The 63,209-nt window shown below is 46.1% G+C and overlaps 5 protein-coding genes across 6 annotated transcripts in view; all 5 read left to right on the top strand.

Moving 5' to 3' along the window:
- Positions 1-2,509: 2,509 nt before the first annotated feature.
- Positions 2,510-14,916, top strand: HPSE (heparanase). Its single transcript, XM_066547951.1, is given in 14 exon segments — positions 2,510-2,581; positions 2,583-2,658; positions 2,661-2,838; positions 4,349-4,494; positions 5,492-5,617; positions 5,974-6,147; positions 6,601-6,772; positions 7,281-7,328; positions 8,708-8,801; positions 9,425-9,531; positions 10,042-10,156; positions 11,771-11,889; positions 12,020-12,166; positions 12,950-14,916. Coding segments are annotated over 14 exon segments (1,734 nt in total). The 3' UTR covers positions 13,110-14,916.
- Positions 14,917-17,113: 2,197 nt separating this feature from the next.
- COQ2 (coenzyme Q2, polyprenyltransferase) lies at positions 17,114-25,610 on the top strand. The gene is made up of 7 exons (XM_066548946.1): positions 17,114-17,361; positions 17,451-17,617; positions 19,804-19,925; positions 20,156-20,241; positions 21,117-21,250; positions 21,701-21,889; positions 24,360-25,610. Exons 1-7 carry the CDS (start codon positions 17,124-17,126, stop codon positions 24,471-24,473), a joined length of 1,050 nt encoding a protein of 349 aa, XP_066405043.1. The 5' UTR covers positions 17,114-17,123; the 3' UTR covers positions 24,474-25,610.
- An 8,756-nt stretch (positions 25,611-34,366) lies between these two features.
- LOC136555910 (placenta-specific gene 8 protein-like) lies at positions 34,367-38,163 on the top strand. Of its 2 annotated transcripts, XM_066548944.1 has the most exons (5): positions 34,367-34,443; positions 36,650-36,778; positions 36,910-37,034; positions 37,648-37,751; positions 38,012-38,163. In XM_066548944.1, coding segments are annotated over exons 2-5 (345 nt in total). In that variant the 5' UTR covers positions 34,367-34,443; positions 36,650-36,663; the 3' UTR covers positions 38,013-38,163. The 2 variants fall into 2 exon arrangements, with proteins under 2 accessions (XP_066405041.1, XP_066405040.1); XM_066548943.1 differs by lacking the exon at positions 38,012-38,163 and having other exon boundaries at positions 37,648-37,755.
- A 3,480-nt stretch (positions 38,164-41,643) lies between these two features.
- Positions 41,644-42,542, top strand: LOC136555911 (placenta-specific gene 8 protein-like). The gene is made up of 3 exons (XM_066548945.1): positions 41,644-41,749; positions 41,958-42,082; positions 42,435-42,542. Exons 1-3 carry the CDS (start codon positions 41,644-41,646, stop codon positions 42,540-42,542), a joined length of 339 nt encoding a protein of 112 aa, XP_066405042.1.
- A 15,043-nt stretch (positions 42,543-57,585) lies between these two features.
- The window catches only part of ABCG2 (ATP binding cassette subfamily G member 2 (JR blood group)), a 13,367-nt gene continuing 7,743 nt past the window's right edge, over positions 57,586-63,209 (top strand). The window contains exons 1-7 of the mRNA XM_066547949.1: positions 57,586-57,791; positions 59,094-59,153; positions 59,638-59,752; positions 60,492-60,644; positions 61,076-61,233; positions 61,607-61,758; positions 62,137-62,241. Of these exons, the coding sequence (XP_066404046.1) occupies positions 57,586-57,791; positions 59,094-59,153; positions 59,638-59,752; positions 60,492-60,644; positions 61,076-61,233; positions 61,607-61,758; positions 62,137-62,241 (949 nt within the window). The remainder of the gene's footprint in view (positions 57,792-59,093; positions 59,154-59,637; positions 59,753-60,491; positions 60,645-61,075; positions 61,234-61,606; positions 61,759-62,136; positions 62,242-63,209) is intronic.

The raw sequence follows: 63,209 nt of genomic DNA, 5'->3' as shown, positions 1-63,209 counted from the left end.
TTGCCCAGGAACAGCAGAGGTGCCCCTGCTAGCAATAGCACGTTGCTGCTGCTGTTAGACAGTTGAAATTCCTGGAGAGTTTTTAGTTCTTTCTAGTTATAAAAATCTAGTCATCACAGGGTGTCTAATGGCATTACTGGGAGAAGCAGAACTGTCTGATAGGAGCTGCAAGACCAAAGCATTTGGATGTCACAAGGCAGGGGATAGGTTTTGTGTGAAAAGAGGAAGAGGGATGGGACGCTTGTTTGGAGCTGGCTTCAAGTAACACTCAAGTGGGCTTAAGCCTAGTCCTAGCTCTTAAGTGCTCCCCTTGTAGTTCACAGGGCATCGCTCAAATTCTGCCCTGATTTCCATAAGTCCAAATACATCTATACTGAGCTCACCTACTCTGCAATATTTAAAAATGTGTATAAAATCATGTGAAAAATGCCCAGGGAAAAGCTGCTACTTTTCATTTAGTACCTTAAGCTAATGCTGGAATGCATTGTTTTCCAGCAACAAGGTTTCGCAGGCTGCTAAAAACACAACACATGCCAGACTTCATGTACACACATCTGTACACAGCAACTGATCCCAAAACACAGCCTTGACCATTTGAAATACACACCTTGTGCCTTTGCTGTGAGAAGGGCACCATACAGTAGCAAGTCACCCAAAATGTGGATGACTCAAAGAAGAACAGGAAGGAAATAAAGGCAGAAGTAGGGAATTCCAACAGAAAGAAATTGTGCACAGGCTACATCTTGCCTGACAGCTCCTGACCTTTGCTCCTGCACCTGTGGTAACAGCCTTAGCTACATTTGCAGCAATGATTTTTTCACACACTGAACTACATTCTTATACCCTTAGTTTACCCATGGGGCGGTGTAGTTTGTTTGGTGCTCCAGTCATCAGCTGATAGATGAGTTATTCCTCTGGCAGATAGTCACCCCAGCCCTTCCTGGGGTGTAGGCATATAATTGGTGCTGCACTCCCAAAATGGGAAGCATTACCCCAACTAAGATACTGAGACAGTCAGAAGTGTCACTGATGCTTCCTTTTTGGCAGGGCCGTGGATGTGCTTATCAAAACCAGAGTTAATTTAGTCAAGTTCTTCTAGTTCCGGAGGAGAGTTACTTAATAGTACAAAAATATAGAACAAGCAGGAACAGGAAGGGCCAGGCAGGCAAGCACTTGAGCCACAGATTAATGCCCCAACTTTGGTGCGTATGGGAGGCGCTGCACCTGAATAAAGTAACAGATTCACAGCCTGTTCAGCAGACAGCCATTTTCAAAACAAACTTCCTAAGAAATATGGATGCTTCAGGATTAATTGGTGCAGGTGGGAAATGTAATGGTGGTGTCAAATGTAGTTGTTTAAAAATTCTGCAAATGTTTCAGTAGTGTGCATAGAAACTTAGAAACATTCTTGTAACCCAGGAAACAAATTGTATTCTGGGTTGCATCAAAGGGAGAGTGGGCAGTAGGTCAGGGGAGGTGACTGTCCTCCTCTACTCCTGACTCCATCTCTGGTACTGCATCCAGCCCTGGGCCACCCAAAACAAGAATTTGGATCTGTTAGGAAGCCACAAATGTGATCAGGGGGCTAGAACAACTCTCCTTTGAAGAGAAGCTGAGAGAGCTGGGGTTGTTCAGCCTGGAGAGGAGAAGGCTCCAGGCAATTTCCAGTACCTGAAGGGATGACAATAGAGCTGGAGAAGGACTTTTTACAAGGGCATGGAATGCTAGGACAAGAGAGGAATGGCCTTAAGCTGAAGGAGGATCAGTTTAGGCTCGATGCTACAAAGAAATTCTTTACTGTGAGGGTGGTGATGCACTGGCAAAGGTTGCCCAGAGAAGCTGTGTGCACCTCATTTCTGGAAGTGTTCAAGGCCAGGCTGGATGGGGCTTTGAGCAACCTGGTCTAGTGGGAGGCACCCCTGTCCATGGTGTAGGGTTTGGAACAACCCAAGCCATTCCATGACACTAAGCCGTACCTGCTCCATGGCTGCAGCTGGCTCTTCCCTGACAGGCCTCCCCGGCAAGGTCAGCTGCTGCCAAAGGAGGAGTTTTGGTACGGACTGGACTCTGCAGGGAGCACCTAGGGGGCAGACCCAGAGCCTGCCTGAAACCTTTTGGTAACAGTAATTCCAAGTTTCATACCTCTGCAATTAGGACAAACTTGTTCCAACAGTATGGACTGTTGCAACAGTCAGGTTTCAGCCTGACAGGGCTCTGTGCTGCTGGGAGTCGGTTTCCCGCAGTGATGGCCGCAGAAGGGGCTCCAGCCTGACATCCCAGCCCTGGAGAGGCAGCGTTCAGTCCTGTAGACATTTTCCAGACCGCTGGTTGTACACGGAAATGCCCAGGGCCGCCCGGGCAGGGCGGGATGTTGGAGGAGGCGGCTTCAAGGCTGCGAAGGTGTGAGCAGGAAAGGAGCCGGCTGTAAACACAGGTTCATTTTGCAATGGTTGAGGCGTTTGGGTAACACCGGGTGTCGGGCGTCTTGCTGCTAATTTGAGGCTCGAAGATGCTGTTGGAGCTCTTCCAGAGGCTGAGAAAGGTCCTGCTCACGCCAGCGCGGTTCTTCCCGGCGGGGAGTGGAGCGCTGCAGCTCCGGGCCCGCCCTCCGAGCTCCTCGGGGTGGTGCCGGCGGCGTCGGCGCGGCGGGCCAGGAGCGGGGATGCTGCCGCTGCTGCCTCTCCTGCTGCTGCCGCCGGTGCTGGCCGAGGGGCACCGGGCGGCGATGCTGCGGATGGGGCTCCGGGACAGCCCCCGAGGGGAGGTGAGCCCGGCTTTCCTCTCCCTCACCCTGGATGCCAGCCTCGCCCGGGACCCGCGCTATGTCGCCTTGCTCAGGTGAGTCGCCTCTCGCCCAGCTGGGCAAAGGGGAAAGGGTCTTCGGGGGGAGGAGCGGGACATTCCGGCAAACGCGCTGCGGAGCGAGCTGGGGGGAACGGGGAGTCCCTCACCCCCAGAAATGGGGTCGGGGAGAGGCTGCTGGATCCCGTCTGCTTCGGGGCTCACGAATTCCGTCCTGCCAGGGCAGAAGGCGGTACCTTCCCCAGGTGCCAGCCGCGCCGGCCCCTTTGTGCTCGGGGAAGGAGGGGCTGACATAGGGGGATGCAGGGAAAACTCAGCTCGAGAATTAGCCTGGTAGAGGAGCTGCTTTGCCAGCAGAAAAAAAAAAAAAAAAAAAAAAAAAAAAAAAAAAAAAAAAAAAGAGAGAGAAGGAAACAGATGGAATTGCGGTTGTTTGCCCTCGAGAAATGGAGGCTTCAGGGTGTCCTTATCGCCCTCCGCAAGCACCGGAAAGGAGGTTGTAGTGAGGTGTGGGTCAGTCTCTTCCAGCTAACAACTGACTGGAAGAGAGGAAACGGCCTCAGTTGTACCAGGGGGGCTTCAGATTGGATATTAAGAAAAATTTCTTCACTGAGAGGGTAATCATGCATTGGAATAGGCCATGCAGGGAAGCAGATGGTGGATTCACCATCCATTAAAGTGTTCAAAAAACGTGTGGATCCTCCAGTCCTGCTTTCCTACTACTTGCACGTTTTTGTCCTCACTGAGCTGGTGAGAAAGGTGTCACCAGCTTTACTGGAAAGTGCTCAGGTCTCCAACATCCAGCCCTATCTTCACACCTTGGGGTTCAGCCTGAGGCCAGCCCTGCCACCATGAGGAGCAGGAAGTACTTGGTGGCCTCTAATCTGCTGTTTGTCACCACGGAGCAGATAGCGCCTAACATGCCCAGTGGCCTCCAAAGCCTTGTGGCTTCCCCCAGAGAAGGCTGGCTGTCAGGTGCTGCACATCCTGTATGGAATGTGAACAAGTCACAGTCATGTTCTTTTGTACACCTGCTTTGATGGAATTAACACCTGTCCCAGCAAGGACTCTTAATCTCCCTTGGGTACAAAGGCAATTGCTTTGGCAGTTGTGATGGAAGCTGGGGCTGATGATGTAAAGTCAGTTTTGTGCTCCAATTCTCACAGGACATTTATGTTGGTGTTGCACAAACAAAACCAAAAAATCTAGGGGAGGAGGATGTGTAGGATGAAAAAAAACAAGACTGTTTTAAAGTTTTGCCTTACTTTGCCCCCAGGATTTGGCTCCCTGCTGATGTTCCCTCAGGTATGTTCTCCCCTTGTTGCCCATTACACGCTCTCCTGACTCACTTGGCCATCAGCATCCCTTTTGTACAGTGCAGAGGGCTGGAATGCAGATCCCAGTAAGCCATCATGAATTCCTTGAGGCTACTGGGTAGCCCCAGGTCACCTACTGCAGCATGTTCCTCAAAGTGCTTGCCATGTTTACCCTCTACACAGTCTGCATAAATATAGTGGTTTCCTATTTCTTGGTATTCCCTCCTCAGCAATTCCAAGCTGCGTGCCCTGGCAGCGGCCCTGTCCCCAGGTTTCCTGAGGTTTGGTGGCACTGAGACAGACTTTCTTATCTTTGATCCCAACAAGGATTCAACCTCAGAAGAAAAAATCCTCTGGGAATTTCAGGCACAGCAAGGTAAAGTGGGCATCAACTTGTCAGACTTGAAACCATCCTGGGTTTTGGAGGGTCTTTGACACAGGCTGAGGATGCTGCAAGGGCACAGCAGGAGCACTGGGGACCCTCCACAGTCTCAGTATTGCTATCATCCATGGAGAGGAGACCTGTGGATCTCAGCATGGTTTTTGGGAAGAGCTGTGCCAGCTGTGGGAAATTGAGAAAGGATATAGGGGAACTTGTATCTTCTCTGGCATCTCCTGAGACTCTCCCTTTGCTGCCCTCTGCTCCCTGCAGCAATCTTGGGAGTTCCCTCACTATCTGGAAGATGGTCGAGTTCAGCTCAGAAGCTGTGGCTTCATTATGAAAATTAAGGAACAGATGGAAGAAATAACCTGAGAAGAACAGAGTGTTCAATCTCTCTCCCAAAACCAGAGAGCTTGGCTGGGGGTGTAGCCTTGCCCTCCTGTTGCTTTGACAGGGCAAATGCAAACCTGATGGAGCCCTGTCAACTGTGTGAGCTTGGTATTTTCTCTTTGAGCTTAGCAAAAGTGTCAAGAGGTGTTTCAAATAAAAAAAATCCTGTATATTCCTGTGGCACGTAGCACAATTGTGCAATCCTACATTACTGTACAACCAGTGATGCTCAGTTTTGAAGTCAAGTGGTACTTTTCCCTCATAGCACTTTGCTAAGTAGCCACTTCCTGTGACTCTGGCTCACGCCTTCTTCTCTGGTTATGGCCTGTTCCTGGTTTGCATGCCAAGAAAAAACATAAGCTTTGAAGGAAACGTGTCTTATGGCTCCGGCCAGTGAGCCATGTGGGGAAGTTGCACTTTCCCCTGCATGAGATGGCCAGTGCAGGAAGCATTGCCCTGTTCCTGCCACACCATTGCATGCCAGGTTGGCTTATCTGCTCCTCAAGCATCGCAGCCTATGCTTCGTCAGCTCACTGGAACAAGGGTTTGCTGGCTGTTGCAGTGAGGAGTTAATTCCTATCAACCTCCTTCTGTCCTACAGAGGCTTGTGGCTTGAGGCCTGCATTTGCTGCTGTTGAGAAGGTGCTGCTGGCCCAATGGCCCAGCCAGGAGAAGCTGATTCTTGCTGAACAGAACCGGAAAAAGCACAAAAATACCACCATTACAAGTAAGACTTAAACAGGGGGATGCAGTTCTCTGCCCCACAGTTAGAGGGCCATAGGCTATTAGGAGCTGAAACCACTGAAAAAGAAATACTTCACCCACTTTGAAAAATATTCAGAGAACTCTTTTTCTACTGTTTGCCATCCCACATTTAATAGCATTCAGCTGCAGGGGTTGGGAGGTTCTCAAAGCTTGCAAGATGTGTAGTGAGGCCTGACCTCTTCTGTCTGGCTGGGAAAGTTTGGCACATCTGCAGCATCAGGCTAACTAAATACAGGCAGTACAGATTGTTGCTTGGCCAGAGCTCAACTACCATGCTCTAACCTTGAGATAAACACCCCTCCTTTCTCCTCTGTGCAGAAAATACACTGGATATTCTCTACAGCTTTGCAAACTGCTCAGGGTTTCACCTGATCTTTGGACTCAATGCCTTGCTGCGGAAAGGTGGCTTGCAGTGGGACAGCTCAAATGCCCAGGCACTGCTGGACTACTGTGCTTCCCAGAGGTACAACATCTCCTGGGAACTAGGGAATGGTAAGTGCTTGTTGGCCAGACCAGCCGTCACCTAGAAAAGTACCACCAGAGGGTGTGGGCTAGTAACTTTGGATATTTTGGATGATGGCACATCAAGGTAAGGTGATGTTTTATAAAGAGACATTAAGGTTTTAATTTGCAGGGGGATTTTACAAAAAGGCAAAATGAAATTATTAAATTGAGATGATTTTGCTGCTCCTGTCAGGGCTTTGAGATGAGGTGAACAGTCCCCCACAAGGTGCAGGATGTGACCTATGGCTGGGACAGAGTCCTAGAGAGCAGCATGCTATATCCCCCAAGCTTTTGGTTTCATGCTCACCTTCATATATTTCACCCACACTATGCCAGATCAGGTGAAGCCTTAGGAAACTGGTGCTTCCCATGTAAATGGAACTGCCCTATTTTGTGCCCCAGAAATAGAGTGGGGTGTTGATGTGCATGTGTCTTCCTCAGAGCCCAACAGCTTCAGGAAGAAATCTGGCATCCACATTGATGGCTTCCAGCTGGGGCAAGATTTTATTCACTTACGCCAACTGCTGAATAACTATGCCCTCTATCAGCATGCCAAGCTCTATGGCCCTGATGTTGGGCAGCCCCGAAAGCACACGCGGAGACTGCTCAGAAGGTAGGAGTGTGAGGTGCCAGCAGCATTCCCTGGAGTGGGGCAGATGTGGAGAATTGTGGCTTGTCTCGCCCTATATGCAGGAGGCATGAAGAGGCTTTAAGGCAGGGGTTGAACGATTTTTTTTACCTTGACAGATGACAATTATAATCTTACCTGCATGCTTGAGTTCAAGGCCTGAATACTCAGCCAGGTAAAACTCAGCTGCTGGAAGTACATCAGTGGTCCACACATTTTCCCATTGAGTACTGGCTCTAGGGTTGTGCTAACAAGGGCTTTTAAAAAACACCCACATGTTATACAAAGGTCAATTCATCCTCCCAGCAACCTGCTGAGGAAGCCAGGCTGCCCAAAGCCTGCTTAAAAGCCACAGCAAGCCTGGCCCCCAAGCATTCACCATCAGTACTGCCAGCTGTGGGGAGAGGGGAGGGCTGTGCATGGTGTTGCACTAGTGGGAGGGCATGACTGGTACTGCTAATCCCCTGTCCTCCACCATTCCCTCTGGTTACAGCTTCCTGAAATCGGGAGGGAAGGTGATCGACTCTGTCACATGGCACCAGTAAGTACCATTTGGATACCACTGTCACTCTGATTACTGCCTCATTTTCTTTAAAAAATGTCAATTTTAACAGAATTATCAATCTCAACAGAAAAGAGTGGGGTGAAATGCCCCTTTTGACAGTTTCTCAGGGGCCTCTCCACGAAGTTCTGTGTTCAGAAAGGAGATGAACTGAGGGAGAACATTACAGAAATGCTGAATCCTCCAAAGGGTCTACTTGGTGCAGAGACCCAAAAGCAGTGGTAGGGGTTTGTCACGGGGAATGCAACATGTGCCAGATGATAATTTTGTTTGCTCTATTTACATCTAGTTGATATGAAGAAAAAGCCCTGTAGGTCTGGCTGACCCCTGTCCATGGAGAAGTGCCAGCAGCTCCTCCTGCTCCCTTGAGTTTGCTCTTGGAGTAATTTCAGGCTCTGTGTGGGTAACTCACCCTCAGATCCCACGTGCAGTGCAAACAGCACTGGCACCTGGCCCTTTGCTCCTGTGCAGTGACTTTGATTGGTAGGTTTAAAGTGCTCACAGTGACAGTGGAGTAAACTGGCCTCAGGGCCATGAACTCCACATGTTTGAAAGTCATTTCCATGCGGAGGCAGTTTTCTTTTCAGAGTCAAAAGCAGGACATGACATGCAGCAGTCAGCCAACACTGAGAAAAGATGTACATACTAATTTTTTATATATATGTACACCTACATCAATTATCTATGTATTTTGAGCTGCTAGAAAGGCATGAAACATGTCCTTTCCCCTTCCTGGGCTGTTGTTAACTCATTTAGGATTATCAGGTTTTAGCTTCCTCTTGTGGCTGGAAGGCTTCAGCTGTTTTTGGTCAGACTGAGTGATAGCAGGATGAACTGCAAAAACCACCATTCCAATTTATTTGGACAAACAAGACTTAAAAGCTCTTCTGCTCATGGTGGAGGGCACCATTTACGCCATAGGGATGCCCATATTTCATCTCCCTCCAAGTGGCCAAAATATTCCAGCAGATGGACAGATGCTGTGAGCTGATATTTTTAATATATAACTTGATAGAGTAAAGCAAGTAATCACATAGACTCCTCAACAGGAGAAGACTTACAGAAGCTGGCTCTTGGTGATGTTTTCCTTATTCTTAATAAATAGATGCAAACAAACCTATTACTTCTGCTGGTGGATATTTCTGTGATATCCTGACTCCACTGAGGTAATTATATCTTAAAGTCCCTTAAATACAAGTGACAGACCTACACATTTGGAAACAAAAAATTAAAAAGCACTGGACAGAAAAATCATGCTGTGGATAAATGTACCAATCAACTGAGCACTTTCAGTGGTGTTTTGTACCACTGGTGGTATTACTCCCTAATTTTGTCTATGTTTTTTCCCCAATTTTCAGTTACTATGTGAATGGACAGAGTGCAACAAGGGGGGATTTCTTGAGCCCTGAAGTGTTGGACACCTTTGCCACAGCCATATATGAAGTCCTGGAGGTGCCTTGTCCTGTTCAATTATTCCCATGTTCAGTTTCCAGGGGGTTAACAGAATCCAAAATAAAGCACTACTTCTTAATAGCGATAGACAGGGATACTCAAAGCTTGAGTTCTGCTGACATTGTATATTAAAAAAATAAAATTAAAATTAATGATACTAACAACAAATGAGCTCCAACTGTTCGCTATGCAGCAAACATGATGCCAGGTGCATCACACACCTACAACATTCTCATTTATTGATAATTACTCAGGGATGTTATTTATAGTTATCCCATGCCCCCAATGCTTTTTTTTTCCTTTTTTTTTTTTTTCTGAGATCCTGACAGCATTATAACTTAGAATATAGCACTACTTAGCATAAGAAGAACTATGAGACCTGGATTTTAGTGATGTTTGTCCTGTTTTATGTAGGTAGCAAGTTTGGGGTTTTTTCAGGTGGGAATGTAAATCTACTTCTAGTCCTTTCGATCCAAATTTCTGTGACATCCCATCTCAGAGTGTTATCCCTTAAATGTAAACATCCTAAGTAAACCTTTGGCTAAAACACAAAATATTTTTAATTTCAGTAGCCAAAAAATTAACTGTTGTCTCTTTGTCTTTCCTAATGCCGCACTGGCCAGATTGTTGGTCAGACTGTGCCGGACAAGAAGGTGTGGCTGGGAGAGACGAGTTCTGCCTACGGAGGAGGAGCTCCCAGATTGTCTAACACTTATGTTGCAGGTTTTATGTGAGTACTGTGTCCCAGATATGGGGAAATTATGCATTTTGACAGCTGAATGGGGCTGCCCCACAGGAGAAATGTGGCCTCCTCAGGCTTCCTGGGGAGTGGGAACAGTTTTTTCCATCCTATAAGACATGATGACTTTTTATCAGGGCATGGTGGGCCAGCAAGTCAAAGTCTGATAATGACAGGCAACCTTGTTGTTGGTGTGATGATTTCTCTCAGCCTTCAAACCCTTGGCCAGCTCAGGAGAACCTGCTGTCACTCCTTGTTTCCACCACCTACAAACAGGGGAATGGAGCAACTGTTCCCACCAACTTGGACTTCAAGGGGTGGACTGAAATTATTTTTTCATGTAATCAATGCAAGACTTGAAATTAGTTGTGTGCTTTTAAGGAAGTCAGCATCACTCACTAAGTTTTTTTTCCTGCTTCCCGATCTGGTTTGAGAGGGGCAACAGAGTACTGCTGAGGTCAGCGCTTTCATCTGCATGATATTTGCCTCATTTTTTGGCAGGTGGTTGGACAAACTCGGGCTTTCAGCCAGGCAGGGGATTGATGTGGTAATGAGACAGGTTTTCTTCGGGGCAGGGACCTATCACCTGGTGGACGCCAACTTTGAGCCTTTGCCGGTATGTAAACACCCCCTGAATGCACCTCTGCACAGGCAGCTCTGGCTGTGGAGGGACAAGTCAGCTATTTTAACAACACCTTTTTTTGCTTGGATGGTCACAGGTATCCTTGCACCTAAAGCTATCTCATGCTCCACTACAGGTTAATGTATTATTACATATATATGTATGCACACTAGATATTTACTCCAGCTGCAGAAACTGATTCGTGGGACAGGATGCTCTGGTTTGTACATAGAAGCTCCTGGATCTCACAAGGTTTTTCTGGATGGCTTGTTTTGGTTTGACTACTCCTCAGCTGAGTGATGTGTAGTTTATAAACAGCAGGAAAAAGAGATATTAAAATCAATTCTATTCCATGTGAAAACCAGGCCACCATGAAGTCAACACTCAAGTGTTATAGGTCATGAGCATATTCATCCTACAGTTGTGGCTGAGGGATAATTAAATTGAAATATACATTTAGCAGAGTTTGATTTATTAGGAAATATACTTTGCTATGATGAAACTTCATTATATGAACTATACATAGTTCTTGCAGAAACGGCACATTTCTTTGTACTACCAGCACTTAGATTGGGGTGAGAGGACGGCATCTTCCTTTTTAGATTTCCTCTCATTTTTCTGCTTCCAAATTGTGATTTTCACTGGTGGTCATAGAGCCAGCCTAAAAGAAAACCCAGCATACAGGGATTTTCCATCCTATTTGCTCAGCTGCTTCCTTTGCCAGAGGCTGCATCATCAGGCTTGTGACTCTGGGCTTTTCATTCCCTCATTTAAATAGATTTAATTTGGACTGAAACTGTGTGCCCTTTTCCTCACCTACAGAGAGTACAGATGTTAACCAAGCCAATAATGCTTCGGAGGCAGGGAAATCCAAACCCAGCTGTAGCTAGCTGGGAAATGAGGAAGCATATCAGTGTCAGAAGGTTGCATTTCCTTGCAGAGGGATACAGAATGAAGGCTGATAGCAAAAGTAACTTCCTGGGCTTGTGGTGAGTCAGAGGAGAAACACAATGGTTTTCCTCCTAAGAAAACCTCAAAGACCAACAAATGAGCTGGGAGAAGCTCTCTGAAAGCCAGGAAAGACCTGGAAAAAATGAGTCTGCACTGGGCATTGCCCTGCTCTGAGGCATCATCCTGGAGTGTCAGAGGATACATTTGTGACTCAGGTTTAGAAATCAATCCTGATACCTGTTCAGAAGTACAATGTTAAAGGGGTTAAAGTCTAGGACTTCCTTTCTGGTGCTGCACCTGTGCCTTAGGTACAACCTTTCCTGCAGGAAGGGCAGCTTACACTTGTACATTCAGTCCTGAGGTTCTCTGTACCCTTCAGAAGGGCATTTCGAAAGCACAATCTCTCCCTGACAGAGCTCTGAGAGTTCCCTATGAAGGGGAAAATGTGTCTAAGGTACCTTCTAAACACAGCTGCTCGCAGGCAGGGCTTCCCTTTTAGCATGGTGTGTGAATTTAAATAGATGTGAAAAGCTTGGTAAAGCAAAAAGCTATGGGGAAAACCCCTTGACATGAGCTTCAAAATTAAGGTTAGATTAAGCACTGTGTGGAGCACCTGGCATGTACACAAATGTTTCCATGTGTTCTTGTGCCTCCCAGGACTACTGGCTCTCACTGCTCTACAAGAAGCTGGTGGGTACCAAGGTGCTGCAGGTCAGCCTGGCAGGAGCCAACAAGAGGAAGCTCCGTGTCTACCTCCACTGCACAAGCAGCCACAAGTAAGCCTCCAGAAAGGGAGAAATAGCCTGGAAACTGAGCCCGTGGCCACCCCCAGGCCAACAGATGCCATTTGGGACACTGCAAGGTCACATATTATTCTGATCCCCACCACCTTCTCTTGCCTTGCAGCCCAAAGTACAGAGAAGGGGATGTGACACTGTTTGCCTTAAACCTCTACAATGTCACTCAACATTTGGAGCTACCAGATTACCTATCGAGCAAGCATGTGGATCAGTACCTCTTACTTCCTCATGGCAAAGAGAATATTCTTTCCAGGTAAGTTGCAATTCCTCCGGTCCCTGTGGAAAGACTGTGAGTAGGCTTAGATGGTCTTTAAAACCTCACCTTATTCAATTTGCAAGGGGAAAGAAGAGGTTACCATTCATTCATCTGGGGTTTTTTCAGTAAGATCTGACTTCTGTCAAATCAGCCTAAACTCAGGCTGCTGAAAGCTTACTAAGTTATAAGGACATTTACTTGATGTTAATTTGGAAGTTTATCCTAGCAGGTGTCAGTGTTCTGGACCAGCTGCTAAAGTCCTGGTTTGTTTTTTTGGTTTTTTTTTTTTTTTTTTTTTTTTTTTTTTGCACAAGCACAGGTATACTGCTTTCCCAAGTGCTAGCTCCTGATTTACAGCAACATGTTCAGACTTTGTATGTGGGTGGGACCTTTTTGTTGTCATTGTTAATGCATCCATAGGGAAAAGATCTGCTCTGTGGGCAAAAAAAAGAATATTGATATTTTCAGGAGAAAAAGCAATTTAAATTTGTACTTTTCAAAGCCTGTTTAGCTGTTGACCTTACTGGAAGAGAAAGAAATGTACTTTTAAATGTGCTTGTGCTACCACTCTGAAGGAGTCCTTGTAGTGGGAGTGCTGCAGATGTCTCTGTGTGTGTGTGTGTGTGTGTGTGTGTGTGTGTGTGTGTGTGTACACACACATTCAAGGGAAGTTTGGTTTGGCTTTGGGCTGAGTTAATGTTTACACTCAGGCCCAGAGCAGTTTGTACTCGATGGCAAACAGAGCACAGCTGCCCAAACAGTCTCTCTGTCCCTCTCCAGGTCTATTGAGCTGAACGGCCATGTGCTACGGATGCTGGATGATGAAACACTGCCAGAGCTTATGGAAAAGCCCCTTGGTCCTGGCAGACTGCTTGGCCTTCCAGCCTTCTCCTACGGCTTTTATGTTATCAAAAATGCCAAAGCTATTGCTTGCATTTAAAGGATAAATGTAAAGCATTTGCCTAGTAGGAAATTCTAATCCTAGAAATTCACATTTCTATCACGGGATTTAATTCTGGTAAAGGATGCAAATGTTGCAGCAGTAGTACAACTGTTAGCTGGGGAAGACTAAGGTCCCACTGGGTAACTGGTACAAGGAAGATTCCAGGAGAATTATCCAGGTGGAACAAGACCAGGCAGGTGCTGGTTTTGCTCTTGATCTAGCCTGTCACTGTGCTTGAGCATGGAACTCTTCTCCACATCACGCAGGGAGTTTCTCACATTACCTGGGGCTCTGCCTACCCAGGCACTGCAACTTCCCCTCTCCCTCCCCTTTCTGCAAGCACAGCTCCTAAAGCAGTTTCTTCAAAAGCTTGCCTTCAGAAAGGATAAGCAGGGTTTTTATTTGAGCTGTACAGCTGTGACCTCGCACTAGGTGGGGAAGCCTGAGAGGGGGTTGTGGTTGCTGAGGGTATCTTGGGCTGGAAAGTCTGGACACACAAAGCAAACCAAGGTCAGGGTGCTTGCAGGGGCAAAGGCCTTGCAGAGAAACCAGATCCTCTATTAGATTTGGGGAGACAACACACATTTTTCTCAAGCTAGGATTGTTCAGTCACAAGATGGAGCTGTGGCTCTGTGCTTTCCAAAGGCAAGTTGTTGATGCAGGAAATGCAGGCTGCTCCTGTAGGGTGGTCAAATTCTGCCATCACACACTTCTTCCCTGCATGAAAAGGAGAGGAGCCCACCAGGCCTTGGCAATAACCCTCTGTGCTCAGGAGGCTGCACAGTGAGTGCTCATGACTCTTCAACCTGCACCTCTCTGCAGGCAGTTGAGCTGGAAAGGACTTTCCTAAACCTATGCACAGGTAAAGCTCTCAAGCTCTCTCTGTTTTACACTCCCTAATGCACCCAGGTCTCTTTTGTTATGGGGAAATGGGATAGGAAAGACGCTGAGGAAGCCACTCACCCCTCAACCACCAGAGCTGCTATAGAGCATCCTGGGGACAGAAGTGCCCAGTCAGGCTGACATCCTTCCTACTGGAAAAACAGTGATTTTGGACAGAAATCCGTGTTGGTGGTGGCTTTTCTCCCCAGCTGAGCCTTCCCCATGCACACCCTGTTGCAGTTGGCTGTGCCAGCAATAGCTCCCTGTGGCACACAGGCTGCTGATCCCCAGGGCAACAAAAAGCCTAGGAGAGTAGTGAGGCCTTCTGCATATATTTATTTGCATCTACTTTTCTTGAAGGTACGTAACCCACACCACTCTCAATGCCTTATATTTATGAGCACAGCAGAGAAGAACAACCCCACACTACTGTACCTCCCTTTTTAAGCTTTAAAAAGATGCTACTAGCTACATGGGGTTTAATGCAGGGCAGGGAACCTTTTTTAATGAGATGACTTTCAAAACTGATGTACTTTTGTAGCTGTGATGAAAACCTGCACACTAAAAAGGTTATGTGTCAGTGTGTCAAAGGAGTGTGTGCATCCATGGAGCAGATGCATTCTGTGAAGGGTTATGTATCAGGGGATGACATAGATCAGAAACGAGGAAGGCTGAGTTTGTTTACATTGTCTAAGTTCCATAACAGAAGCAAAGAGAGTGTAAGATGGAAAGTCTTACATACAGTCAACAAAAAGTTAATAATATATTATTATTATTATTGTAAAAATGTAAGTTGCAACTAAAACATCAAAGTTATTATTTACCTGGTAGCTTCTTTTTAGAACTTTTCTAAAAATGTTGTTTATTCCAATGCTTGTGAGTTTTGTATTTGAAGATTTTAATTAAAGCAATTTATACCAACTTTTGGCAATCTTAATCTTTTTTAAGACTCCTTTTTGACATGCTGATACCAGGACACTCCCTACTTTTCTTTTGGTCATAACTACCTGTGCTGTTTTTTATTATCAATAAGAGTACCCAAGTACACAAAAATGAAAGAAATCCTACACAGGTTGGTGTGTTTCAGTTGTGTTTGCCAACCAGTTCAGAAGCTGTCCACCCACTGTGACTCAGATGTGATACATGCGCTGCTGACTGGCACACAGGAACTATCAGGAGGGGCCCCGGGATGTTTGTGCATGCAAATGACAGCTGCTGCCAAGCATGTCTCCTCTCTGAGCCCTGTTCTTGATGGTGGGGAGAGGAGGTTTGATTTACAGCTCAGTAACTACCTTTCTCTTTACAAGGTACTGCACATCAAGCTAATAGCTACTGTTAGCTCTACACAAACAGAGCAAGAGGGACAAAAGTGCAGGGACTGGGAAAGATGCTGGATCCCAGCACTCCAAGGAAGCTATGGTCTGAAAGAGACGTGAACATCACCCTCACAGGACCAATGCCTGCCCCACCCTTATCTCTGGGGCTTTTATTCCTCTGTGAATGTCGTAAACCTCGGGGGGCTGAATCGCATTCATATTTCACTTCCTCCTGCTAGTCAGCATCTTGGGAAATTAAAGTTCAAAATGGTTTCCATTGTTTTCTACCAGTGTGTGAGTGATTCAAGCTGAAGGAAGTGTATAATGCAAAAGAATTTATACTCTAGAGGGACAATGAACTCCCCAAGGAATCTTTTAGCAGCAGATCTGAGGACACAGACACTGAAACCATGCCATGAAAAGCAAAGGTTTTATGGTTCTGTCCTCTGCTCTCTGGTTTGTGCAATAACTCATTGGTTGGTGCTATGACCCTGAAGGTGAGGTAACTGAGGTTCTTGTTAATGGGTCCCTTGGGGTAGAGAAGAGTGAAATGACACATGAATGACCAGTGTTTATGTATAGCAGGTTTAATTTAGAACTATGGAAAGGAAGTATGCAGCCATTTTGGGTATTATCTATGGAAATATAACCATAGAAAATATAAAGATAGAATTTAAGAAAATATATAAGGAAAAGAAAGAGAAAGGACAAGACAGTGGGAAGATATGAAGGGAATGAGAAGAATGTGTCTTTACAAACAAACTGTGAGCATGCCTGTAGGAAAAGCTAGATGCTGATAGGTGAAAGAAGCAACGGGAGTAACCATAAATTTCAGACAGAGACTTCCTCATCTAAGGCCGTATTAAAATCCTGGACTTAGAGATACAAAGAAAAGGCGGCGGGGGGGTGTGGAGTGTGTGTGCATACTAGAAGGAGATTTGTATTAGGTGATTTGGACAGCCTGTACCTCCCAAGTACCTCAGTCAATGGGGAAAGGAAGAGGGTCATGTGGCCGGGAACATAGGATTAAAAGAAAGCTACGTCCTCCAAAAACTTGAGAGGCGCCACGAGAATGCCCATGCCCCCCCCCCCCCCCTTTTTTTTTGGAATAAAGACAGAGGACTTCTCTGTCTCCTTTTTGGACATAAACCTCTGGTGCTGTGAATTTTTCTGCACAGATAACACCACCTCTGGACCCAGCAACAAGACTTAATTGATGCATTGAATTTTCATGCGTGATGATCGCAGTCTTGATCCATCAGGGGTGGCGGAAGCCCCTGAAACATGAAGTTCAATGGGTTAATACACAGTCTGGTTCAGGTGGGAATGCCCAGGTACCTCCCCTGTTGTAAGCGAAGGTGTATTTGTTACGGCCACCCGGGCTGCTCCTATGCGGGTCTGAGATTTCCCAACACACATCCCAAGCCCTCTCCTCCTCCCCTCCGGCTCGGAGAGTGCAAACCCGGCCTCAGCCAAGACCGCGCTGCTTTTGGAACTCGCTGGTTCTTGGAATCATTAACCCCCAGCATTTCAGTCCCTCACACAGATGGTGGGAGAACTGAGTGAGCGAGGAGAAGAGACACAAAGGCCGCATGGGAAATCTGATTTTTTTCTTTTTTAATTACCTACAGTGAGGAAAGCTCTTGGAGATGACACGAATGTTAAGAACGATCACGTTAAGTTTCGAGGTCGAGGATTTCACTGAGAACACACCAATCCCGCCCCGCCTCAGCCCCGGCGCGGGGTGCCCAGGGCCGCCGCGCATGCGCAGTGCCGCGAGACTCCGTCCCGCCGGCAGCGGGGCGGCGCTAAGATGGCGGCGGCGCTGCTGGCGCGGTTGTGCCGGGGTGTCCCCGGGCTCCGGGACACACTCGGGCTCCGCGCCGCCCGCCCGCCCCTCGCCGCCGCCGCCGCCGCCGCCCCGCCGCTGCTGTTCCGCCGCCCCGCCGCACCCCCGGGGCCGCGCAGCTTCTCGGCGGCCGAGCTGGTGCGCGCCGCGCCGGCCCCGCTGCAGCCGTACTTGCGGCTCATGCGCCTGCACCAGCCCGCCGGTGAGCGCGGCGGGGAGGGTCGGGACCGCGGGCCCCCCGTTGCCTCCCGTTCCCCGCTGAGCCCGCCCGCGGGTTTTGTCTCCCCGCAGGGACGTGGCTGCTGTACCTGCCGTGTACCTGGAGCATCGGGCTGGCGGCCGCGCCCGGCTGCCTCCCGGACTGGCGCATGCTGTCCCTGTTCGGCGTGGGAGCCGTGCTCATGCGAGGGGCCGGCTGCACCATCAATGACATGTGGGACCGCGACTATGACAGACAGGTAGCGAACCATGGGGCGAGGCCGCTTACACCAGCGTGCAGGGACAGGACAAGGGGGTATGGCTTCAAATTGAAAGAGCAGGTTTAGATTAGATATTAGGAAGAAGTTCTTCACTCTGAGGGTGGTGAGGCATTGGAATAGGTTGCCCAGAGAAGTTTTAGGCCGGCCCATCGCTGGAAGTGTTCAAGGCCAAGTTAGATGGGGCTGCAAGTAACCTGGTCTAGTAAAAAGTGTCCATGTCCACAGCACGAGGGTTGGAATGAGGTGATCTTTAAGGTCCCCTTCCAGCCCTAGCCCTTCTGTGATTCAGAGAACCAAGCATGTGCCCATTCATCTCCATCATCACAGAATCAACAGAATTTTTAGGGTTAGAAAAGGGATCCAGGAGATGATCTAGCTCAACCCCCTTGCCAAGGCCAACTCACCTAGAGCAAGTTACACAGGAACGCATCCAAATGGATTTTGAATGTCTCCAGGGAGAGAAACTTCACTTAACACATGCTGTTTTTTCTCAGCCACACACCAAGGATTCTAAAGGCACTGAAGTACATGAACATCACTAGTGATTCCTTGATGAGTGCAGGCTCCAGCTTCAGGAATTCCTCCATGTTTCTGTCCGAGATGCACGCAATTAATTTGTTTACACTTCCTCCAAAACCAGTAGAAAGTATTTTATTTCTCTGTCCAGGACTGTAGTATGTCTTCTAGAATACTCACCTCTGTGTAAGATAAAATACACCCTGTTGTTTGCTTTAGGCAGTACTTGAACAAGTTTATTTTTCAACCTTGTTTTGCACCATAGAACAAACCAAGTAACATATTTTTGCTACACTTGCTAGTGACAATCTATCCAAGAATGACTTTTTTCCCCCTAATTTTAGGAGCAGCATTTCCTTTTATTGTTGTATTTTTTGAATTTTGGCTGTTCAGAGTATCATGCCCAGCCGTGAGCTAATCTCCTTCTGTTATGTTATATGTTTTCATTTATCATCTCCCATTTGTTCAGAAGAGGGAAATAAGTAAAAGGCAGTGCCCAGTGGGAGATTCTGAAACGTGCACAGGTTCAGGCTTGGAGGGAAGCATCCTGGTGATGCTGTTTGCTCCTCCTGTTTTTTTTTCAGATTTGATGTGGGGATGTGATAAGTAAGAGGGAATTTCAATATAATGGTTTAATTTGTGCATTATGTGATGTGGTGAGATAGAAAGTTTTAAAAATTGCCTTCACACCTTTTTCTGGCGTACCTTAAAAGGGTTCCTTCAGCACAGGTGCCATAGAGGCCAGGCCAACAGCAGGAGTTGGTTGGTGTAGGTGATGGTGGTTTGGGGTTTAGATTTTGTGTTACTGATTATTTGGGACATACTTTCTTTAAGTGAAGCATCCCATGTTTGGTTGCACTGTGCAGTGGAATTGGTCACAGGTATGTTAAGTGCATGTTTACTGCTCCAAAAACAGTATTTGATGTCAGCATAGCCTGATGGCAGAGGGGAGAACAAGCTAAAAGGGTTTATTTAAATTCACATTATTCAAGCATAGGCAAGATACTTTTTATGTACAGAATATTCTGTAAAAGTTGGCTTTTGAACCTCATTGAATAGACTTGACACCATTTTCATCAACATGCACAATTTCATGGAATTGTTAGGTTGTAAGGCACCTCTGGAGATCATCCAGTCCAACCTGCCAAGGCAGGGTCACCTGGAGCAGGTGACACAGGAACATGTTCAGGTGGGGTTTGGAATGTCTCCAGAGAGGGAGACTACACAATTTCCCTGGGCAGCCTATTCCAGTGCTCTGCCACCCCCAGTGTAGAGAAGTTCTTCCTCATGTTGAGGTGAAATTCAGTCATTTGGAGTTTTTTTGGTGTTGGTAACCTTTGGCAAGTATTCACCATTTATTTTAACTTTTTTTCTGTTACATGTTTCTGTCTTCAGTTTACCTTGTATGATTTCTTGCTCCAGACAGAGTTTCTAAACTCCACTGTATCCCAGTTGGGATTAAATGTCTTTTCACAGCTATTAACTCCACATCAATGGGACTGGATTCTGAAAATGCCATTAGAGAGAAACAAAAGCAAACAACAGAATTAGGACCTTTTCGTTTCTCTTCAGAAAATAGGAAAAAAAACATTGTAAATTGCCCATCAGTTACAGATGTACCTAGTGGTAATATTTTTTCCATTTTTTAGGTTGCAAGGACAGCAAGCAGACCCCTGGCAGCTGGAGATATCTCGACTTTTCAGTCCTTGGTTTTTCTCGGGGGACAACTCAGCCTGGCACTCTGTGTGCTTCTGTGTCTGAATTACTACAGGTGATGTATGAGTTGTCTTTTGGTTTTTAAAGTCTGGTTCTTGGTCCTGAGTTAAGCACAGAGATTTTGAGTAGAAAAGGTGTTGGGGTCAGAGGGAGGATGTTAATAGTCATGGAATTGTAATTGAAAGGAAAGAATTAGATCAGTACCGTGTACAGCTCCTGCAATGCTGCACTACATCTACTGATCTTTAGCCTGGCAAACAATAATTCTCTTGGTACTTTTTACAGTATCATTCTGGGAGCATCCTCTTTATTCCTTGTGATCACCTACCCTCTGATGAAGAGAATAACATACTGGCCACAGCTAGTTTTAGGTGAGATGGAAAGATTTTCTCTCTTTTTTCAATTTCAGATGTAGTTTTTGGGGTGTTTTACAAATTAGTACTTGTGCTTTAGCAATCTGACTTTTTATAACTTTATATCAAAATAGAAATACTTTACAGACAAAGCTCTGTTGGGCCACAAGCTTCTTAATTTGTGACAGGCACTGGAGTTGATGTGTGGCTTTGGGGTTGGATTTTTTTTGTTATTAGAAATCAGTTCCTTGTTTTGATGCAGTGATAGGAGGTAGAAGAGTAGGGTGGAAATAAACATTTGTCGTTTGAGAATGAGCTGTAGTTTTGCGGTTATTTCAAAACCCTTCTTAAATACAGATTTGTCTGTACAGCATTTCAGTCTTCAGCTTCTAAAATAACTCCTGAACAGATACTGATGGTGCTTGTATTTTGGGTTGAGCTACTAAAACATACCTGTGTATATTGGCTCTCACATTCCAGCTGTCTTCAGCTTCGATTTTAACCAAAAATTGTCATTTTCAGGCTAGAAGTACCATAGTTGGCTGCTGTGTACTGTTTTGCAGCCAGTTATCCTGACATGTTTTGTTACACTGACACCTGAGCATTTTTACCTTCAGACCTGTTGTTAGAGTATTCTGGAATAGTTGTGTGCAAATGTTTCCCTACACTAATGAAGTCAAACTCAAATTAGGGAAAAATGTGTGGCATATGTATTTTTTCTTGCATGTCCACAGTATTAAATGTCAAATTATTTATATTTATTACCTGCCTGAAAATAAGTGGTAGAAAAATAGAGATATTGGTATTATACAAAAGGTTGCTGATAAATTGCATTTAATTGCTGCTGGCATTCTTGTAACTTCTATTTTTTTAAATTCTCCTAATGTTTTTAGGATTTACATTTAATTGGGGAGCCCTTCTTGGCTGGTCTGCCATCAAAGGGTCATGTGAGTGGTCTGTGTGTTTGCCCTTGTACTTTGCTGGAGTCATGTGGACACTGGTGTATGACACCATTTATGCACATCAGGTAGGGTGACTGTGAAACCTTCCAGATACCCGTGTTTAAAAGTTTGTGTGTTTCATTTACAAATTTGTTGTCAAACAGCAGAACCAACCTCTTGCAGTTCTTCACCTGCAGCTGCGCTGAAGCAGCCCCAAAGAAGTCCCAGCCCTTCAAAATTTTATTGCTGTTTGCCAAGGTTTTACAAGTCAGGTGGAAAGATGGAAGTACAATACCCTTTGTGCTCTTATGCTTTTGCATTGTGGAAATATCTTTGACATTGGTATTAACTCCTGGCTGCTAAACAGCTCTAAGACCAGCCTTCTAGTTTAAATTTTAGTGTGGGGACCTACAACCACCCTTAAATTGGGCTCTTAGTAAGAAGCATAGAAAATTTAAGCAAGTTCTTCTTTTTTATTTTTCTTATGAAGTGGCATTGGGTTATGGATTTTGTGGTAATTCATCTTTTCATTCCAGGATAAGAGGGACGACATCATGATTGGTGTGAAGTCAACTGCATTGCATTTCAAGAAGGACACAAAGCAGTGGCTCAGTGGCTTTAGCCTGGCAATGCTCCTGAGTCTGTGTGTGGCAGGGATGAATTGCAACCAAACCCTCCCGTATTACTCAGCTGTGGCTGCCGTAGGGGCTCACCTGGCACACCAGGTTTGATGGATTTATTCATACTTTTTCCATGAGGAAGTTCTTACTAAGAAGTCAGAGGGCTTTTCAACTCCCGTCAAGTAATGAGCTACCCATGAAAAGCAGTTCCTTTAAAGAGAACTAAAGTCTTCTGACAATAAGCTTGGTCTTCTGAAGTACCTTTTGCAGACCTTTTGATTGAGGACACCTTCAGTCCTGACCACAAACAGTGGAGCACTGAGTTTCAGTCTGTTTGTAACCAAGAGAAGTGCCACACATTAAGCTGTGATCTCAAGGAAAGGGTTTTCTTCTCACTGCCAACAGCAGCTGCTGCTAGATCCACCTCAATGTGCTGCAAAATACTGTGGTGCTGACTGTTCTGATTCAGTTCTTGCAGTGTCTGGCACACATAATAGCAGATGTTAACATTATAATTTTAATGCTAATTGACAGTTCTAAAGAGTTCTCTTAAAAGCAGAGAATAATCCAATTCAGTCTTGTAGTTGCATTCAAAAAAATTTAGAAATTTTTATGAATAACAGAAAGAAAGAGATCAGCTTTGTCAGTAAAGGATGCAGATAAGATCTTGTTATCTTGTTATTTCTGAATCCTAACAACTGTGTTACACAGTGTTGTAGTAAGTGACAAGTCAGTCTATTCAAAAATTGATTGCTGGTCTTGATAGGTAAGTGATGGCAGAGTATTGTGTATTGCAAGTAGTAAACCATTGCTAGTCTGAGAAGCTAAATTTGGAATGGTAATGTGGAACTTTTTATAAAGCACGTTGATCGTAATGTTGCATTTTAATGGGTGGAGCTCATGCAGGTAATGGATATTAAACATATCACTGGATAAGAGAATCCTTGTGGTGATGTAGTCTGGCACTCAGCCACTGTTTTCATAGTGACTGTGCTTGGAAATGTATGAGGAAAAGAATACTATGTCCACTGAATGATCATTTACAGTTTGAATTGTCAGAGAGCCTTTGTGCTGTAGTTTTGTCATAAATGAGAACCATTTTTAAGGATCTTTATAAGTGAGGATGCAGACTAATGAGTGTAAATGTTGGGGAATTCACAACTGTGTGGACTGCCAAAGTCAAAAGAGCAGAAATGTTCTGTGTACCACAGAGTAGCTTCTTTTTGAGGAATTATTTTAATATAGTCCTGGTTAAACATTTTTATGCTTATCTTCTTGTTCAAGACTTCTGATTGTGTCCTTAACTGAGTTTAGAAAGCTGAGTAAGATGCTCGAGGATCAGGATTTCCAAGATTTCCTTGATTCACTGAATTTTTTCTGCCTGAGGCAGAACAATTTGGGTCATGATGATGTCAAATTGTATCCCTCTCAAGAAGTGTGCCAATAGAAAAATAACATCTTCTACTTTCCATGTGTTTCTGAAAGAATAGCTTAGCTGCTATTTAGTTTAATTTGCCAGTTCAGTGTTTCAAGTTCCCAGTGTCTGAGGAGCTGACAGGTTCTTAAGGGTGTGGATCACATCATACTTGAGAAGCTTGTGAAGAGTTTTTTTTGATTATTTGACCAGGACCCAGCCCTAGTTTCTCTCTACAACCACAAATGAAGCAGATTTCCTGGCGAAGGTTTCACTTCTTTCAGTCATATACTTCTTTGTATTTTGACTTTTTCAAAGGCTGAAGTGCAATGTTTGAGGTTTTTGGGGCTCCTTCTCTGTTAATCCTTTCACTCATTTTGCTCAACATTTCCTCTTGTTATCGTGCTCAACACTTTTGCACCAAATTTTGATTTTGGGAATATTTTTTCAGTAAATTTGCTCTTGCTGTACTTTGTGAGTTGGGATTTTTTTTTTCCCACTTTTTGTTGTGACTCACAGCAGAGAGCTACCATGTGGGTAAGCCAGGCCTTCTGGCTGCTATTGCAGGTGTCCTGGTCTTTGTTTGAAGGGAATTGCATGGACTTGGCTAAGAGCAACTGGACAGAAACCAGCCCTGTATGGCAAGGCAGGGTCTGGCACTTGCTCTGGTTTGCTGCTGGCTCTCCAGTGCCTTGTCTCTACTGAAACATAGAACAACACCTTGTAGCAGAGATGGAAAAGTGCATTCATTTTTATTTAAAGTTACATTGAAGAATTAGGTGGCAACCTACTGAGGAAAATCTCAAAATTTATTTACATGCACAGATATTTTTGCACTTTTAAGTATCAATCCAGACACACCAGTAACTGGGCTGTTTATACAGTCTTCCATTGAGATGGTCTGGGAATCATGTTCATATGAGATCCTTGACTTTTCTGCTGTATATTGAAAAGAATCTGTCAAACACAGATGCCAGTTATGCAAAAAAAAATTTAAACTCAGAGTATTCCTGTTTCTTGTGGAGTTAAGGGTAGACTTTAGAGCTTAAGAATAATTTTTTGAAGTTGCAGATAATTTTGTGATGTGTAAGATATTTATGAATCTGTATAATAATAATAATAATAATAATAATCCTCTAATGTTATACTGTACTTTTGCAGATTTACACTTTGGACATAGACAAGCCCGAAGACTGTTGGAAAAAATTTGCTTCAAATCGTACTGTAGGAATTCTGCTCTTCATAGGGATTGTGCTTGGAAATCTGTGGAAATGAAAAGGCTTAAATGTAGAAGAGCCTTCAGAGAACAGATAGTTGAAATCACTATACTGATATTTTAGTCTAACTGAAGTGTAGATATTGTAAGAAGGAAAACACTTGTAATATAAATATAGCTGCTTTATATTGTTTATTTATAAAAGCTGGTGGAAGCGTTGTTTCTGAAATCATGCAATTTTGATAATTCTACAGTGGAAGTTTTGGTTATCTGGGAATAACTTCAGTCTGCGTAGAAGCTCCAAAAAGTGAGCTCCAAAAAGCTCTGCTGGTCCTGCATAGTAGCAGCAAACTTCTGTCAAGCTCTGGAGACTGTGAACCCAAGATTTTATATGAAACAGGTGTCTCTTAGTGACAGCACGGGTAAAAATGCAAAATGATTTCTGGATGTAAATAAATCTGGCTGTACATGTTTGATGGTCTGATTTATTACAAAGGTAATTTTCAGTTTGAGTTGGAGCTTGCTTCATGGAGGAGTTGCAATAACCGTTTTTCTTCTGGAATGTCTAGAAACAGTCAGGACTCTAAAAGTGTGAGGTCCACAATAAGGAGTCAGTAAAGAAGTATTTAAGATTTTCTGCTCTTGCTGTGATTGCTGCAGCAGGTGCTTTCCATGTGAAAAGGACAGGCTTCTGCAAAGTTGCCTGCGCAGAGTGAGCTAAGCTTGTTTGTCAACAGTGATTTGAACACAGACTAGTGATTTGAACAAAAACAGAGAAGCCCGGAGCTGTTGCCAAACGTGTGTGAGCAGTGGTTGACCGTGGGCTACAAATTCATCATGTAAACTGTTGACATATTTTTTTAATTCTGCTTGTTTTGACTTATGACTACCGGTGTTTTTTGTAGTCTTACAGGAAAAACCTGTTTCTAGGGGAACGCCTAGAAACAGTAAAAATAGCAAGTGCAGGCTAACTAAATGGTGCTTACACAGAAGTTGTTCTTAAATAGGGTTTGTATTTGTGGGGTGGAGAAAGTATTAAGTTGAAGGAAAGAGTTTAATAATGAAAAGCCATAAGCTTCTGATCAGTTTTGTGACATAGCTGCATTTTGTAGAGGGAGAATTTTGATGCATCCAGCTTGAAGTTGAACTTTGTTTATTAGCCATTTACTAATAATTAAAAAGTCTTGTAACTAGTATGGATCGGTTTCAGTAGTGTTACTTTAGTGAGGTGGTGGCAAAAGTTATTAATCTGTTTTAACATACTGAAGCGTCTTTAAGTAGTTCATATTTGGGAAGAGCTCACATTTTGTCATGCATTTGTACCTTCTGGTGTCCTTTGTCTGATGGCTGCTTGTCACAAGTGTTTGCCTTAAAATGAGAAGAGGAAAAAGGTGTTGCTAAATACAGTGTAAATTAAAGTTTCAAAATAGTCCTCATGTCTGGAACTTGAAAATCACTTCATATTTTCTGTGTGAATTTTCCAAATTCATCTTAATTTCATTTCACACAGATAAGACATAGCTGTATTTTAGGTTCATTGCCTGAAAACCAGAAAGATTTAGGTTCCAGGCTGTAATATGAGGATATTAAATTAGTGAAAAATTTTTGATTAACACAAGGAAATAAATAATTCTTCAAGTGCAAAAGAGGTAAAGGCTACCGAGCATGTTAGTTGCATGAGCATTTTATGGTTAATACACAGAAATTAATAATTTTTAAGCACGAAAGAGATAAAGGCTGAGTTGCTTCCTGGCTAAAACCTTCCTGTTTGGATCTGTTGGCAGATATATGTACATCTCCTCCCTTCATTCCCAAGGTGTTCTATTCCAAATCTTCACTAAGATGCTCTCTGCTGTAATTGAATGCAGTTTCTTAAAAAGTTTTCAAATACTCGTGTCTCTAAGCATCAGCTTTTATTAGCGTGTTTTTGCAGAACTAAACAACATCCTCTGGAAGTTTCTTCTCCACTATCATTGCCTTTCTCCCACACATCCTTTTCCAATATTCCTCCACAGGATGTTGTGATAACAAATGCTTTTTTCCAGCAATGGAAAGGTCAAATGTCCCTAACAGTGGCAAACTGAAACACTGCTCAGTGAAACAGAAAGCTGAGTACCGACATCAGTCTTTGCCTGTGTGTTGCACTTTGTAGAAGGGTGTATCAAAGCAGCACCAGCTCTTTGTCCAGGATTAGCCCTAGAGTGGTAAGGGATCTCCTGCAAGGATAAAGGGAGAGGTTGCCAAGGCATTGGAAACCTGCAGGGTGGGGCTGGATCTTTGCCTTAGAAGCCTGTTTTGTACAGTGGCACCTGGGAGCTCTCACACTCCCCTTTCCCAGCGAGAAGACTTGTCAGAGGAGGGTCAGCCAAGGCAAACTCTGCCTGAGTTCTGCTATTAGTATTTCTTGGTAAATATAATGGTGTTAATGGGGCAAGTCAGGGTTTTCCCTCCCTCTATTCCCAGATACGTGCTGCAGGAGCTGTGCTGTGTGAACAGCCAGAGTGCCTGTGCCATCCGGTCTGCCTGCTAGGGAGCCTGGCAACAACATGGCAGTAGGTCAGGCATCTCACCAGCCACGGGTGACATGATCTGGAAAAAAAAGGCACTCATTTTTGTCTCGGTCCCTCTGCGAGCCTCTCAGCAGCCCTGGGCCAGTCCCCAGTCGGCAGACACCGGAGGGGGCAGGCCCGACACGGCCGACAGCGGGGAGACACTCTGTGTGTGCCCCGAGGGTACTGAGGGCACCTGGGCTGGCAGGGAGACACTCTGTGTGTGCCCCGAGGGTACTGAGGGCACCTGGGCTGGCAGGGAGACACTCTGTGTGTGCCCCGAGGGTACTGAGGGCACCTGGGCTGGCAGGGAGACACTCTGTGTGTGCCCCGAGGGTACTGAGGGCACCTGGGCTGACAGCAGGGAGACACTCTCTGTGTGTGCCCCGAGGGTACTGAGGGCACCTGGGCTGGGGGGGAGACACTCTCTGTGTGTGCCCCGAGGGTACTGAGGGCACCTGGGCTGGCAGGGAGACACTCTGTGTGTGCCCCAAGGGTACTGAGGGCACCTGGGCTGACAGCAGGGAGACACTCTCTGTGCCCCGAGGGTGCTGAGGGCACCTGGGCTGGCAGGGAGACACTCTCTGTGTGTGCCCTGAGGGTACTGAGGGCACCTGGGCTGGCAGGGAGACACTCTCTGTGTGTGCCCCGAGGGTGCTGAGGGCACCTGGGCTGGGGGGAGACACTGTCTGTGTGTGCCCCGAGGGTGCTGAGGGCACCTGGGCTGACAGCAGGGAGACACTCTCTGTGCCCCGAGGGTGCTGAGGGCACCTGGGCTGGCAGGGAGACACTCTGTGTGTGCCCTGAGGGTACTGAGGGCACCTGGGCTGGCAGGGAGACACTCTCTGTGTGTGCCCCGAGGGTGCTGAGGGCACCTGGGCTGGCAGGGAGACACTCTCTGTGCCCTGAGGGTGCTGAGGACACCTGGGCTAGCAGGGAGACACTCTCTGTGCCCCGAGGGTGCTGCTGCCGCCTGTGCAGCACAAGAGACACCAGAGACGTCAGTAGAAGAGAAAGGGCCGACTCTTAGCAGGGGTTAATCCAAGGTTTTATTAGGATCCCAAAGGAGCTCCTGCACCTCAGGGGCCTCCTGCCCAGAGCCCCGGGAGATGTGCCAAGGTCACATTTAAAGGGAGGTGGAAACCTAAAGTAGATAACATTTTACCAACCAATGAGTAACTCTAAGGGATGGATGCTGGGGAATAGACATATAGGACAGCGTATGGGGCAAGGCTTGGGGGGCTGACCCCTGGCCTCTGGCTGATCACTCCACGACTTGGACAGAAACTTCTGGATGGAGGGGAGGGGATGCTGAGTGATTGACAGAGAGCCAGGGTGGGGGTTTGGGGATGATCTCATCCTGGGAGAGGGATAACACGGGTAAAGGGAGGGGAGTACAGTCTGGGATAAACCATTTGGGAAAAATATGGGGATACAAAACAAAATGACTTCAAAGTATTACAAAGTATAAAAATGCACTACAACACCTTTTCTATTTCCACTTTGGCAAAAGCTAGCAGAGGGTCATTAATTCATTTCTAAACACTTCACAGTGCAAATACCAGGAGAGAGGCTCTGAGCTTCAAAAGAAAGCTGCCAAGAAAAAATGTGCATCTTAGCTGGCCATGGATAATGAGAACTTTAGGTACTAGCTGAAGCTCCTGGTATACTGAAGAGGTGATTTTGCTTTTCCTGCAATGCCTTCCTGCATTTTGTGATGGAGGCAAAAGGCCAGAGCAAATTTCATTGCAGTGTGCTAGATGCAGTACAAGAATTACAAAAGAAATAGAAAAAAACTTCATTGGTTTTACAGCATTTTTCTTTGCCTGGATGGTGGTGTTTAAAAAAACCATAAAAAATACCACTTCCAGGCAGCTGTACAGAAGTGATTTTGTCTGAATAAAGCAGAAAGAGGCCTAATACACTTCAAAGAAACAGAAAAAAAACCAACAACAAAAGAACAGTGTTCATGCCAAGTTCAATGCTTCTAACAATACAGCTGTATTTTTGGGGTGGAAATTCCCATCCTAATGCAAAACAAAATCCAAAGCCACCCCTGACTTCTTATGCCTGCAAAACACAGTTCCTCCAAATTGCAGAGCTTGTCTGTGACAGGTACAGTAACAAGGAAATACACCTCATACAAAATAAAATAAATAAATAAAATATACCTAATATAAAATAAGTTGTATCAATGGCATAAAGAACAGACCCAAGCCTGTAACAGTTTGTAAGGGCAGTGGGGGAAAGCGGTGGCCTGCCCATTCCACAGGACCTTATTTTTTTCCTGCACTGATGTTAAAGCATTCACAGAGTTCAGCTCTGAATGTAAAGTATCTCACTTTCTGCAACTCCCTGAAAGGACCTTGTGGCCAGGTGGGAGTTGGTCTCGTCTCCCAGGTAACAAGTCACAGGAGGAGAGGAAACAGCCTCAAGTTACACCAGGGGAGGTTTAGACTGGATATAAATTCCTTCACTGAAATGGCAGTCACACATGGGAACAGGCAAGTGGTGGAATCACCATCCCTGGAAGTGTTCAAAAGATGTGAGGTTGTGGGGCTTGGGGACATGGTGCTGAACAGGACAGTGCTGCATTAGTGGCTGGAATCAATGATCTTAGAGTTATTTTCCAACAGAAATGTTGTTCTGTGATTTGATATTGAAGTGGAATAATTTTATCTTCAAGTTATTACTGTTCAGTGCTCAACCTCACAAGCAGCAGTACATCCAAAACACCAGGGGACTGCTTTGGAGAGAAACTTCAACACTGGTGAAACCACTGTTCACTGTTCAGGGTTCACTTCAACACTGTGAAACCACACCACTTAGGTGGCTGCTTAGTAGGAAAACCTGTGTGCATCTTTGTTGCCTCTCATGCTGCAGCACAGCCAAATATTTGTCAAACAGATTTTCAGCTTCATCAGAGCTTATTTTCCCCAAATTCTGTCATGCTATAAATCACTTTTTCAGGGAATATGTATAAATGGAAATAAAAGTACTTGAGAGGAAAATGGAGGAAAGCACAGACTTATGTATGCCATAACATGCATTATTGTTGTGCTTTTAAGCATTTGCTGGAAGGCACCTTGAATTTATTTGCTTAGAATTAGCATGATCCCTTTTTCCCCTGCACTTCCGCATGCATGACACCGCCCAGTGGGTGCAGCAAGGCAGTAAAAGAAGGATTTGACAGACCATAGTTAAGTGTCACTTTGACTGTATCTGTTAGATTAGGGGTGGGAGTTTCCTGCCTCCCGCCTTGTTGGGAGGAAAACGCAGGGCAGAAAGCCAAGGCCATGTATGCACAAGTTGTCCCTGGAGCTGGTGGGGTTGAGGTTGCTCTTGGCAAGGTAAAGGGCAGGCTGAAGGTCTGGTGTGCAGTGCATGCCTCCTCTCCCAGGTGACAGGTGATAAACTTTTGGTTGCTCAACCCCAAGCAGGACTCTGGCATCTACACAGTCCCTTCCCTTATTGTGTCTTTTTCTGATGAATATGATCTCCACATCAGGGCCGCTGCTAGCAGTACCTGAGGACGACTGCTGGTGGGTTTTTTCTCATGTGCTGGGTAGGATGGGGGAAGTGTTCCCTCACTCCTTCCCGTGTCTCAGCTCAGCTGTGAAATGCTGTGCTGCCAGGGGACATCTTGGGACATGCACACAGGGAAACCATCCACATGCGGCAGGTGCAGAGGCAGTGAGTGTTGTTATCGCTGTCTTTGGGATTTGCTTGAGAAATCACTGGCAGGAGGGGAAGCAAGAGGCAAAAAATTGCCTTCAAGAATTCGAGCTGCTCAGTGCTGATTTATTTATGACATGTTAAGTCAGAAAAATGAAGGTTAAACTGCTGGGGAGCTTCCATCACAGGTTATAACCTACCCTTCCATCAGGGTGAGCAATGTTGGGTCATGAGAATGTCATAGAGAAGCAAAGCTCTCCTTTGAAGAGGACTTGCGGTCATGTACATGCAGCAGGTGTGGAGCCATACAGCTTCCCCATCTTGCACATCATCTCTCTGGGTTCAACTCTCTCAATACCTTCTCCCATCTGTCTTAAGAAACATCATTATTATTAAGTAGTAAAGGCCTTTTTTAATCTACAGTACAATTTATTCTGCTAAATAACATCAATACATTAAAAAAACACTTTACACCCGTCAAATACCGTTGCAAAGTGTGTTGGATGTCCTTTTGCTAATACCTTGGTTAATGCTGGATTAACTTCATGATGCATCCTGTGTGGCTGTTCACTCCTGCTCAGGTGTTAAAGCAAGGACACAAGGGACAGCAGAAGGGAAGGCCCATCGTCCCCTGCTCTGGAGGAAGCTGTCAGCTTGGGATAAAACTGCCACAGAAAAGGCAAAGAGCACATGTCCAAGCTGGAAATTAGCCATGGGTCAGCTTACTCCAGAAAGCCTCTGGAGCTGACCCAAGAGCAGCTGAACTGCTGAGGTTCTCCAGCTTCCCACCATTCTATGGAGATGGGGATGGGTTACAGGAAGATCCACGCTTGCACCCTCTGGTAGTTCTGCTTGCGTGCAGGTGCAACTCGGTGAGATTTAGGCAGTTAATGAAGTAGCAGAATACAAAATGTATAAGTTGGACCGATCTGTTTGTAACAAGAGGATTGATTTTTACTTTACTTGTTTTTTACCTTGTGAGCTCCTGAGGTAAAGCTTGATTCCCACAGAGCATTATCCTGTAAGTCTGAGTGACCTGGAGAAAGAGTGGCACCACTGAAAGCATGAAAAAGTAGCAAGCCACAGGAAGCAGAAGCTCCACCAGAAGATCTGTGATGTCTTTCTCACACAAGATGTGTGAAACCTCTTGTGATGAACCATTGCTAGTGCTAGCATGCAATTGTAGAGGGATTTGAAACCACTTTTAGGTCTGACCAGCTATGACTAAGAGCGGCTGTGAAGCTGGTGGTACCCTTTGGCCCTGGCTGTGAGCTCTTCACTGTGTGCTGGACTTTATGTTTCGGTGCCTGTGGCACAGGGGTTCAGGCCCCTTGCCCAGATGGCACTGCACCCTCCCAGCCATAGCATCATTTCCTGTCTGATCAGCCCCCCAAGACTCTCTCCACTGTGTGCAGTGTTTCTGGCATGGGAGAGATGAGGGATGTGCAGACATGGGAGCAGCTCTCTGCTTGTACCAACTGCAATGGCTTCAGTGTTGGTGAGATGTGCAACTGACCCTCAGCTATATTTCTAAGGGCTGTGAAATTTTTCCCTTGCACTTACTCAGCTCCATTCTCCTGCAGCTTTTACCATTGCAGGAACTTCCCTTCTGCCTGAGCCATTTCAAGCTGTGGGAAGAGAGCAAGGTTTGTGGGTAACATGTTCTTCCATTGAAGCTGTGGAGACATCTAGAAAAAAGGTGAAGTTTCTGATTCAGAAGACCTGCTCCATGTCTGAAACAGAACTCTGTCTCTGGAAAGGACTGGTGGGACCAGAGCTTTGGAGAGAGGCCCCCAGGCACCCTCCTGTGCCAGACAGCCCCCCTGACCTGCACACCAGTGGGATTCATGGACCCTCTGTGAATGAACACACCTCTTATCACTGAAGACACCTTAGTTTGTGTAAATAGTACAAGGCAGCATGCTGGGGAAAGTGGCTTTGCTCATTTGTGGTCATGTTTGAAGCTGCAGGTTGGACTTGTTTTAAGTGGTACAGAGAATAAGCACAAACTTTTACGTGTGAGTGGCCCAAACTGGAATAGATGAGTTTCTGCTCCATAAAATACAGAGGTAGACTGTGTACAGAGGTAGACTGTGTAATCCATACTTTGTCCTTTGCAGAGAAAGCAAAAAGGTGTTAAGGGAGATTTTTTTAAAATCTGTGCTCCTGAATGTTCATCAGTATTGCATTTACTGTAGTACATGTTAAATTGGTGTGTATTGATTTCAGTGGAATTTTTCCATTGTCTTCTTAGAAATAAAAATGGAATGGCTTGGTTTGGAAGGGACTTTAAAGATCATCTAGTTTCAAGTCCCATGCTGTGGGCAGGGATGCTTTCCACTAGAGCAAGTTACTCAAAGCCCCATCCAGCCTGGCCTTGAACACTTCCAGGGATGGGGCATCCACAGCTTTGCTGGGCAACCTATTCCAATGCCTCACCACCCTAGCATTGAAGAATTTCTTCGTAATACAGACTAAACCTATCCTCCTCCAGTTCAAAGCAATTCCCCCTTGCCCTGTCACTACATGCCCTTGTGAAAAGTCCCTCTCCAGCTCTCTTGTAGCTCCCTTTAGGTACTGGGAGATGCTCTGAGGTCTCTCTGAGCTTTTCCTTCTTACCACCTAAAAAACCTGACTGCGTTTCAACTTCCTGTTTCCCTCCTCCCCAGCAGACTCCTAGGCCATGAGCCTCATCCAGCCAGCCGCTGGGATGTCAGGCATCTCCTCCTCTAGGGAGAATCTGCTGATTTACAACTTTTTGCAAGCCTCAGTATTCATAGCCTATTGCAATGTTTTTACAAAAAACACCAGCTGTGTATGAGCCACCCAGGGAGTGGCCAGGCAGCCCCATTGTAAAGCAGGGACAGACACAGTTAAACTTTGGAGCTGCTGGAAGCCAAGGGAAGCATTTCAAGGCACATCTCCCTGTTTTCTCAGCAGCACTACTGGTAAAAGCCTTCACATAAAGCCCCCTAAGTCCCAGCCTGTTGACAAAGCTGCCATATTGAAGCTTAGCCCAAATGTCTCCTTTCCCCATTCTTCATGAGGGCAAGAGAGAAGGGAATCTCACCATCAGCACTTCCCATGCGATGCATTGAACTTGACTTTCTCCCGAGAAACAGCCACCCAGACCCTCTCTGGGATCTCTGCATGCTATCTGCATCCTGCTGGGAAACAAAAAGTGCTGTCCTAGTGCCACAGATTCTCCACAAAATTTGGAAGACCATTCAAAACTGTCTTGCACGGGGCATGAGTGGTTACGTATTTGGGGCATGTTAGTGTAGAAACTGTAATATTAGTATCTTATGAAGTGAAATTTATGTGTGTATGGTAATTGCTCAGTTAATTTTACTGTAGTGGCTGGGCTACATGGCCTGTGGCAAGCACTTAGGGAATCAGCCTCATTATTATGGAAAGCCTCCCCATGTAGGATGTGTTTTCTAAGAATTGAAAACCTATATGTCTGTTCTGATAAAAGTACATTATTCAGAACTGCTCTTCCCTGAGCAGCAACATCATGTGGGCAAAGTTAAGGGAATAAGACCATAAACATGCAAACATTTTTTTTAAAAAAAAGAAATAACTAATCTTGGGAAAAGGAAAAACAAATTACTGTGTTCTGCACTTGTAAAGGCTGTGGTTGTAAGGACAGGGCACAGCTCCTGACCTCCCCCTTCAAGTTACCTCCCACTCATTGTACGTTTTATACTGCTGTCTGCCAATAAGAACATCCGAGGGAGTAAGTTTAGTTTCATCTTTGCTACAGCCTCTTTGTGCAGGGAGAGGAGGCAAGGCTGCTCACCAGGTAAGTTCTCTAAAAGCATGGAAATATTAGTAACTTGTTAGCCTGGGAAGAGTGGGATAATAGTGTCAAAGCAGGGGCTATTTTTCTTTTTTCCTGCTTAGCACAAAATATAAATCAAACTATCTGGCAAATCCTACTTGGGGGCGGGGGGGCTTTTAAAAAGCTGTGCGCAAAAGCTGGATTATGGAGAGTTTGCCTTTGCTTACTGCTGTCTGATGCTAACACAATTGCATAAATGTGTTGAAGGAATCTGACTGGTACTCAGTACTCTCTATTTAGACTGAGCTGCCCTACCAGAAGTTTGGATATTGATGGCTTTTGATACCTGCTCTCTCCGTGTGCTTGCTTGTCCCTTCAATAGGGTGTGCTGTTGGTGGCAAGAGCAGCTATGCTTCAAATTGTTCATTATTGTTTGCAGCTAGGAGAGGAGAAAATAGGTGAATAATACTTGTGTGGATAGCACTGCTGTTGCCAGGCAGAGGGAAGCTGTGGGTTGGCCGAGGTGTTGCACTTCCCTCTGGACACACACCTGATACTACCCCCAGCTGCACTCTCGCAGGGCTTGCAGACTGGTGTGTGCTGCCAGCTGAAGCCATGAGTGGGATTTCAGGAGAAGCACGTGTTACTCCAAAGGATCGGGAAAGAAGGTGCTCCCCCTCCCCCAGCATCACTCCTTCATTTCAGTTTCTATTCTGGCTTCTGAGCTCAGAAGCAATAGGAGGAGGAGGAGGAGGAGGAGGAGGAGGAGGCTGAGCACCCAGTAGGGTGGGTCTGCCTTTGTCAAACTACTGTTTCTAAGACACAAAATAAATCCACTCAATTTACAGAAAAGCAGGCTCAACAAATGTGAGCAGGCAGTTTATCTTATCTCAGAGAACCTCACCCAACCCCAAACTTTCTTAGACTTGTTACCTAGAAAAACTTTATGCTTTTTTACTTGGCTAGGGAATTAGAAGCAGAAAGAAATTGCTCTTGTTGCTATTCTTACTACTATCATTATAATCATCATCATCATTATTATTATTTTAGACCTGAAGTTTACTGGTTTTCAAGGTTTACTTGCTTGCTTAACCACATAAAGGCAAGGAGAGTGTTTCAGACTTTGGACATTGATTTTCTCTTTTCCTGGCTCCCTACATCAGGAAACTGGAGATACGAGTTTTCTGTACTACTCTCTTGTGTGTAGCCTGGCTTTGTTATGAGGAAATGAGCCCACAGGTGCTTCCCACATACCCTGTGCCCATGCTGTGTAAAATACACCAAGTCCAACATGCCCAAGTCACTCCTTTTAGCTTGGGTTCACTGCCCAGCCCAGTTCAGCACAAGGGGAATGAGTCATGTCTAAGCACTAGCAAAGCCTTTATGGAGTGGAGTGGGGAACATCAGTGGCCTGATGTTGTGGTGTGTTTTATGTTTGTTCAGTTTTCCCCCCATTGTTCTCTCAGAAGGTCCTGCCCTGTTACCAGTTTGTGTCAATCCCCAAACCCCTCCCCAGTTGTCTTGGTTACTAAATGTATCTTTCTTGTTCCCCACCCCTGGCTGCCTGCCTGTCACTCGACACCCCTGCCTCTTTTTCTAGAAAGTTCGGGCCAGGGTGTCGGGTGATTGGGTTAGGGGCCAGGGTCCCTCCCACAGCTGTGTTTGATTGGTTCTCCGATTATGCCAATCCTTAGTGTATCCTTCTCTGATTTGCTATCTTTGACCCCCCCCACCTTCTGTAAAACCCGGGGTTTTCTTGCCTCGGGGCTCTCAGCTCGTGCTCCACGTTTTCCCTACCAATAAAACCACCCTCCCTGAAGAGACTGAGAGTCGCCTCTTCATTTCATCCTGCGACTTCGGAGCTCACTACTGCGGCCACTCATCCGTAAGCCTGTCATTGCTAGGCACCGGGCCCTGACTTCGTGTTGGGGAAGTGCCTTACTGGCTGGAGGTTGGCTGGACTCTCATCTAGCCTGGGCGTTTTACTTTCCACCGGCCACCGCTCCAGCCTGATGCTATTTTGAAGGCTGGATAAAATGGTAGATAATGTGAAAACCTTGAACAGATAGAAATGCAGGCAAGATATGGTTATGCTCTATCACCTCCAGTGGCAGCTAGGGAGCTGGGCAAAAGAAGGCCTGCTGAAGGGTGGTAGCCACCAGTTTGGTCGGAGGTTCAGACCAACCACGGTTTTTTCACTGACTATCCTGTTTCATGTCTCTTTCAGAAGAGGGCCGGGGAATGGCTGTCCCAACTGTTGTGACGATCCAGCCACAATTTGGCGGGGCCATGTCTTCTGTCTCGAGATGCACGTGGCAGACAGGCCTGATGGACTGCTGCTCCGACTGTGGCGTCTGTGAGTGCCTCGGACACACTTCCTTGCCCCTGCTGCTTGGCTCGGTGGTGCCACTGTGCAGCCAGGCAGCCTGGCTCTCCCAGCTGCTCCAGGCAGAGCCTCAGCCAGTGCTGTGTTTCTTCCCCTGCCAGGCTGCTGTGGCATGTTCTGCTTCCCCTGCCTGGCTTGCCAGGTGGCTGGGGACATGAACGAGTGCTGCCTGTGTGGGACCAGCGTGGCCATGAGGACCCTGTACCGCACCAGATACAACATCCCGGTCAGTGCTGAGCCTACCCCCTCACCCTGCTGCTGCCAGCCTGAAGGCCAGGGTGCCCCCAAGGCCCTTCTCTCTGCGCTTGAGGGAGGGGCTCAGGACAGCAGTGATTTCCACTCCCCCTTTTTTTCCCATTCGTATCCACCTCGGCTGCTGCTTCCGTCTTTGGGCTTTGATTGAGATAACTGTGGGCTGAATAAAGAATAGGTGAAGCTGGTTACATGGATAAAGATCCATAATCAGGTCTGGGAGAAAGGTGGACAGTGCATATGTGAGGGTGTTTCTTCCTGCAGGGGAGGTGGTTGCTGCCATCCCAAGGGCAAACCATAGGGTCCCAAGTTCACTTTCCCTACATAGTCTGTTCCTGTAAGCATTTTTCTTCCCAGTCTGAACCTCAGAAGTCAAAAGATAAGCAGCTATCTGCAGCCTGCACAAAGGGCTCCTTCCTTCCTTTCCATGGTTCCTGGGGTTTGCCAGCCCAAGGCTTCAGTGTTACTCAGGATACTGCAGCCTGCTGAGAAGAAAAGAGTACTTGACCTGAATGTGATTAACATTTTCTTGGCTGGAACATGGTCTCTGGGAAGCCTCTGTTCCCTAACCTGTTTCTCCCTAACAGGGGTCCATTTGCTCTGACTATTGTGTCACCCTGTGGTGCACTGTTTGCTCTGTTTGCCAAATGAAGAGAGACATCAACCGCAGGAGGGAGCTTGGCATATTCTGGTAAGCCAGGGATGGTGGTGCTCATCCATAAAGCTGCTGTCACATGCAGCCAGGTGGCTTCCCAGAGCCTCTCCTGCCAACATCTTGACACTGGACCAAGTTTGCTGCAGTGGGGAAATGACCATGGACAGTTGACCAGAGTTACATGTCCTGAAGCAAAATGTCACTGAGGACCTTGTGGAGGGGGGAGGACTGGGGTGATACACAGAGTGTGGTGAGGCACATCTCAGTCCTGACACTCCTCTTCTATCCTGTTGTAGATGCTGCCATCCTCACTGCATCCTTGGAGCTGCTGCAAGCAGGAGTCACCACTGCTCTGACTGTTGGGAAATGCACCATGTGGAGCTTGCCTTGACTGCATTTGATTTCCCCTACTTAACTGCAGAAATAAAGTTTTGAGTTTGTCTTCCTACCTCTGTGTATGTCACTCTTGCACCACCTGAGAGCACCAATCCTTCTCCTGCTCCATCCATCTCAGCAGCCCTTGGTGTAGCTGAGATTTCCCTGTGCCTGCTGCAGAGAGAGAGATATTCACTAGTATTTTGTTATTGGATCAGCTATTAGAAAGGATATTTAATACATTGAAGAAGTCAGTGTTGCTCATCCAAGTTTTAAAATTTGGGAAAATGACTACTGCTGCAGGACAGAGCTGGGTCTTCCTGCAGTCAAGTGACTTCTGCTGTTGGTGAGTGACACCTTTCTGAATAGAAAGGCATGGAGTACCTGGCACCAGCTCACCTTGATGCTGAAGAGCTATGGACCCTGAGCATGAATTCCCCCACACCTGCAATAAAAAACCTGTCTGGGTTGTGGGTTATCTGTGTCCTCTCTAGGTACAAATAGTGCCATCTTCCTGCATGGCATTACACAGCCCATCTGTCTGCACTGGGCTGTGAGCCCTGCATTCCCATCTTCAAGATGGAGGTTGCATCCACCCTCTCTCCATCACTCTCGAGAGAAATGCTAAAGGACTTTTGATCCCTGCAAATACCTCCCAGCTTTCATTCTTTAAGGAGAATATGATTTTTTTTTTGTCCCCACTCTACCTTCACTTTTACCACAAAACTTTTTAAGGGCAAGTAGTTGCAGTGCTGAGGGGTGGGTGGGTGTGATGGCACTCCCAACTGCTTAAACTGGCTCAGATGGATGATCCCTGGCAATGCAGAAAAATGCGTTTTTAGCCTGAGAAAGGCCGTTCCTGTGTCACCCAGTGCAGTTACAGACAGTTCTTGCAGATGCTCAGGTTTGACAAAGGAATGGTGCTGCACCTCCAACAGCACATGGCTTAGGGCAGCACAGGAGCCTGGAAACAAACTGCCCTTCTTTGAAAACCTCTCCCACCAGGGCTCTGGGCCTGGAGAGCGACTGGGTGGGGAAAGGTGAGGGCTGGCAGCAGGAATGAGGCAGGGAAGCTGCCATTGTGCAAAGCTGCACCTAAGCTACCATTTGCTCTGTTAGTCAGAGGGAGCAGAGGTCATTTGCCAGAGCACATATAAAGCATGAGAACCAGGAAAAGGAGACGTGTCTGCTGGGACAAGGACAGCTTGGAAAGTACGTGTGGCATGGCTTTGCTTTGGTGATGGTATGGAAGCTGCTTGTGGCTGAAGTGGTGATGCTGGGCAAGGGGAAAGGGTGGAAGCAAAGGTGAGGTTTTCTACCTGGAAAGCTGCTTCAGGGTTAACTACAGTGTGGTGGGTGCTGCTGATGACAGATGTGGGGAACAGAGGTGGAGGACAGCAGTTTTTGCACTGTGTTGCTCATATAGTGCACTGTATTTGTGCACATACAGTGCCTATAGATACAATTTTATGACCTTGGCTGTTGGTGAAATGTAGCTGCATGCACCTCAGGATGCTTTTGTCCCCATCAGTCATTCCAGCATGGCTGGTGATGCCGTGGGGGTATGAATTGTGAAATTGTGATACATTTTTTTGTGCTGGGCCTGGCCCATCTCTCAGTAGGTGAGTGTGTGGCAGAGGCTTCTCCTTGCTGCTGCCTGCTCTGCACTGCAACAACCACCTGTGCAGGGATGTGGTGTGCTCATACCTGGGGAGGGGAAGGAGAAGCCTGACTGGAGGAATCCTGTCCCTAAAATTTCTCTTGCTGCTGCTGCTCCTGTGCACAATTCTCCCTGTGGTCCCTGTGGTGCTGCCTGCTGCTGAACATCCCTGTTGCTGCATGGGAGCCCCATGCTGGGCTCACCACTGCACAGACTGTCCATGGTCTGTCTCCTCCCCTGCCCCTCCTGGTTCTTCTTAAATCATTGTGTACAAGGCTTCCTGAAGGGCCTGCTGCTTTGGTGTGCTGGGAGGTGTTACATTGACTGCAGCGGGGATGGGAATTACCTGAGATCTCATAGATGAACAAACAGGGACAGCTGGCCAAGGCAGGGCCAGGAGGTGTCCGGAGAGGGACAATGGATGCAGTGTCCCCTGCTGCACTCACAGGTGTCTCAGATAGGGACAGCCTAGCCATGCTTCCACTGCCTGCAGAAAGCTGCAAAAAGTCAGGAGCAAATCATGTGGAGATTTTTACCAGCTTTCTTCCCTCTTATACCATAATTCAACAACCTTCTTCCTCTTCCTGGGACTGCCAGGAACAAGGGCTCATCCTACAGCAACAGGCTGTTTCTGACAGCTGGGATGTGTCTGTTATGCTGGGGAGTCACAGGAGCTTCCAGCAGAGCCAGCAACCCTTTGCCACCTGTTGCCATTAGTCAGTGCAAATGCAGTGCCACAGCCAGTGCCACTCTGATTTAGGTGATGAGCTCGATGGCATAGTCTGAGTGCTGGGCATAGTAATTGTTCCACCCCATTTCTTGGGTCATTTAATACTTAACTTTGTGTAACTGTGCAATTCTGGTGTGAAAACAATCTTCTTAGAGGTGACTCTCTCAGTCACCTCTAAAGTGGTGCTGAGCTTGAGCAAAGGGCAGGGAGTGTGTCTGCATGGGAGTTCTGTGGGAGAATCATCAATTTTTTTTTGTTTTGTTTGTTTTAATGAAAGCTCCAAAACCAAAACTGAGAGTGGCAGAAGCTGGTCCTGTGCCTTGCAGGGGTGGCAGGGAGGGAAGGGGCCGCTGATGGAGGTGCAGGTGGAGTTGTTACTTTGGTCAAGTGATTTTGGGGATGGTACTGTGGAGCAGGAGCTTTCTACTCTCAGAGAACACAGCCCATTGCTGAGGAAGGATGGGATGGAGAGGAACTCCACAGGCCATGGTGACCCCACAAGACTGAGGAAGAGGAAGATGACGTGTTGGCACAGACAGTTAAGTGGAGGAAGGATAGGAACTGGTGGCAGGGCTCCTGAGAGCTTGGGGAGACTAGAACTGAGCAGTAGTAACTTTGGAAGACTGTGATCATAAACAAAACAAAACAAACCTCCCAAAACCAGCCCAAAATGCAGACAATTTTACATAGACAATTTTACACAAAACAAACCTCCCAAAACCAGCCCAAAATGCAGACAATTTTACATAGACAATTTTACACAGATATTTTTATGTGATTTTACGCAGACAATGATGAAAGATGACCTGGAGATGAAAAGACTAGTTTGAGGTGTTGAAGCACTGCAGTTCTGAAGCAGAAGGACCTTTGTTTTTACAGACGTGTTTTACTTGCATAGGGATGATGTGCTGCTGCCTTTGGTGGAAGACTGGTTTTAGAGAGGGCTTTCCTTCAGAGGGTAGTGGCAGCTTCTGGCAGAGCTGTGCCCCCCACTTTGTGGTGAGAGTGGCATTACCCCGGCAGTGGGGACTCCCCAAGGAACTCTCTCTGAATGCAGCAGCCTGAGCAAGGCGCCCACTTCAAAAACACCTGCAGAATCTTCCTCTGATGGCTTTTCTTTCCAGACCACAAACTGCCTGGAGGGACCTGAACCCGTGCTGGCAATGGCCTCTCAAACTGTGATTACAGTCCAACCCCAGTTTTCAGCTGTCCAACAGCCAGGGGAGTGGCAAACAGGGCTGCTGGACTGCTGCTCCGATTGCGGTGTATGTGAGTACATACGTAGCCCTCATTCCTGCTGTTGCTTGTGATGTGTTTCCTGCTCCTCCTGCAGCATTACCCCTGCCACAAACCCCACTCCCATGGGTACTGGAGGCAGAGCAGCTCTTGCCTGATGTCAAGAGCCACAGCTCTCAGCTGGCTTTTCCCCCTCTGTATTTGCACCTGTCAGCCAAGTCCACGTCTCACTGTCCCACAGGTCTTTGTGGGATGTTCTGCTTCTTCTGCCTGAACTGCCAGGTGGCTGGGGACATGGATGAGTGCTGCCTGTGTGGCTCTAGTGTGGCCATGAGGACCCTCTACCGCACCAGATACAACATCCCAGTGAGTGACCAGCTTGGGGGCCTGTCCCAACAGCAACAACAGCCATGGGATGGGTGCTGAGGTGGGGGCTCAAGGAAGGAGAAAGGGGTGCCCAAGGGGAAGGGCAGAGGCGAGGAGTTGCATGAGCATCCCAGCTGGCCAGGAGTCAGGGACATATCTGCCTCACCACTGTGAGCTGGAGGGAATCCCAGCACACACTACTTCATCCCAGTCCTTGCTGGATACGAGCAGCAGGATGCTGCAGGGCCCGGCTGAGCTCCGATGGGGTGTTGACGATGTAAAATAGAAAGGCTGAAAAGTTTAACGTTTGGTGTGGGAAGGGGTTTTCCATGCAATGTCCCTTGCTCCACAGGGCTCCATCCTGCAAGACTTTTGCTCCATCTGGTGTTGCACCCCATGTGCACTCTGCCAGCTGAAGAGAGACATCAACCGGAGGAGGGCAATGGGCATATTCTGGTAAACTGGGGGTGTTGGCGCTACTTTGTCTCACTGCTGCACAGCACCACTGGCTTCCCGGGGTCTCCCTTTCCTCTGACACCTGACTCCAGACACAGGTTTGCAGCAGTGCTGGAGCAGTAATGGCTGAGTAAAGGGTGATCCTGCTCTCCTATCCCATTGCAGATGCTGCTATCTTCAGTGCACCCTGTGGAACCACTGCAGGCAGGAGCTGCTGCTGCCCTGGATGTTGGGACATGTGCCATGAGGAGTTTGCCTTCACTGTGCTCGATCCCCTTTACTCTTGGTAAAGCCAGCAAGAAAAGCACTGCCTGTCTTCCTGCCTGTGTGTTGTTATTTATGTCTCTGCGTCTTTCTGCAGCATCAGAATGGGTGCTGTACTTTTCTAGGCTGTGTGGCCAGAGGTATGATGAGGTTGTCAGGTAAATAAGGCTTTCTCTTGCCCACCCACACTGGAATGAGGCCAGACCACAAAATTCAGTGAGAAGATAAAACAAAAGCCAAATCTGCTACGGGAACAGAAAAGATAAAACAAAAGCCAAATCTCCTATGGGAACAATTTCTCTGTGGACACCACTAATGTGCAGAGCTGGTGACAGCATTGCCCTCTGCTCAGGGGGGCCCAAGAGCCCCCATCTCCTGGACTGTCCCCAGCACCAAGACACAAGTGGGGAGTGATGGTGATAGTGTGGGATTCCCAGCCACTCTACTTTCCCCACACAAACATTGTGAAGAGACCATCACACGGGGAATGGGAAAGGGAATGGCTTCTCTGTGGGTCAGCCCCCTGCAGCTCGTGGGTGTTGGGTGGAAGAGCTGGGACTTGGGGGTGCAAAAGTTTATCCATTGCCTACCAGGGTGACAAACAAGGAAGAGGTAAGTCTGGGACTGGGGTTGTTCTGGCTCGGATTGGTTTAAAGTTTATTGGTTTGAACAGATAAAAGTGGGGCTTTGCCCGGAGAGGGCTGCAGGGGGCCCGGAGGCTCTGTCATATCTGTGCTTCTGTGCTGGCACCTGCAGGACAGGACGGGAATTTATTAAAAAAAATGCCTTTTCCACTTACCTGTTTTCACCGTCACAACTCCCGCTGCATTTGCCGCCGGTGTGAAGGGGCGAGGCTGTGCCGCTGCTGACGGCGTGTCCCTGTGTACTCGCACACACCAACATGCGCACAGAGAAGCAGGGGAAGGCGACTGGGCTGTGGTGCCAGCCGGAGCTGGGAGCTGGCAGTGTCCCTGCTGTGGGAACAGATGTCACAGGCGTGCTGGGTCACCTCTGCTTCCTCCTGGCTGCTGGTCCCAAATCCCTGCCGCGTGCACCCTGCCAGCCAACAGAGCAGGGCTGAGGGCTGGCTCTGAGCCCCCGTCCGCAACACATGCAGCTGCCTGGCTTGAGGTGGCCAGTTCAGTGACAGCCCTGCTGCTGCAGGAGCCCACGAGTGTGCTGAGAGCACCCAAGATCCGGGATTCTAAGTCACACAGCCAGGAGTGCTGAGGTCCCCTCTTTCCAGGGACAAGTGAGCCCTGTGTCCCCAGAATGGGGCTCCCTGACTGACAAATGCTCCTTGTCCCCATCCCTCCTCCCACAGTGATGGTTGTTTTGGGCTTCCCTGACAGTCATTCCTGCTTGGCATCCTTCTATGCCCGTCCTTGATCATGGAATCTCTTCCCTGGGTCTCTGTCTCCTCCAGTGCATGCAGAGGTTGGTCCATTGGGATCAGTGGCCAAAGTCGTGAACTTCCACAGTTACCCATGTCCTCCACAGTGAGCCAGAAGCAACCAGGAGGCTGCTGAGCAAACACGAGGACACCTAGGTTTTGTTTCTGTGAATTTCTTCATTAGATGTAACTACAAATGACCACTACTAAAGCAAGCATGTACTTAAGATCACTCACGTGTATTCATTATTTAGGGTGCTACCGGCACGACCCTCGCCAAACTGCTGCCAGCAGCGGGCAGGAAGGAAAAGCCTCTTGTGGCAGGTGCTCCACATCACGGAGTGGTAAAGCCCGAAGCTGCACCTGCCCGGATCCCGATCCCGATCCCGATCCCGATCCCGATCCCGATCCCGGAGCGGGCGGTCCCTGGCTGTCGCACGGCTCAGCCACTTGCTGCCGGTGTTCCGCCCTCCTGGCGCACACAAGGAGGCACAGCAAGCTTGGTTTTTCCTCAGGGATCCCGCTTCTCCCGTGAGAGCCCTGCAGGCTGCTCCAGCGCCGTGTGCCAGGACTCCGCGCTCCCTCATCTGTCCTGCCCCAGGAGCACCGGAACTCTCGGGCTGAGCGCTATTGGGATGGCACCATGTCCCAGGGATATCAAGGGACATGGACCTGCCCACAGCACCCCCAGGGGAGGCACCTCCGTGTCCGCAATTCCCGATCGGAGTCAGCCCTGGACTGGCAGCAGTCCCCGCGCCCCGCGGCTGCTTACGGCCGAAATAGGGACATTTTCCGGGTCCTGAGGCGTTTCTGTCAGTAATGCTGAACCTTCCTTTCCTGCTCGAGGAGTCCCGCATTGTGCTTTCCCTCCTCCCTTCAGGCTGCTGCCAGCCTGCTGGGGCCAGGATGGTTGTGGTTTTCTTGTGATGCCTCCCTCGAGACCGGGATGCTTGTTTTCCTTGCTGATGCTAAGACAGGTCCTTCTTGACACAGCTTTGCCCTTGTGTCCTCATGGGGCTTTGTTTGCATAGGCCGTGGAAATGCAGCAAGGAGCCAGGAGCAGCCAGCCCCAAGCCCGGGGGAGAGGCAAAAGTGTCTACCTCATCCAAGGAGTGTCAAGGGACTCAGGAGCTGCAGGCAATGCCTGGTGAGTGCCAAAAGTGATGACCAAACAGCCCCACACCCAGCCATGCTGCCAAGGGGGTTTCTCGCTGCTGGCTAGGGTGGGAGAAACCCAGCATAACCAGGAAAACCTCATTGTGGGTAATGGATAAGCACTTGAGATCCCCTCTGAGGGCTGGCTGGGTTGGTTCTGTTCCTGCCGACTCTCTTGGCACTGTATGAATATGGGTGGGGGGCAAACAATGCCAGAGGGGGGTCAACACCATCTGGGGAGCTGTCACAGCCCCCCAGACCAAAGCCTCTCCTAGGAGGTTTGTGCCTAATATTTGGGGGCCTGGGATCTTGGAAGAGAGCTCAGGAAAGGTGAACCAAGAGTTGTTGGGGTCTGGCCCAGCTGCACCCCATTGCCAGGAGCTCTGTGTAGTGCTGGGGACAGCCCAGTGTTTGTGGGTACAGCTCCTGTGCACACAGACAGGGCAAAGTGCTTCACTGAGGGGTTTGTGCAAATGCCCTTCCTGGAGTGCCCTTCTGGGAGAGATGTGACTGTTCTGGATAGGGAGGGGGACAGGCATCTCCTGAGGGTCTCTGGGGTGTGCCACCAGGAGCTCTGAGTGACTGATGTCTCTCCTTTTTTAGCTACAGAGGGGACTCCGCTGCCTTGTGCTGCCACCTCACAGCCTACGGCCCCTCGGAGCAGGGCTGCCCAGAAGAGCCTGGCTGGCTCACCCTCATCTCACTTCTGCTGTCAGGAATGGGACTGAGAGAGACCCTTCATGCAGCGAGGAGCATGTGACATGTATTTAATCCACAAGAGAAGAGGCCAGGCTCCTTGCTGCGTAGAGCTCCCTGTAGAGGACAACCCATGTGGCGCCTGGGTGACAGACACCCTGGCTCCAGTTGATAGACACCCCAGTTAGTTTGGATTAGAGATGCTCCTGTTTCTCACAGCTCTGACTGATAAATGCTCCAGCTGCTTAAAGCTCAAGGTATTTGATGCTCTAAGTGATTTCAACTCCTGCATCTTCCAGCTCCAGATCACAGTTCTGGCTGCTCTGCTGTTGAGGTACAAGATGCTCTTGCCAGCAGACCTCCTCCCCAAGTGTTAGGGACACTTGGGTTCCTCTTGAGTTTCAGGTCATTCCAGCTCCTGGACGTGGTATGCTAATTACAGGCAATGGGTGCTCCACCTCAGATTATTTGAAACCCTGAGCTATTTTGGCTCCAGCACACACCAGAGGAGAGGTGCTCCCACTGCTTCTGGAGGCAGAAATTAAGTTGGGGGATGTTTGCAAACAGTCTGAAGGGCTCCCAGAAATGGGAGACAGCCTGTCTCACAAAGCACACTGATAAGGTTGGAAAGGCCTCCAAGACTGAGTCCTACTATCAACCTAACACTGCCATGTTCACCACTAAACTACATCCCCAAGTGCCTCATCTACACATTTTGTTAACACTTCCAGGGCTGGTGATTCCACCACTTGGGCAGCCTGTTCTGATGCCTGACCACTCTTTCCATGAAGAAATTTCTCCTAACATCCAATCTAAAGCTCCCCTGGCACAACTTCAGGACATTTCCTTTCATTTCCTTTCATCCTGCCACTTGTTTACCTGGGAGAAGAGATTGACCCCCACCTCTCTACAAACTCCTTCCAGGTAGTTGTAGGGAGCAATAAGGTCTCTCCTGAGGCTCCTTTTTTCCAGGCTAAACATCCCCAGCTCTGCACTGATCCCACAGGGACACGAGATGATGTAGTGGGGCATGACCCTGAGCATCAGATCAGACACTCTCTTCTCTCTTCAAAGCTAATGCAGTGTGAATATTGATGTAGTGGATGGTGGTAAAAGCACAACTAATGCAAGCCTCTCCTGATACAGCCTTCCTACATTCCCAGGGTGGTTCTCTATATTTCCAAGAAGCTCTTTTGCTGTTCCTTCATTTTTGGCGCAGAGCAGTGGTGGTGCTGCCTGCATGAACTACAGGGAAATAAACCAGACCACCAAGTTTCACATCGCACACTGTTACTAATGGACAAAATCGATACTATTTATTTTCTTCCCCAAGGCCTGGCCCCTAAGCTGGTTTGTGTTTCAGGATCATGTGCAGCGTGAGCTGGGAGAGCAGTGTCAGTCACCAGAGGGCACCAGGGAAGAAGGATGCTGAGAGCTCCTCTTGTTTCTCTGCTTCACAGTTCAGCACATGAAGGAGGGACAGTTCTTCAGCACTGCCCTGCTGCTTCTGCTGCTGCTGTTTGTCCACAGGCAATTTCACCATGACAAAACATTTCTGCTCTGGCAAAAGATCACAGCAAGTTAGCAGTGAGAAGGAAACATCTCAGTCACTGCTACATATCAGAACAGCCATGAATGGGTGTAAAAACTCTGAGAGTATCTATAAAGTTGTCCTTGCCCTTTGTTTGTGTTCAGGACATTTCACAGAGGGTGCAGTGCTTGCCATTGGGGTGCTTTAACTCCCTCCCTGGGACTTGCTGTCTCAAAGAAATCAGAGAGCTGGGGAGGAAAACATGACTGCAGACATGGAAAGATGTTAGAAGAATCTGGTGTTAACAGCTTAAGAGACTGTTGTGTTCACTGAGAGGAAACAGAGGTCTTAGATATCTCCCAGGTGTGTTAATTCTCAACTAAGCCAGGTTTTGGCCTGCAAAGCAAGGTAGAGTCAACACACCTGTAAGACAAAGCAAGGTTGTGAAGGATTATAGCTCTAAGCCTAAATTCAGGAGGTTGGAATACATCAGTAAAATGCAGCTCACTCTGAGCAACAGGGAACATGCTAAGAAATCTCCTACTCAAGTAAAATTGTGATGTTAACGTCACAGTGATTTAACTGGTACTTTTCTGGGCCACAGTTTAAGTCATTTGTTATGGGAATGTTAAACATTTGTTATGGGAATGTTAATCAACATGCATGTGACATGCATGAAACATCTAAGGCACAAAAGCATAGTTTATTTTTGACTCTAATATTTATAGATTTTTAAAAGCGACCATGGATTGGAGGATGAAATTGCCACTTCTCCAGCTACACTGGTCAAACCAACAGTTTATCAAATTTCTCCTCCTCCAGAAAGGAAAGCAAAACAATCATTATTTACATGAAATGTGCGTGAGAAACTTCATTACAAAAATGTAAACATCAGAAGGCTTAGAAGAACTTAGGAGAACAGGGAGACACCTGAGAGGTTTGACACCAAGCTGGAAATACAGCACAGTATCATGCCAGCCTGATCTGCAGCTCAGCAGAATTCCTGGTGAGCATCATGTTGATCAACATTAGATTCAATGTCTACATCCCTTCCTTGAGGTTTATCACCTTTAGTCTTTCAATAGCAATTACTCATACAAGATGTGTTTTCTTCTCCTTGTAATAAAACTTTGTCATGTTGTTAAACAATGCCTCCCAGTGCTGAGGTAAAAGCTCAGAGCTTCATTCAACTCCAAACAAAGGAGGGGCACAGCTCAGGACACACCTTGGCTGGTGTTGCTGCCGTGCAGATTTACCCTTTTATTTTGGTTAATGGACAGCTGGTGGTGACCTTCAGCCAGATTTAATAGTTAAACAGAACATGCAAGCTGCTTGGAAGGACTGTCTGATAAGGCAATACCTTACCTATCAGTCCTGATACATAAGTGATACCTCACTTACATTGTGTTTAACATCTCAGGGTTTAGGTGTTGTGAACTGACTAAAGCTCTCATGCACGTTTGTGGATGTGCCTCACATTTGACCAAGCACAAAATAGAAGTGTGAAAGGTTGAACTCTGTATTGAATCCGTTGCTAACATTAAGTAATCCTGTGATATACCACAGGTTTGCCCAAAGATAGATGAGGGAAAATTTATGGTAACTTTTTGTGCATTATCTGACAAATAAGCACCTGGGGCAGGCATGGCCTTGGAAACAGTAAGATAGAGAAAGATTTATTAGGGTAGGATTCATTACTGAGTTTTGTACTCCTGAGGGCACAGGTTTCAAGCCCTGCAGCAATCCATGAACCTTGATCCCTGTGGGAGCCCTGCAGCAGCAAAGCTGATGAGACACCAAAGTGTGCTCTGTCTCTCCCTAATGAAATATGTAATCTTATCTCTGAGGAATCATGTTCCTACAATGCATTCCTTTTATTGCTTATTTGAATGTGAATGGCTCTGTACTATCTTTGTACAGGACCACTAAACATCCTAGCAGCTACCAGAGTTGATAAGACAGTCCCTTCAGACTGTCTATACATGTGTCCTATACATGTGTCTAAGAGAAAAAACTTCCCTGTGAAGTTAAATTGCTCCTGGCCAGCTGCTGAAACTGCAGAAAGGCTGAACTGCTTTCATTCAATGTTTCAGACTCCAATGCATGCATCAATTGGGGCTTTCCTTCTCTGGAGTCTGCTCCACTCCTGAAGACAGGAACACCTGTGAATTGACACATTCAGAAACAATCTCAAGGATACCTGTGCCCACAATTAAAAAAAAAAAAACAAGTCATATTGGCTCTTAATAGTAGAGCAAATATCTGTGCAAACAAAATAACCACAGTTTTTCATCTTCTTTTGTTGTTGTTGTTGGTTGGTTGGTGTAAGCTGGAGCACCAGTCATCCTGAGAGCAACAGTCACCTCTCTCTCTGCATCCTGTGCAAGTGCTCTGGTTTTTCCTAGCTCATGGAAGAATATCCTGAGTTGGAAGGGACCCAAAAAGGATCATAAAGTCCAACTCTTGGCCCATCATAGGCCAGTCACAAGAACCACACCATGTACCTAAGGGTATTGCCCAAAATCTTCTTGAACCCTGTCAGGCTTGGAGCTGTGACCACTTCCCTGGGGAGCCTTTCCAGCTCCCAACCACCCTCTGGGTGAAGAAACTTCTTTCTAATATCCAGTCTAAACCTCCCCTGACACAACTTCATGCTATTCTCTGGGGTCCTGTCACTGTCACCACAGAGAAGAGGTCAGTGTCTGCCCCTCCTCTTCCTCTCACAATGAAGCTGTAACTGCAATGGGGTCTCTCCTCAGCTTCCTCTTCTCCAGGCTGAACAGAACAAGTGACCTCAGCCACTCTGGTATGGCTGCCCCTCAAGGCCCTTCACCATCTTTGTTGCCCCCCTTTGGATGCTCTCTATAGTTCATACTTTCTTATATATTGGCACCCTAAACTGCCCCAGCACTCAAGGTGAGGCCAGAGCAGAGCAGGACAATCCCTTCCCTTGCCCAGCTGGCAATGCTGTGCCTGATGCCCCCCAGGACAGGGTTGGTCCTCCTGGCTGCCAGGGCACTGACTCACATTCAATTGACCAGCACCCCCAGGTCCCTTTGCACAGCGCTGCTCTCCAGCCTCTCAGTCCCCAGTCTGTCCATACATCCAGGGTTGCCTTGTCCCAGGTGAAAAATACAGCACTTGTCTTTGTTTAAAGTTCATGTGGTTGGTGATTTCCCAGCCCTCCAACCTGTCAAGGTCTGTCTGCAGGGCCTTCTAGGGAGTCAACAGCTCATCCTAATGTAGCAACTTATTACACCTTTGAGTCCTGCATCCAAGATGCCTGGGGAAAGGCAAGATCTGATACTACAAATTGTCTGCTGAGGTTTCCAGCCAGGCTGCAGATACACTCTTCCTGAACAAGATAACAGTATTTCTGCACCTCTTTGGAGACACGTGCACCTTCTCAAATGCCACTGGGACTATGCAATGATTTTCACTAGCTGGTGGCATGCTTCTAAGTCTTATATAAATACAGTAGAGAGATAATTATTATAAAGTCATTGATAAAGGAAAGAACAAAGTCTCAGAAGCATGGTTCATGAACAATTATATACTTACCCCAGGTTACAGCTACACAAAAAGCTCTTGCCCTGTGATGTTTGGTCCAGGAGAGCTCTTATGGGCAGCCTTGATATTTAATAATTAGTGATGAGTCTTGCTAGGAAAAAGAGATGATTTAAAAAATCATGATTTTAAATGGAAACCATCCATAACGTGTACTCTTCTGCATCATCTCCCAAGGAGAAAGATTGTGACTCCATGGGGCCATGCATTTGTCAAAGCTCTGGCAGAGCCCTCATGTGGTATAGCACCAACAGAACTGAAGGACTTCCTTCAGTATCCCCCAGAGTTTGCCCAACCTCATCTTTGGGGTTATTGGAAGCTACAATTGTCCTGGAAAGCAAAACTGCATCAGGGAGCACACAGGAGAAGTGGCATACCTGTCAGTGATCCTGCTCCCAGTTAGCACAGCTCCTGGAAATCTGTGGCTGATGCTGTCCAGTAACCTCAGCTGGGGACCAGTGCTCCTACTTTGTATAACAAGGGCTGCCTTACCTTTGGTTCTTTCCACAGCATCAATGTCACACCCACATACTGTCCTGTGAAAACCCCACTCTAATGGGCTCAAAAAAGCCTTTGCATTTTTGCAGGTATTTGGAACTGAAGGAAAACATATCTGTCTCCAGGATACTGGGCAAGAAGATATTGCAGCCAACTGAGCCTTGTCTGACACGCCGCGCTGGGATTCATCCCACCCTGCCAGCTTTGCCAGCCCTGCTTATGGCTGCAAGCCTTGGGCAGGTGCAGATGCTCTCCCTCACTAACAGTGTCACCACGACCGGCGTGGGCGGGTTGTGGCAGCTTACGAGTTGTTCAGCTAAAAAAGGAGAAAAGGTGAAAGCAGTGGCACGCCCTGGCCCTGCCCTCCCCACAGAGGGAGAGGGTGGAGACTCGCCGGGGTGATGGAGCACAGGGTACCCAGCTGCCAGCTCGTCCCGCAGCAGATGTGAGATCTGCGTGGCACTGCCCAACCCTGCAAGCCGAGCGAGCCGTCGGAGCTGTGCCACGCTCCTCCCTTCCCTAGATCCTGCATCCCTCCCAGCGCCGCTGCCACCTCCTCAGCAGCCCTGCAGCGCGACCCGGACCTGCTGCTGGTGAGTGAATCAGAAGCAGCAGTTCAGCCCTTTTACTCAGACAGATTTAGCTCGGTGTAGTGGCTTGCTCCCTCGTCCGTGAATTGCTTGCACTGCCATTGCTGTGGAATAATATTCAGCAGCTGTTTTTCTCCAATACCTAAGGAAACCACAGCAAAACGCTCACCTGCCTTCTCCCAGCTTTTCAAGGGATTTTACTGGGAAGGCAAAAAATCAATGAAAATATGCTTTATAAAAGGTGTGGGGGGTATGGAAGCTTCAAGGCATAAATTAAAACCAGTAAAAAGGTGAAAAATGAGAAAATTTTGTGGGAGCTGCCATTCTCAGTGCTCCCTCATGCACGTTAACATTTGTGCTCTTTTCATTGAAAGTAGATTACAAATCCATGGTAAATAGGCTGGCAATTAATTTACAGATTGCCTCAATTGCATTATCCTCATTTACTCCAACAGTTTTGATTTCCTGCACATGTTCCTGAGAAAGATGAATGTATGGTCCTGCCCCCTTTGCATCCCCATAGCCATTCTCTGGTCAGTCCACATCCCTGGAAATGGCTAAAGAAGGAGGGGAGAAAAGGTTCTGTGAATTTATATATATTGAAAGGTTACAGCTTCTCTGAATTTATATATATGTCTCAGAAGTCCAAAATGCACATACAGTACTGTTTCAGCTTGGAGGCTGCAAGACTTAACTTTGTAACCACTAAAAATAAGAGAAATAATAGCACACTTAACTGCGGTTTCTCTGGCATGTTCAAGTATCCAGAAAAAAGAAAAAGACTGTTTTTAAAAAGGGTTTAGGGCATCTTCCTTTGGAAAATTATGCTGAAAGCTGCTTCTGTCTCTAAAACTCTTCCTCCTTAAGTAACTTCAATACTTATTCTCTATAGAGATAAAATCTATTGCGCATCTACGTGGATTTAAAAAAATGCACATCTGAATTTTGCTATTCATAATTTTACTACCCCTCCTATAGTATTGTTCTTTATTGTGGGGTTTTTTTTTCTATTTGAACTGAAAATCCCCCTGGTTCCAAAAGCTTTAAAGGAAGACTGACAAGAATAAATGTTCCTTAGTGTTTTATATAGACAATGTATCTTGTCCTTCAAGATACATTGTCTACATAAATTCAAACATTTACTGAAACTGTTTGAGAGACTCCACTTTGTTGTGGAGTCAAGCATGTTTGAATCAACTGAACTTAGCAGCACATTTTGTTGTTGTTTGATGGTTTTGTTTAGTTCCCTTTTGTGTGTGTAGGAAAAAATGAAACTTTGTACTTTACAAGAATCAGAAATATACTCAGGAAAATTACTGTACTGAGACATAATTTTATCTGTATTGAAACAGTGGGCAAAGAGATTTCTTGGTTGTTTTAAAGAAAGTAGTTTCATTTTTCCACTAATAAAAGGTTAAATCTCTACATCCAGTACTTTGTCTCCTGGCAAAATTTTTTGAGACTACGTATCTCTGAAGAAAATTATTTTCTATTTGACCTGAGCTGAAATTATGCTGAAATCAGTAGCAATAGAAATATTTCAAAACTGTTTGCCAAAACAAGAAAAATTTGCAAAATTTCCGGAGAGTTTATAAATTTTTTATTCTGCTGATGCAAAGTGTACTATACTCACGGCTGATATGATGAGAATATGAAACACTTTCTTGAGATTAACAAATACTTCTGAATACAGCAGGAAGTTTACGTTGTTATAGAATCTCCTGCTCATATCTGATCTAAAGTAAATATTTGTAAGCCAATGGCAATGAAATCGGGGAAACTTAATTTAAAATTTGCATAGAAATTGATTTGATTAACATTCATCTTGATTGTTTCTTTGTCCTGTAAAAGTTCTGACTTAAAATGTTTCATGGCTGTATGCCACATTAAACTTAAAGAATTATTCTTTAACAGATAGAATCTGCAATATTTTAAGGACTCCATTTCTGAGGAGTGATTGCAAACAGCTGACAATTACATTAGCTGTGAAGGAGTAGGACCCTCTGTTCCTCTGGTGAAGTTTATTGCTAGATCAGAAATGGGAAGGTTGTTTTGTGAAATACCAATCTGATTACCTCACTGCAACTTTTTACACCGCAGCAAAAAAAGAGGCATCCAAAAAAGCAAAGCAAATCAAATGCCTAATTTTAGCATGAGTGCATATTTTCTCCTGTTTGCACTTCATCTTCTCCGAGCACACTGTTAGCTGAGATCCAAATGGCTGCTCTCAGAGGCTTCCACGGATCCCTCAGGCAAAGCCACAGCTGACCCAATCTTGTGTTGATGCCAGACCTGCTCTGAGGGAGAAGCAGGAGTTTGGGACTTCCCCAAGCCCCTTCCCACCAGAGGGAAGAAGAATGTCCAGAGCCCTGTCATTCTGCTGGATCAAGGAGCTGCTGTAGTGGAGATCTTGCAGTGGTTATGTCCCTTTCAGAAGAGAGCAGCCAACACAGATTTCATACAGCAGAAATAACCACACCAGCTCTAAGTGAATGAGCATTCTGCATTTTTTTTCTGCAATAAATTTTAGTAGCTCTGAAAGTGTGAAATGCTATTTTCAGTATTAATGTAGCATTTGAAATAGATAGAGTTTTTTACTTTGATAAATGGCATGTCCCCAACAATACACTTTTTTTTTCCTGAAGGGAGGAGCAGAACACAGATAAATCCATGTACCAGGTGTTCTACCTGCTGCACCCCACCCTCTCCCTGCAAGTGGCACAAGCACCCTGCAGCCAGGAAGGGCTGTGACAACTTAAACCAGAGATCCAGTGAGACCTGAATCCAACCTCTGCTCACAGCTCCCAGTAGTTAATGTTTTCCCAAGGGACAATAGCAAAGAATGTTGTTTTTCTCTGGAAATTTGGGTTATCAAGCCTTCCTGAACTGGAAGTTTCCTGCTGACAGCTGTATTAAATAGCCATTTTAATGTTAGACTGTTAATTTAGAGACTGTTTGCTATGGATATATGTAATTCTTCCCATACCTGATTTAATTATATAGCTTCTACACACATTTTTGCAAGGAAGTGTACAGTCTCATCCTATCTTGATTGATAGACTAAATTTGACTACAACAGACTGTCGGTTCTTAGGAACAACACTGTAAAAGCAGTACGATCCTTCACTTGTGAAAGCAGTTTCTGATTCTCTGCTTATTGTCTACCTGTCTAGTTCACTCTGGAAAAATTAATTTCTTTAATTCCTAAAAAAAATTTCTGATTCCTGAAGAGCATTTCAGAAATTTCAGTGCAAGCAGTGAGCTAGGTTTTTATGCTGGTCTTTGGAAAAAAAGACCAAAAACGAACAAAATCAAATTAAACAAAGAAAAATGTAACCATTCTGTTGATTATGTCTGAGGTCAAGCTCTACCTCATTTTTTTCCTCATTTGGTCATAATGTTGCATCTGTAATACTGAAATATTAAGGTGAGCAAAAAATGTGATCAAGCAAAATACTGATCCAAATACTTTATATATGTAGTGATATATCCAGGTCATAGTCACACTGTCTCCTGATTTCTGCACTCGGTGCTGCTTGGTTATCCAACAGCTCAAGGGATTTTCCAATGCCTACATGTGGTGTTGCTGCTGTGGTTGTGTAATTGGTACCTAGCTCAGCAAATATCTGCTCAGCACTTGGTGAGATTTTAAGTGACAAGTTCCCTCTGCAGTTCTGAATGCACATCTCTAATTTACCAAAGCATCCTTTCAAAAGGCAGTGATTGATGTCCAGACAGATTAACCTAGAAACTGCAGGAAAAATAGCCATATAAAATTACCTGTCCTCCTCCAGGCAGGTAAATCTTCTCTGGCACCAGTGAGAGGGTATGCAGTCTTTCAGTAAAAGGCCTCTATATTTTAAATCTTGCATATTTGATTTATGTTCAACTTATTCAAAATGCATTTTAGCTAAAATTAAAGCTAGATCTATTGTAATTACATTTCAAACATGGTTTCTTTGCCCTGGGCCAAGATTACTGGCTACTAAAACATTAAGACCTTATATTTTTGTCAGCACAGAAGACTGCAGCTTTTCCAGAAGAGGCAGACTTGGGCTAGATTTGAGATAGTATCACTGGGAGACAGATGAACCAGCCTTTATGTGGAGATAGGCTGGTTGCTGAATGTTGAGCTTCCAGAGGTTTCACTGTGCTGATAGCCACCAAGGAGAGCTCAGCTGTCTGTCAAGCACCCTGAGCAAACTGACAAGATAAGGGCTTGCATTTGGGTTTTGGTATGACCATATGAGCTTGTTAGATTAAATGACTTTTTTTCCCCCAGTGCTCTTTTTACTAACGGCTCTCAAATTCATTCAGCATGTCTGAAATTGTGTCACAATTTGCCTCCTTTCTTGCTGTAAGCAGTGTAACTGTGCTGAGGTAGGGGACTGGTCACCCCAGAGCTCCCAGCTGATCATCTACCCTCTTGATTCCCATGAACTATTGCATTGTTAACATTTCCCATAGTGATATTTAGACTAATTAGACTCTGATGAGTCAACATGTTATATAGAGAGGCCAGACTCTACCTCTCCCCCAGATGACCCTTAAGGAAGGGCAAAGGGGACAAAGGTCTGCGTGCACAGGAACAGCCAGAGATGCTCCACTGTGCAGGGGGATGGCTCACAGGCAGAAGCCTGGCTAATGAGAGGTGTGAGATAACTTTAATTATTCCACAACTACCTTCTAGTTTTCACATGGAAAGCAAACCCAAGGAAGAGAATTACTTGGCAGCAGTGTCAGTTTCCATGTTGCTCTCCTCTGCAAAATTATTTAGATTAATCGAACAATTGCTGCCTGTGGCCAGGTGCTGCTGCTGAGGGGTAGTTGGAGGGGGAGGATTCTGTGGGAAAGGATTCTGGGGTTGTGCTGTGGCAGACACAGCCACTTCCAGCTGCTGAGGCAAAGTTGAGGGTGTCAGGGATGCTGATAAAGCTTCTCTGGAAACATGTAAGGGCAAAAGATGTTGTTCAGCAACTGTGAGAGATGAGTGAGAAAATGTGGGAGAAACAGCCCCTAGAGAAGGAAGTCCAGGTGCCAGAGTAGATATTCACCTCAGAGGGCAGCTGGGTGGGCAGCTGTGGTCTCCCAAGGTCAGCCCACCCCCACAGACCATCAGGGTGGAGGGAAACTCTTCTATCTCCCTGCCTCTGGTGGACCCTCATCAACTTTGTGTCATCTCCAGGTCTGAGCCCACGGGACCAAACCTTCCTATCCAAAAGAGATACTCCTAGATGGGCCTCTTGCAGGCCCACCATGGGCCCCGTGCCAAACACTGAGCCCAAAACACACACCTTTCTTCTTCATACCGAATCAAATCTTCTCTTTCCTGTGTTTCATGTCCAGAGGAAAGATGGCAGAAGACCAGCCACACCTGTGTATTCAGATGTCAGAATCCAGTACAAATGGCATTCCCAGTAGAATGCAGTCCTTGCCAGATTTGGCTGGCAGGGTAGGAAGCGTGCTTACCTTCCACAACATCTGCTACCATGTGAAGACAAAGACTGGGTTCCTGTGTTTCCGAAAAAACACCAAAAAAGAAGTTTTGAAAGATGTCAAGTACGTATTTAAACAGCTCATTAGAGTACGTGTAAGTTTTATTTCTGTCCAGAGAGTTGACTTCACTCATGTCACTGAGCCATACAGCACAACCTGCAGACCAAGATTTAGAAATATTATTTATATGAGTGGTTGCTGTCAGCTGTGCTTAAGCCCAGGTCCTCAGTCCCTGGGCTGAGCCTGTACATCAGAGAGCACACTTCCTTTGGCCCTGGGCATACAGTCCTCCTGGCTGCTCTCAGCCCTGGGCACACCAGCCAGCTCTGCTTGCTCTACACTCCCTGGCAATCCTCCCACTGTGCCAGGGCGTTTAGCTGAGATACCAGCAGCCTGTCCTTCGTGGTTGTCTCCTTCCCTTAGGTGACCTTGGGAAAAGTTGATTTTTTGGGGGGTTAAACTTAAAACATTTAACACATTAATATTAGTGAGGGTTAGGTTAACTTTGAAGAGATGTAAAGGTTTCTGGAGTTTCAGCATTTTTTGTTGAGTTGTTTTGTGTTTTTTTCCCCAACAGTGAACACTACTGCAGTAAAGCAGTCATGTCACTGTGGTCTTTGTTCAATAATCAGTGAATAAAACTTGCCCATTCACAGTTCAGTAGTTAAACTCAGTGGCAAGGCATTGGCATACAATATGCCATTCCAAGTCACCCACGACTTTCAGCTCCCTAACTCCAATTTCTATCATAAATATTTACCCTTTTGTGTAGCTCTGTCTATCCTACTCTTTGCCCAGGGAGTTTCCACTAAACATGAGCTCTGAAAGGCTTTATTGCTTTCCTCAAAAGCCATGTATTGTGGTACCTCAGTTGACTAACATGGGTCATTTGTGACATTTTCCATCTGACTTTTGAGTTTCATGGGGCTTTAATGTCAGATAAAGAGAAACTATCAATTACATTTTAAGTGCAGACCAATCCCTAGTTTATGCTGCCTACAGGGACTATTATTGTCTCTGTTGAGAGAATAATACCTTTAGAACTGAGTATGGTTAAAGCAAGTGCGTGCTTCTCTTGTAGAGACCTGTGTGGTAAAAATACATGTACAGATTTTGCTACATTTTAGTCATGTTTCTGTTCTGTCTTATTATATGATTTTTAGTTTTTCTTGAATTAGGAATAAAAAGTTAAGGTGAAGTCTGATCTTAAATATTGCTTGTGATTAGGCAGCTTCATTAATTCCAAAATTAATGGCGTGCAGAAAGTAGTTGTACGGATAAATTATACTGGCCTACCAGTTGAAACAGGCAAAGAAATAACCCCACTCTAACTATTTGGTAAAACTTATCCATTTTGTCTTACAGTGGCATCATGAAACCAGGACTGAATGCAATTTTGGGACCCACTGGCAGTGGTAAATCTTCGTAAGTGCCCCCTTCACCCTCCACAGAAATTACACCAAGGGGAAAATGAAATTGTACACATTTAGTAGTAGTGGACTTCTCTTTCAGAGAAAGATTGAGTTTTTATTTAGAACTGTGTAAGTCTCACTGTTTTCTGAGAAATACTTGAATTCCAAAAGACAGATTATATGAGAAAGGTGAAATTCAGTTTTAGTCCACAGTTTACTGATAGTCACTCCTTACACACCATTCTGCTAATGTGTAACCAGTTTGAGGATAAACTCAAATTATTGAAAAATGGACATGGACCTGCATGTATCTCATTTCCTTAGGAAACCAGGACAAAAGAAACTCGGTCCTTGAAAGTTGCTGAGGGTTTTCTAGATAGTAGAAATTGAATTTGATCTGCTTTTATGTAGCTGTTCTTTCCATGAGCTGGGTTTGAAGTTCAGAGAGCTTTGCCTCCTCTACATTAATCTGACAAAGTAACCAACTTTTCCTTTAGGCTACTGGACATTTTGGCTGCAAGGAAGGATCCCCATGGACTCTCTGGTGACATTTTGATCAATGGAGCTCCTCAGCCTGCCAACTTTAAATGTACCTCTGGGTATGTAGTACAGGTAAGTAATTTTTATCTGTGGATTCTATTGTAAGAAATTGCTGCTATGTTGCAAATACCTTGCCTTCATCCAAGAATCAATGAAAACTCCTTAAAATTACTATCAACACGTTACAGAAAGGTGGTCTCTCAAACCACATGTAAATCTCAACTTCCCACAACTGACAGATTCCCTTTGCAAGAGACAAGCAAATAGTATCTTAAAACCTCCCCTTCGTCCTCCTTTGACAAAACAAGTTTGGATGCTGAACACAATCACCCTAACCCACATGGACCCAACCTCTCTTTTACCTTTCCTCTTTTCTCCCTCTTCTCACCTGCGGTGGGCTGAGGCTACATGGGCAAACACACTGTGAGAATGATCTGAGCTGTAGCTGCTCCTTAAGTCCCTTCAGCCCCTGAGTCTCTCCCTCAACACCTCCAAAAAACTGAATAAGGTAAGAATACATAAGGGACTGTTTTCTATACTTGGCTGTTTATATATTTAGATATCATGCATGATGGACACTGTTCCTATGTGGCATTGCTTTATGAATTAAGGCAAATATAACTACATGCATGAAATCCAAACTCTTCTATGACATGGGCATTGAAGATGCACCCTACTGCATGTTCTGGCTGCTGCTACTGTCCCTCTGCATGCAAGGACAGCATGAAACACAGGTAGATACAGTTCTCAGAGGAATAAATAGAAACTGCTGAGCAACCACCAAGTATCTACCCTTTTTTTTTAAATGAAGGATGATGTGGTCATGGGAACCCTGACTGTAAGAGAAAATCTGAAGTTCTCAGCAGCACTCCGCTTGCCAAAGTCAGTGAAGGAACAGGAGAAAAATGAACGAGTGAATCAGATCATCAAGGAACTGGGTTTGAGCAAAGTTGCAGATTCCAAGGTAAGGCCTGTAAACATGTTACTTAAAATGTAGTAAGTGGTTTATTAATTAACCAAATGAGTCACCATGGCAGATTTAAAAAAAAAAGTAAATTTCAACAGGATGTTTCAGTAATACAATAATTAGTGACATTTCTGTATGGAGACCTGTACAGACTGTGCTGATGCTGGCGTATGGTACTACATTGCAAGTAAAAAGAAAGGGAAAGGCAAAGGTGAAAGGGAAAGTTAGTGGTTGGAGAAAAAGACAAGACCTCAAGTAATACTAAGATTAAGATCAAGGTTGTGTGTAAGATAACATTTACATCTGCTTCTGAGTGTAGGGCCAGAATTTCTTACAACTCTCCCAGATACTGCCATGTAGGTACAATACTGTTTGTTCAAGGATTTCTCCTTGGGCCAAACAAGACAAGTTTGTTGTTTTTTTATTAGGTTGGTACCCAGTTCTCTCGTGGGGTGTCTGGAGGAGAGCGAAAAAGGACCAATATTGGGATGGAGCTCATCACGGATCCTTCCATCTTGTTTTTGGATGAGCCAACCACGGGACTTGATTCCAGCACTGCTAATGCTGTCCTACTGCTACTGAAAAGGTGGTGGCCTTAGAAACAGCTTCCTGTTTTCAGCACTCCACCCTGCTAGACTTCAGTTGTATTTGACTTGAATTACAGTTCAAATGAGCAAACAGGGAATTCAGACATGTAATTATTTACCAGTGAGCCAAGGATGTGAATTGAGTAGGAAAAAAACTGAATGAATTCTCTCTCTCCAAAGTGAGAATTCTTTTCTCATACAGACACTGTAAATACAACCTAAATGTTTTTTTCTTTTTTTTCCTTTCTTCTTCCTTCTCTGGCATACCAAGTTAATCAGACTTCATAAAGACTTAACTGAACTTTCAAATGCTCTTATCTAAACACTGAATCAACTTGCAAAGCTGACATCTCTGTCATTCTTCACATTCAGGATGTCAAAACAAGGAAGGACAATCATCTTCTCCATCCACCAGCCTCGGTACTCCATATTCCGACTGTTTGACAGCTTGACACTGCTGGCTGCAGGGAGAGTGCTGTACCATGGGCCAGCTCAGCATGCCATCGAGTACTTTCAGTCCATTGGTGAGCGCTACTTCCAGCATTTTAAATACTTCCAGTATTTTAACAGGCTGAGCACTTCTCTGGGTGTTTCTCCTCTTGGCCCACATGTGGATTTGGGTGAGCTGTTCCTGGTACATCTTAATTAGAGAATACCTGGGCTAGGGCTGGGAAGAGCACGCTGCTAGCTGTCACCTCACTTTTGCTGACGGTGCTGCCTGGCAGTGCCGCTCATCCCTCAAGAAAGTGTGGACTTTCCAAAGGCTGCCATGCCTTTGGTGCAGGCTGCTCCATGGTAGGATGTGTGGCTGTGCTTTTGACAGCCAAGCACAGTCCTTGGCCAGTCACACAACCCCACACAGGGTTGAAAACACTGTCACCACAGTGTCAATGTCACCACAGGCTACCAGTGCGAGCCCTACAACAACCCCGCCGATTTTTTCCTGGACGTCATCAATGGAGACTCCACCGCTGTGGCAATGAACAAGACTGATGAAAGTAACACAGGTATGAAACCCACAGCTGAGTCAAGTTATCCGAACATGTGCGGTAATGGGAATTTAAAAAACTGTTTCGGTAACTCTCAGCACACAGAAAGAGCTTCTTTCATCTTCAAGGAAAACCAGCTGAAATCCTGCAGAAGCAGAGATGATAAACCAGGATAATTGTTCCTGTTAAGGACATAATTTGATGCAGTTATGACTTGACTATTTTACCTAATGTAACAACTTTTCTGTTAGGAAATTACTGTTTTCCTTCCTCTGAGCAGGGTGGGAAGGGGTAGACATAGGGTACCACTGCTCATCTGATGTTTATCTGAAGTCGTGCTAAGGCAGAAATTATCCCCAAGCTAGCTAATCAGCTCTCACCTATTTTTTGGAGCATGCTTTCTCATACTTTTCTGCTGCCACTCAGTAATAGCTTACTCTCTTTTCAAAGGAGTGAAAAGGCAAATGAAGTAATGAATATGCTGAGTGCCCAAATACATTTTCACTATACCTTTACCAAAGGAACAGACATCATTTTACAAAAGTGCTCTGATCAGGGTCTAGCAAATATTATAGCTGGCAGATATGACACATTACATCTGTCTTTGCAACAGCACACACTATACCACGGTTAAGAAAAAAAGGAGGTCCAGCTGAAATTTATATAGGACCAAAGTAGATACATGCAGGATTACCTGGATCTAAAAGTCTGGAAAGTCCAGGATTATGTCATTATCTGTGAAACAGATCACTTACAGAAACCTTTGGGGACAAGGGGGATGTAAAAATCACTTTTTGATTAAAAGTCATGTTGCAACTCCATGGGCAGACAAGGGTTTTCCTTGTCAGAGAGCTGAGAGGCTGCTGCTGCTTGTGGGACAGGTTGCACAGGCAAAACCAGATTTTTTATCTTATTTATACCAACTCTTTTGAGCTGTCTGATATGGGACAGAGTGCAGTGAATCACTGGAATTACGTGTGCATCTT

Source organism: Molothrus aeneus, chromosome 4 (genome assembly GCF_037042795.1).
Source record: "Molothrus aeneus isolate 106 chromosome 4, BPBGC_Maene_1.0, whole genome shotgun sequence".
Taxonomy (NCBI): Eukaryota; Metazoa; Chordata; class Aves; order Passeriformes; family Icteridae; genus Molothrus; species Molothrus aeneus.
The sequence above is the reverse complement of the archived record's forward strand: the minus strand, read 5'-3'. Positions and strand labels throughout refer to the sequence as shown.

Bases quoted from the DNA above. Each gene is read 5' to 3' on its own strand.
- COQ2 (XM_066548946.1), top strand. From the start codon at position 17,124: ATGGCGGCGGCGCTGCTGGCGCGGTTGTGCCGGGGTGTCCCCGGGCTC. The intron at 19,926-20,155 runs GTGATGTATGAG...TACTTTTTACAG, and splicing joins CTGTGTCTGAATTACTACAG to TATCATTCTGGGAGCATCCT. The intron at 21,890-24,359 runs GTTTGATGGATT...GTACTTTTGCAG, and splicing joins GGGCTCACCTGGCACACCAG to ATTTACACTTTGGACATAGA.
- LOC136555910 (XM_066548943.1), top strand. From the start codon at position 36,664: ATGGCTGTCCCAACTGTTGTGACGATCCAGCCACAATTTGGCGGGGCC. The intron at 36,779-36,909 runs GTGAGTGCCTCG...TTCCCCTGCCAG, and splicing joins CTGCTCCGACTGTGGCGTCT to GCTGCTGTGGCATGTTCTGC. The intron at 37,035-37,647 runs GTCAGTGCTGAG...TCTCCCTAACAG, and splicing joins GCACCAGATACAACATCCCG to GGGTCCATTTGCTCTGACTA.
- LOC136555911 (XM_066548945.1), top strand. From the start codon at position 41,644: ATGGCCTCTCAAACTGTGATTACAGTCCAACCCCAGTTTTCAGCTGTC. The intron at 41,750-41,957 runs GTGAGTACATAC...ACTGTCCCACAG, and splicing joins CTGCTCCGATTGCGGTGTAT to GTCTTTGTGGGATGTTCTGC. The intron at 42,083-42,434 runs GTGAGTGACCAG...CTTGCTCCACAG, and splicing joins GCACCAGATACAACATCCCA to GGCTCCATCCTGCAAGACTT.